Source organism: Coptis chinensis, chromosome 5 (genome assembly GCF_015680905.1).
Source record: "Coptis chinensis isolate HL-2020 chromosome 5, ASM1568090v1, whole genome shotgun sequence".
Classification (NCBI taxonomy): Eukaryota; Viridiplantae; Streptophyta; class Magnoliopsida; order Ranunculales; family Ranunculaceae; genus Coptis; species Coptis chinensis.
In genome coordinates this window covers 32,309,739-32,381,827 of record NC_141460.1, presented here as the reverse complement: position 1 = coordinate 32,381,827, position 72,089 = coordinate 32,309,739, and the positions used below count along the sequence as shown (strand labels likewise).

At 36.9% G+C, this 72,089-nt stretch overlaps 2 protein-coding genes and 1 pseudogene across 5 annotated transcripts; 1 reads left to right on the top strand and 2 right to left on the bottom strand.

Annotated features, from left to right (window-relative positions):
• Positions 1 to 28,307: 28,307 nt before the first annotated feature.
• LOC147497322 (succinate dehydrogenase subunit 5, mitochondrial-like) lies at positions 28,308 to 32,455 on the top strand. 4 transcript variants are annotated; one of them, XM_086559920.1, is made up of 5 exons: positions 28,308 to 28,800; positions 30,595 to 30,905; positions 30,979 to 31,164; positions 32,053 to 32,147; positions 32,227 to 32,455. In XM_086559920.1, exons 1-4 carry the CDS (start codon positions 28,626 to 28,628, stop codon positions 32,110 to 32,112), a joined length of 732 nt encoding a protein of 243 aa, XP_086416046.1. In that variant the 5' UTR covers positions 28,308 to 28,625; the 3' UTR covers positions 32,113 to 32,147; positions 32,227 to 32,455. The 4 variants fall into 4 exon arrangements, with proteins under 4 accessions (XP_086416046.1, XP_086416047.1, XP_086416044.1 ...); XM_086559921.1 differs by having other exon boundaries at positions 32,216 to 32,455; XM_086559918.1 differs by having other exon boundaries at positions 28,353 to 28,800; positions 30,562 to 30,905.
• Positions 32,456 to 33,864: 1,409 nt separating this feature from the next.
• Positions 33,865 to 34,245, bottom strand: LOC147497321 (protein DMP4 pseudogene; annotated as a pseudogene).
• A 34,321-nt stretch (positions 34,246 to 68,566) lies between these two features.
• LOC147497320 (uncharacterized) lies at positions 68,567 to 70,108 on the bottom strand. The gene is made up of 3 exons (XM_086562839.1): positions 69,870 to 70,108; positions 69,325 to 69,760; positions 68,567 to 68,932 (listed from the first exon to the last, which is right to left on the bottom strand). The coding sequence occupies exons 1-3, from the start codon at positions 70,106 to 70,108 to the stop codon at positions 68,567 to 68,569; spliced, it is 1,041 nt and encodes a 346-aa protein (XP_086418965.1).
• Between the last annotated feature and the right edge of the window lie 1,981 nt (positions 70,109 to 72,089).

The window sequence follows — 72,089 nt, the reverse complement described above, 5'->3', positions numbered from 1 at the left end:
AACTTAGAATCTACATCATATATCAATATTATATTATATTGAATTGGTAAATAAGTGTTAATTTAATAAACTAAATAAAATTAACATGTATACTTAGTTCCCGTGTGCCAACCGCCCCAATTACACTTTGACCAATTACACTGAAGATTTTAAAAGAAGGCGGCATTCAATCACTTATATTCCTAAACTAGCTTTTTGGTCTATGTTGTGCGAGTACATGTTCTTTATTTTATGTTCTATTAAGGTGGATAGTTGATATTCATCAGTCAAGAATGTGGAAGTTCTTATCGGTTTCTCTCTTGCAGGTGATTCAAGATAAGGGATATGTCAGCCATGTAACTTAACTAGAACTGAATGAGACATACACGCAAGATGAACTTGACGGTGTTCGACTCGATATTATTCAGTTCATCCATGAAAATGGGGTGTTTTAGTCGGAAGCGAATGAGGATGAGTTTTAGTTATGTTCGGACCCCTCCAGTTTAATTTATGAGTCTTACATTTTTAATTTATGAAAAGGAATTTGAAGTTTGTTTTCTTAGTGCACTCAAAAAATTAATGGAAGTTTTTTTTTATTATTATTATCTTTTTTTGCAATGTTTGATAGTTTATTGTACATTTTGGAATTTGTTGGGAAGATGGAAATGTTGTATGTAGGCAGGCTATGTAAATTTTGTTATGCAGGTTCGGTTTTTAAGTGGAAGACTGTTACTAACATTATTATTAAAATATATATATATATACCACAGTTTGGCATAAACCGTAGTGTTTAGTATATATTTTACATATGTTTAACCGCGGTATAAACCGTGGTATATATATAATAGCAAAACTGTGGTGTATATGTTTAACGGATACCACAGTTTGGCATAAACCGTAGTGTTCAGTATAACTATATACCACGGTATTATAACACATACACTAATATAAACCACGGTTTCAATAGCTTATATGCCACGGTTCTGTTGACAACCATGGTATATAATGGGCATACAAACCACGGTTCTTTGAAAAACTGTGGTATCCGTTAAACATATATACCACAGTTTTGCTATTATATATATACCACACCACCTATTGTCACGGTTGTATAACAGTGGTAAATATATTTATACCACACTTAAAAACAGTGGTATAAGTGTCATTCTGTAGTAGTGGTAGGGAAGTCTATTGCACCTCTCCCTATGTTGATAACCAAGATCATGCTGAAGTTGAGAGCAGCTCCGGCGTCTGATAGGATTTACCTCACCCTGCACTGAAATCCTCGTATCTATAAGGATTGTGTCCAACGAGTTTGGAGGTTGCCTGAGGATATGGTAGAGGAAGAGGAGGATGGTGGAAATGAGAATGACTCGGAGGATGAGGAGGATTTGACTTGTTTTGATGCTGATGCCTTGGAGAGGTGTTGGTCAGATGCAGAACGCATGGCTGTGATTCATCGTGGCATGGGTTCACTCAACATGATCTGCGAAGACCTCCGGACTCGACAGGCTACTATCCACTATAACTTTGAGATCCGTACCCAGCGGGAGGATGAGCGGTGGGAACAGATGAGGACTGAGCTAGAAGCTCAGCGCCAGTTCCGGGCGACATGCTTGCACGTTTCCCACCTCACGAGGATTCTCCTTCTGAGGACATTTGATAAAACATAAAATTGAATAGTTTACCTATGAAATGAACGATGACTTCAAAACGTAAGTAAACTAAAACTATATGTGAGCCTATATTTATCAAAGTCTTCTACTCTCAATTCTATCGAAATAGAGTGGAGTAACAAATTCGTTCCACTCCTAGGTCTTTAGCATGTGATGTTTTCTAGTTAACTAATCGGTCTTAAGTCTAATGAGAGCTTTACGAAGGGTGTTATACTACGATACAATATGAAATTGATTACGTTGAATTTAAACTACGAATGCTATGGAAATATGATTGTTTTTGAATCTAGATAAAGGATTAGAGGGGAATTGAATCCACCCCGAATCCAACTTAATAACCTAGCATAGATTCTTGTATCTTGATTCTTACGCTCTTCACGGCAAGAATTTCGAAGTTCTAATCCCTAGTGTTCATGGCATTTCTACCAAATACTAACTAGCATGTGAGGTCGTCCACCCATTCTCATGGCGAATCACGACCTTCTAGAGTGGAATAGATTCTACAATGCTTCTACACTATACCACTAAGTTTTCATCAAAGCTTCATCAACCCCTCTAATGGAGGTTTTAGCCTTGAATCATTCCTTGATCATTTCCATATGAATCTAAACTAAACATAATATCAAGATTCAAATTTACTAATCTAAATTAAACAATAATTAAATTCTAATTAACAACTAAGAAATGGTAACCAACAATAATTAAAACTAGATCTAATAGATTGAAATAACAAAAATCGAAATGACAAGAATAATAACTATTTTATTTATCTAATGAATGATATTCAATGATTCAAGAAATTAATCTAAAACAAGAAATGAAATTCTAAAACTAAGTTCTAAAAACTCATTAATGGAGGCTAACTAATCTAAATCTAATCTAGGTCTAACTATCTACCATTAACAAAGATCTAAGCTTTTATTTTTATACTTTCAGATCCAAAAATCGTGCATGGGCTTGGAGCCATGTTTTGGGCCAGAGAATCAGGCCCAAAACCCAATTCTTTCAGTCCAAAAAGGCCTCTTCAGCTGCAGTTGGCTTCAATAAACTTTTCGTCCACTTCTGCTCCTCTTATTAGGTCAAAGCTTAGACCATTGGAAAGCTCTTTCTGAGCCGGTCGTTTTGACATAAGGTAGGCCCAATTCCGAGGTCTGAGTCCAAAGATACGGCCTTCGGAAGTTCTACTGACTTTGTGTGCTGTTTCTGCCCGCGTCGACTTTTCAGCTTTTGACCAGGCTTTAGGAAGGCTTTGTCTTCTTGAATCTCGGCCTTTAATCACAGAACTCCTTAGCAACCGACCTTTGCTCCTTTATCTCGCTAAAGTGGCACATTTCTGCACATAATGGACTTTGAAGCCTGAAATGCATAAAAACACGTAATCAGTATTAACTCTTAATTATTACTCACATAATTGGTCTAAAAGTATGATGGTTAAGGGGTTAAAACTACAGTTTTGGGCTCTTATCAGGACACACCATCGAGGCACGAAAGGCCGTCGCCGAAAAGATCTAATGGTGTTGGCCCTGATCGAGCTCGAGAGCCATCTCCGAAGGTGTGCCCTCCGCTACCGATCGACGCGTGGTTAGGGATAGTATAGTTTGATGTTTTTTATTTGTAGTTTTATTATTGTTAGTTATTTTAATGTAAGTTTTAATTCTGTAATTTGGATTTTGTAGTAAAAGGGCATTTAATGTCAATTTTAATATAATGCGGTTATTTTCATTGTGCGTGGTTGTTTAATATTGATCCCACCTTCCCAAATTGTTTAGGGGTGGTGTTATCTATTCCAGCATGAGTTTTATATGACCCTCGTTTTTAGAAGTTATTGCGGAGTCAGGGTGAAAATATGGCCGATTAGGCATATCTATGAATAAGTATCATGGTAGGATGAAATCTCGATAAAATAGGTAGATTATATCCAAAATTCAACCTAAAAGATACTAGGTTTGTTTTAGAATCAAGAAAATGAGTTGTTTCCGTTTTCGGGTTTGGAAATGTTAGTATTTTCGGAAACTGCCGTAAAAACTTTTTGGCAACTTCCCGATCCGTTTTAGCAACTTAAAACCTATATAAACTTCATTCATTCTACACTCACAACCCACACTACACCTAACTTCTATCACTCACCTTTCACTCCCACGTTTCCCATGTTTTGTCTCATTTTTCGATCTTCAGCACCTCGGAGCGCACCTGCGCCCCAGAGGAGCACACTCGCACCCTACACATTTGTCAAAATTTTGTACAGAGCGCACTTCAAGGCCAAACACACTGGAATTCCAAATCATCATCGAGGCGCTTTTCGGCTTCGACTCCGTGGACCAGAAAAATTCTAGTTTTCTGCGGGTTGTTCCCGGGTCATTCGCAGCTATTCCAGAGTGTAATTTTGAGATGACATCTCCTACATTGATACCGGAACAGTCTTTCGAAGATTTGTTCCAAAGCATTACTTATGGTGCTTTGTTTCGCGAGGCGATCACATACGTAGGCTGGGAACCGCTTATGGTAAGACCTGATGCACTTTATTCTCCAACACTAGCATCTTATTTTTACGATAACTGCATTTTCTTTGAGAGAACAGATGGAGAACAAGTGTTCTCCATCAACATTGATGATGAACCAATGGAAATTACCAGGTTCTTGCTAGCATTTGTATGTCTACACTTATGAGTTTTTGCATGAGTCCTATGGGGCAGGCATTTTCCATATCGAGGAGCAAGGGGAATATAACGTCGTCTTTGGTAGCCTATCCATGAACATAGGAACTGTTATGTTTTGGATCATGCTAAATATTTTAGGGGAATGGCGTTTTTCTTCTGTGAATGATGCCACTTGCAGCGTCTTCCTTGCTTTAGCCACGGACGTATGTGCCATGACCTTCCTTACCTTGATGATGTCTAGTTTAGCTCGAGCCCATAGCATGAGGCATAAGTACCTTCTTATGCCTGTTCTAATTTCCCCGTGATTATGTTATGTTTCTTTCATGTTTTTGTACACGCTTCACGGATTGGATTACGGTCGAATCGCGGCGACCCACCAATAGTATTATTCGATCTTTCCGCGTAACGACTTGGCAAGGATGGAGGATACAACCTCATCGTTGCACCCTACACCCTCGTCGGACCAAGTGGCTTTTAATAGGTTAGCAATAATAGATGATAAATGGCGGAAGCCCGGCAAATTATCATGGCATGGCAGATCGCCGAAGGAACCTCACTTCTTTATAGAAGAAGATGATGAGGGAGGATGATGAATAAAGCGGAGATAAGGTAAGTTTTAATTCTAGTTTGTGTCCGCTTATGTCCCAAGCAATTTGATTCTTGTTAACCCCATAATGGGTGGAACTCTTATAGAGTTCGTCGGTTTTTATTTCCTATATTAGTGCGTTCTAACCTTGTTTTGCGATGTTACCGAATTTTACGCATTTCAATGGTATTTTTCCTACCCTATTTATTTAAATGCTTTGAGGACAAAGCATGTTTCTTGTTTGGGGGGCCATAAAACACGTGTAATTAAGACAAGACATCGGTTAGGATATAGATAGGTATAATATGCACTTGTTTTCTAGTTAAAATTTCAAAAAAATTCAAAAATATAAATAAATGAGTTCATGCTATACACTTAGGAATATTGGTATTGTTTTCCTTCTCTATGCTCTTAATAATCTAGAAGTTTCACGTAGCTTTTGCATTAGAATAATTTTTAGAAACTTAGGTTAATATGTAGGTAATAATCTTTGCATCTATCTATAAATATATTACATGAGTATCTATGATTGTTAGCAGTAAGTTTCTAAAATCTAGGCTAGAGTACTTATTCTACAAATCCTGTGAGAATATAGCCTAAAGCCTTATCCGAAATTAAACATTTGAGAAATGACACAAGGGAGAAGTAAAATCCGGATAGAGAAATCACACGCCCACTTGCTTGATCACTAAACCATATCCTAAGCGAGAATTTAGGCCCCTCTTTGGATCGATATAGCCAGAAATTCAAACCTATGAATTATTTTCGCTAGTAAGCCCCTCCGAGCCTTTCTTTAGCCTTTCATAAACCACAAATCCTTTACCCCATACAAAACAAAACAAAATAAAAAATTCAACCTACCCAATTAATTTAAGTCTGAGAATAGAATGAGGAAGAAAAAGAAGAAGAGAAAAACCTCGTAAACAAAAAAGTTAGTTAATTGCTTCAAAAAATAAAGAAAAGAAGTTTCCATCCAAAGAAAAGAAAAATAAAATAGAAATAAAATAAAAACTCCAAAAAAAAATAGAATAAAAGGAGGAGTCGGCCAAAAAAAAAAAAAAAAAAATATGGCTAAGGATGGAAACAAAGTGTAGAAGCAAAAGTAAATAACAAGGTTTTCTCTAGTTACATAATATGAAGACTCTATTATCTCAGACTTGTCCTTTTTGAATATCCATTTCCTTCCTTCTTAAACCATCTCCTAATGTCCGCAACACCTAATAAAGACCTCTAGCTCAATTAGGAATAGGTTAGTGTGATAGTAAGTGGCAGATGTGTTTGATTGACTCCGGCTTCCTTGTTGTTATTGAGATTGTAAGGTAAAGTGTGCCCACCGCATTAACCGAGTAGCTGAAAACTTGAGTGGAAAAATCAGAGTGTTGTATCTTGACTATTATTGTGAGAACCTACTTAAAGACGCTATTTCGAGTTTCAGAAACGAACCTGCTAGATATTTCATAGTATTACTCATTGTATATATGTTTATTGTAGATGATTGATTATTATGTACATATTAGCTTAGGTTTCGACTTGATTACTCAATATGCATTGCTAGTGAGAGGTATAGTTAATTTAGAGCATGAATAAGGAAACAATAGTTTTATTTCTTAGTCGTTGTAGTATAGAAGAAGTTTGTGAGTACCTTCACTGGAAAACTCTCACGAGGCTATAACTCGTCCACTAGTGAATTCCTAGTAGTTGAAGGCCTTGTTGCATATGGTCAATGCAATAGCACTCAGCGAAACGAGAGTAGATAGAACTCCATTTTTGGTCACTTATTCTAATTTCTCATCTTTGCTTGAGGACAAGCAAAATGCTGTTTGGGGGTGGTTTGATAAGAGCCCAAAACTGTAGTTTTAACCCTGTAACAGTCATACTTTTAGACCAATTATGTGAGTAATAATTAAGAGTTAATCGATTCGTGTTTTATGCATTTCAGGCTTCAAAGTCCATTATGTGCAGAAATGTGCCACTTTAGCGAGATAAAGGAGCAAAGGTCGGTTGCTAAGAAATCCTGTGATTAAAGGTCAAGATTCAAGAAGACAAAGCCTTTCTAAAGCCCGGTCAAAAGCTGAAAAGTCGACGCGGGCAGGAACATCACGCAAAGTCAGCAGAACTTCCGAAGGCCGTATCGTTGGACTCAAACCTCGGAATTGGGCCTACCTTATATATAAACGACCGGCTCGGAAAGAGCTTTCCAATGGTTTAAGCCTTGACCCAATCAGAGGAGCAAAAGTAGATGAAAAGTCTATTGAAGCCAACTGTAGCTGAATAGGCCTTTTTGGACTGAAAGAATTGGGTTTTGGGCCTGATTCTCTGGCCCAAAACATGGCTCCAAGCCCATGCACGATTTTTGGATCTGAAAGTATAAAAACAAAAGATTAGCTCTTTGTTAATGGTAGATAGTTAATGGTAGCTAGTTAGACCTAAAACTATAGATAATTCTAGATCTAGTTTTCATTTAATAAAATTAAGTTTAGTTTAATTTCGATTATTGTTTTAGATTAATCTTTAGAATCATTGTTCTTCATTAGTTTGATAAATAAAATAGCTAATTTTTCAATTTCGATTCTTGTCATTTACAATTATTTAGATCTAAATTCCCCTATTACGTAGATAGTTAGACCTAGATTAGTTACCCTCCATTAATTAGTTTTAGAACTTAGTTTTTTCATATCTTGTTTTAGATCTAGTTTTATGTTTAATTAATTACTTTAGAACAAAGTAGATTATTAATTTAGTATTTGAATCATTGTTTTATTATTCATTATATTAATAAAATAGTATTCTTGATAATCTCGTTTCATTTCCATTAATTGTTTAATTTCAATTCTTAGATTCAATTACTTGTCATTATTAGTTTAATTAAATTATTGCATGATTAGTTTCCATTTGAGTTTAAATAAGCAAAGTTCAAATCTTTATATCATGTCTTGTTTGAATTCCATTGGGAATGATTGCGTGATGATTCTCGGCTAAACCTCCATTAGAGGGGGTTGAGAAGCCTTGATGAAAGCTTGATTCCGATTATCGTAGAGTCGTCGTAATTTCCTTTCCACTCTAGAAATGATTAGTTCACCATGAGAATGGGTGTAATCGTTCACATGCTAGTTATGAATTGGTAGAAATGCCATGTGTAATTAGGGATTAGGAGTAACCATATTGTTCTCTTGCAGCGCTTCAATTCGATTACTGACGATTAAATCGTTAGTAGGATTAAGTCGAGTTAAGGTGGAATCAATCCCCCTCTAACTCCTTATCATAGAATCGACGTAGCATTCACATAGTTGTTCTAATAGTCGACTAGTTGCATCTTGTGGGTAGCTGCATCGTAGTCTAGTTGCCATTTCGTAAATCTCTCATTAGGCTTTAGTTAAGATTACTTATACGTAGAGAACACAGCATGCGGAAGGACTAGGAGTGGAACGAATCATCTACTCCACTATATCTCATAGGATTGAGAGTAGAAAACTTTGATAAATTAGACACGTAATAAGTTTGAGTTTACTTACGTTTTGAGTTTTATCGTTCATTTCGTAGGTAAACTATCATTTTTATGATTATCAGTATTCTTTGGCAAAACTGATGACAGAACTTCAGTCAGCTGAGAGTCTCTTTAAGTAGAGTTATGTTCAGGTTTATGCTACTGAGAAGGCTTCTACTTTACGCCTAATAGTGGAAAGAAGAAGAATAATGTTCAGAAGCATAAGAATATGGCAAAGAAGGGCATGGGACCTCAAGGAGCTGTGAAAAAGCCAAAGGGCAAATGCTACTAGTGCAAGCAGTCAGGACACTAGAAGCTAGATTGTCCTCTTCTCAACAAAGAGAATAATGGAGGTATGTCCCATGCACTAGTAGTTTAAACATGTTTAGCGGTGTTATCTACCAAAACCTGGTGTGTAGATACGGGAACCACTAACCATGTCTGCATTTCGTTGCAAAGGTTCCAGGAAACCAGAAAACTTAGTGCTGGAGAGATTGCCTTATCTTTGGGGATGCTACCAGAGTAGTAGCTATTGTAGTGGGAGATGTTTGTTTATCTTTTGGTAGAAATAAGACTAAGGTGTTAAAGAATTGCCTTTATGTACCTAATTTTAGAAAGAACTTGATTTCAGTTTCTATGCTAATTAAGGATGGATATTCTGTTTCTTTTAAATGACAAGATTGTCATTAAGAAAAATAAACTTTTTATCTATTCTGGTACATTAGAAGGCAATTTATACATCATTAATCTTATTCCACCCACAGTGCATTAAATTTTACCCAGAGTAGTATTATTCTAGAAGTATTGAGAGGAGAGACATTAAACTACTTCAGTACCAATTGTACAAGAATAGGAACCACAACGTGTCACAAATGACGTACAAGAACAAGAGGTGCTTCGTCATAGTGGGAGGGTTGTTAGACAACCAGATAGGTGATTAGTTTGGGAATGTCTTTAGACATAAACACTGATAACAAAGATCCTGATCCTTGGACCTACAATGAAGCACTCCAAGATAGAGATGTAATATCTTGGCAAAAGGCAATGAATTCTGAGATGGAATCTATGGATTCCAATCAGATCTGGGAGCTTGTCGAGCAACCCAATGGTGTAAAACCCATTGGATACAAGTGGGTCTATAAAATGGATGTCAAGATAGCTTTCCTTAATGGAAGTCTTAAGGAAACCATCTATATGGAGCAACCAGAAGGATTCATTTAAAAAGGTCAAGAGCATCTTGTTTTGTACAAGAAATTTGATGGAAACATAGTGGTAATTCTTGTGCTTTATATAGATGACATCTTACTCATTGGAAACAATGTGAAAGTGTTGACAGACATAAGGGTATGGTTATCCAAACTATTTGATATGAAGGACTTGGGATAAGTGGATCACATCCTTGGGATCAAAATTATAAGAGATCGCAAGAAAAGGATGTTGTGCTTATCTCAGGCTACCTATATTGATACTATGTTGACTCGTTCTAACATGCAAAACTCCAAGAAAGGTTTTTGCCTTTCAGGCATGGAGTTCCTCTATCAAAGGATATGTGTCCCAAGACACCAAAAGAGATAGAGGACATGAAAGCGGTTCCTTATGCTTCGGCTGTAGGAAGCTTAATGTATGCCATGCTATGCACGAGGCTAGACATCTGCTTTACCGTTGGCATGATTAGCAGATATCAGAAGAACCCAAGACAAGGGCTCTAGACTGCGGTAAAACATATACTGAAGCACCTGAAAAGGACTAAGGATTATATGTTAGTATACCATGCAGATAGTTTGGTTCCTTTAGGGTATACAGTCTACACTATCGTGAACTCCTAAAAGTATTTCCACGAATGAAGAATGGTAAACGTCCACACTATCGTGGCTTACAACTTCTCAGTGTGGAGGGTGCTGAAGGGTCAGATAGGGATAAAAGAAGCCTTCCTTAGGTTGTGTGTTTACCTTGTGAGGTGGAGCCATAGTATGGAAGAGTGTCAAGCAGAAATGCTTGTCTGACTCCACCATGGAAGCTGAATATATGGCAGCCACTGAGGCAGCCAAAGAAACAGTTTTGGGTTCGAAACTTCTTGTTAGCAAGTAAACACATTGAGTGCAAGTACCACCTAGAAAAGAGGAGATGTTTATGTTACCAAGATAGCATCAGAAGATAACCTAGCTGACCCCTTGACAGGCATGTTGAGGGGATGGGAATCAGATGTTTGGCAGCATAGCTTTAAGTATAAGTGGGAGATTTGTTAGTAGTATACTAAAAAGCAATGCTTTGAGTATAAGTGGGAGATTGATAGGGTTATATACTAAAAGCATTACTTTTGTATTAACTCTAAATCTTTATATTTTGAATGAAAATCATATGGGCAAATGTTATGCATATTATATATGTTATTAGTTATATGCATGTGTCTAATACTTTATGTTGTAGATGATATGGTGTGAACACACAGAAGATCATATCATCAGATCTTATAAAGTATAAGTAATCGTTCACAACCTAGATGGATTTGGACAAACCATTAGTACAGCTGTAGTATAATCTGGTATTAGTCTATCTTGACTAAAGGATTACACTAGTACACCTTGTGTGTATTGAACAGGACCAAGTGAGATTGTTTCTCCTTATACTGACTATATAAGAGAACAAACGCCTCTGTTATTATGGATACTTGTCCTCCTAATCCGGATATAATAACGGGCACTTACATGCATTGTACATTGCTTTAAATCATCAATGAGTGAGATTCATATATGAATCAACAAACTCGATGGATTGGGTAATGACATTGTATGTAAGGTGTGCTGTTTATTATAGAAGGAATCCGTGTCCCGCAAGAAGTCGGGTTGATGATGTGCCCTTGAGGAGCTCAAAAAGATTGTCATGTAAACCCTGCAAGTGGATTTATTCCGACATGACAATGAGGTTGAGTGGTACTACTCAAGGACATAAGAAGTTGATTAATGTAGTTGTCAGTAACTTGACTTAATCAACGGACATTCGATATCTTAAACACGGGGAGATCAACGAGCATATAATATGGAGCCCATAAACGCTGACACGTAATTGAGATTAGGGCAGTAGTGAAACACTAGCCTTTAGTGGAATAAGCCATTTGTTGACGGACTTGGGTCGTCTGTTCGGGGCGAACATGGGAAGCCCAAGCCCGTCAGGAGGCCCAACCCTAATTTCTCCTCATGGTCCCTGTTGTAACCTATAAATAGAATAATATCTCTCTGGCTGAAATTCACTATTCATCTGAACAGAAAAAGAGGCAAGAAAAGATAGATCCAAAATTGGATCTAGCTTTGTGAGAAAGAAGGGGATTGGTAGATCGTTGTCCACACAACGTCCAATCTATTCTAAAGGAATACAACAGAAGATCAAGGGGTTGATTGTTGATTCGGATTCATAAAGCTTGGATTCTCACAGTTATCAAAACCGGATCTAAAAGGTATGTTCTCCAATCACAAATCGTGAGAACCCATTGATTCTGCTGCGCGTGGTTCTCGCAGTTTGTAGAAATATTGATTCTGAATAACGGTTCCTACATTTTGATCATTCACTTGAACCGAAAGAGCATCAACCTTTTTGATTAGGGACTCGATCAGAGTTTTTAATTCTGGATCGAGTTTGACCTCGAACATAGACGTAACTTTAGTAGGAGTGTCTTTAGAAGATCTGGAAGAATCAGTGTTACCCCAATGGGTGTTTTGTGAAGCCTATTTCTCGAGAAAAGTGTATGCTTCAATAGCGCCTTTGTCCATAAAACAGTCACTGTTCATGATATCTAGTGTTTCCTTTCGATGGTCAAAGAGACCATTAAAAAATGACCGGACTAAGACAGTGGTGTCGAGTTGTTGATAGGGACATTCGAGAAGCAGATCAGTAAATATGCTCCATGCTTCCATAAAGGATTCATGGGGATGCTGGCGAAAGAATTGAATCTTCTGAAGCGTCTCCGTAGTTTTTTTCTGAGTATAGAACATTATCATGAATGCTTGTATGAGCTTGGCCCATGTGTCAAAGGATTGCGGTGCTTCGCCTGCGAGCCAAACTGAAGCTTTATCAACTAAGGTGAAGGAAACAACCTAAGCAAGATTTATTTGTTGGTAACAGTCGGATGGTGGAAAGTGGTGGCCACTTGCTGAATTCGACGAAGGTGATTGTACGGTTTTTCATGGTCTAGACCATGGTAAACAGGTAACAAACCGAAAACGTTTGGCGGAATGCGAAAATCACTTGCAATCTCATCGAGTTTAATGTAGGAAGCAGGCTTTTCCTATAAGGCAGTATAGAAGTCCGAAAGGGGTTTCTCTACTGTGGGATTTTCCTGGGCCATAACTATGGGAGGTAATGGCAACTGAGATACTTGACGAGGTTGGTTTACGAAGGAAAAACTATGTCTAGGGGATAACTTATGCAGTTGTTTATCGTATTTCTGATGACGATATGTATGTTCTAATTCCTTATTAGTACTAGACCGTAGTCTCATACAAACACAAATTTTAATTCTAGACTCATAAGGAACGAATTATGACATGAGGATTACTAATTACGGAAGGAGGGAGGTGAACCACATCCTCCTGAGCTGTTACTAACGTGAGTAGGGAAGCTGGGATAACGTGTGAATATTCTAGCAGCCAGGTCACATGAGAGAATTGAGGGAGGTTGTCCATGCTAGCACGTTCCTTAATTAGATAACCTCAATCTTTCAAGTTTCCTAGAATAGGAAGATGGAATAGGAAGATGATTGATGATGGTATATTATGTGATTATTATATTATTTTATTATTAGGACTTTTTTTTAAAGTTTACGTAATTAATGTATTATGGAGAAGGGGGAAAAACCCGGGTAATATAGTCGCGCAACCCTATATGTAGCCTAAACATGTGATTAGATTACGAAATATGCAAATAAAGACGAGAAATTCCAAAATAGATGACTAATCATGCAATTAATATTCTAATCATGCTAGTTATATACATGAAGGCTACACATGCAACCCTATATGTCACAGCCCGAATTTCTAAACAATAACAAAGTGAATATTTGAAATATAAATATCTCAAACATCACTAGGTTCACTTGTTTAAAAACCCAGACTATGACGGAGAAACTACACATACAAACCCTAATAGCCATGTCATAAAATAAACAACTTAAAATAAAATAATCCCAATAATTATTCGAAATCTCTTTATCAAGCTTACATCCTTCCAAATAAAACATCAAACAACTCTCCAAATAAAATTCATCACTACCATGTTCTCATGCCATGAAAAAGGCAAAATACGTTATTACATTCTTCCAACAAAGAAATCAAACCTAAAAGAAAACTATCGGACCGCTCCTGGCCATCTAATCACAATCACACGCCCGGTTCCATCAGCCTTCCACCTATGTTCCCAAGAACACACACCCGTTAAGCAAAACAAAGCAAACATGGGTCAACAAATTTGAATTTGCTGGTATGAAAGAGACTAAACACATATAAACATATTAAACTTTACTTATCCAACTAACATTTTAAATCTATCACAACCTAAACATTCTCAGCTTGGAAGACAGGTAGTTCCATCATCTCAAACGGCATAGTTTCTTCCCAAGCAAAACTTCCATATTATTAACCTCCATTTTATTAACTCATTCTAATAACTCCTTTTAATATCTAAATAATTAATTTTACACTTACCGATGTCCGCCGCTGTATAAGGGTAGGACCGCGTCCCTGCACAAAATATTATTAAGTCCTACCCTCCTGCAAAAGAAAGTTAGAACTTGTATATATAACAGATGTAGATATTCTATATGTATTCAAAGGTAAACCCAAGCACGCGCGTATAAACAAGTCCATTTCTCTTATCAATTAATCAATTACTTTATCTTATACACCCACCCTTTAGTACCTACTCCACGATTTGCACTCCACACATTTGCCAAATCACACATTCCTGTGTGCCTCTCTCCCAATCGAATACCACAATATCATAGCCATCTCGGGCTTTCATACACATATTTCACGACCTCTTTGGGCACAAAACTCAGTCATTCATGGCACATTCAATGAATACCTATCATATCACTAACGGGCCATTCATGGCACATTCAATGAATGCCCCGGGTCATTCCCGCCACATTCAAGGAATACCCAATCCTACATTCCCCGCGCACATTCAAGGAATACAACTAACCCTTGCTTAATACCTTAGTTCCTCTTTAGGGCAGTCAACTACAATCTGGTCATTCATGGCACATTCAATGAATACCCTTATATAACACTAACGGGCCATTTATGGCACATTCAATAAATGCCCACCTACATATGACTTCATCACCATAAACTCAATTCTAAAACTTGAGGCGTGGAGAGTTCTAAAAAAGGGTGCGGTAATTTTTGTTTACGATTATTGTATTTTATTTCATAGATTATTTCAGAACGTGGGAAAATCTTGATTCAAATATTTTTGGTTTACTGGCGTTATTAATTTCATGAATATATAAGTGTCATAACGTTGTGTATCTCAAAAGACCTAAAATCACCAAGCAAGAAATACACGCACACAAGTATATTTATAAAGGTCCTAGCCTAAATCAAACATGCTAATAGTCCTAGACTTATTCTAATAGACCGAATCATAATTTTAGGAAAAAGTCAAATTTTGGTCAATCGGTCAAAGTCAACCCCGGTCAAAGTCAACAATCAACTCGGGTCAACCCGCCTAAACTCCAAAAAACCCAAAGCCCAAATCCTAAGGCCCATAGTCTAAAAAGTCAAATTTTAAAATCCAAAACCAAAAGAGAATAGCCCACGATTTTGGCCCAAGCCCAAAATCGTTTTTTGAGAATCTTGTTCATCTCCTTCTTCAAACCAAACTTCCTCCACCACCGACCACCACACAGCCACCACCGGCCACCCATAAGTAAAACAAACCCCGCGGTTTGGTTCCTCACAAAAACCCCCGCCTACCCATATCAACAAATCATGATTACGTTATCTTTGCCAAATTCAATTTGACGCCATTAAAGCTCTCTCCGAGCTTCCACAGGTATAGCTCGGCACCACTGAGCCATCTCCACTCAACACACAACCCTCAACACCTTACTCCACATCCTCCATGTTCAATTTCCACCTACAACACATCCACACAACAAAAAAAAACGGAAACTGCTGGTGATATGGTTCCAACGCCATTATGGCTGTTTCCAAAGCTTCCCCTCTCACCCAATCAACCCAAACACCAAACAATATCATTCACAGTTAACAATTATCATTACCACAAATCAATAAAAAAAACCACACTTCAAAAAAAACAAAGAACGGTTTTGTTCAGCTGATGGTGACGCCATTGATGCTATGTTCCGAGAGTTTCGGCCGATTCAATTTAGAGTCCAGTTATTTACCAATTCACTATGCTAACCTATAATCAAATTCCATAACTAAAGAAGAGGAGAGAAAGATAGAATAACGGCAGAAATAACCAAACCGTAACAACACAGTATGAACACCGCCCATAATTTTTTTTTTAATAAAATAACGAGAAATTTATATATAAAAATAAAGTATCTACTCACTGTTAAAATCGAACAGCCCGAACAGCTCCCCGAAATCGAAAACCTCCAAAGCCTGAAGTCGACAACGATCTTTCTTGTTCAAACCCCCTTTTTTTCTCTCAGTAAAACTCTCACCTTTTTTTTTTTTTTCTTTCCTCCAAACTCTACGTGAGAAACCCTTATTTTCTAGTTTTTCAAACCTCTCCGAAAAACCCGGGTTTTAAACCTATCTACTTACTTACGGGCTTTTATCCTATCTACTTACTTACGGGCTTTTTTTTTTTTTTTTTTTCTCGATATCCTATTTATTTCTGTATTCTATTTACATTATTATTATTATTAATATTTATATTATTATAGGAAAAATGAAATTAAAAAGACGGGGTGTTATAATATACACACCTTAAAAGGATCTCGTCCCGAGATTCAAGGTAAAGTGTCAGAGAAGAGTTCAGGGTGCATCTGCCTTATCTTATCTTCAAGTTCCCAGGTCACGTCATTTTCCCTTTCACTCCACTGCACTTTTACCAAGTTTACAATCCTCCTCCTAAGGTGTTTCACATCCCTATCTACTATCATGATAGGCCTCACCGTAAAAGTTACATCATCGTTCAACTCTAGCTCTGGCGGGACAACAACCTCGATGGGATCTTTCACACATTTCCGTAGCATAGACCGTGGAATACATCATGAATCATCGCCAAGTTAGGCGGCAAGGCAAGACGGTACGCCAAACTACCAACGGAGGCTACTATCTCATATGGTCCAATATATCGTGGACTCAACTTTCCTTTCATGCCAAACCTCATAACTCCTCTCATAGGGGAAACCTTCAAAAACACAAAATCGCCTCTGAAAAACTCTACCCGTTTCCTCTTCAAATCTGCTTAACTTTTTTCTGCTTTACTCTGTCTTTGTCTTAATCCTTTCTCTAATGACTTTAATCTGCTTTCGGATGTCTCTCTCTCACTATCTCAGGCCCAAGCAATACTTTCGGTCTCCCATATCGCCCAACAAGCGGTGATCGACATGGACGCCCATACAAAGCCTCAAAGGGTGCCATACCGATGCTTTCGACCGAAAACTCTGTTATTATATGCAAACTCCACCAAAGGTAAATGCTCCTCCCATCCTCCACCAAAATCCATTACACAAGAGCGTAACATATCTTCTAATATCTGATTCACCCTCTCCGTCTCGTCCATCCAATCTGAGGATGATAAAAGCGTTACTCATCGCCAAACTAGTGCCCATAGCAAGCTGAAAACTCTTCCAAAACTTCGGAAGTGAACAAAGGATCTCGATCCAAACAATACTCACTGGAATCCCATATAACGACCACTTCCCGAATGTACAAGGAAACTAACTTATCAGATTTTCTACGTGCGTCAATAGGAATGAAATGAGCAGATTTCGTTAGGCGATCAACAATAACCCAAATAGATTCATTACCTCTCCCGACTTAGGCAAACCATCAATGAAATCCATAGAAATGTGCTCCCATTTCCACATGGGTATCTCTAATGGCTGCAATAATCCGAAAGGCCTCGATGCTCTGCGCCTTAACCTGGCGACAAGTTAAACACCGAAAATATATTCTCCGACATCTCTTTTCATTCCTTCCCACCAAAAGGTCCTCTTCAAGTCTTGGTACATCTTCGTTCCTCCGGGATGAATTGTAAACCGAGAACGATGAGCTTCATATACTATTTCCTTCTTTAACTCTGCATCATCGGTACACATAATCTCTCATGGAATCTCAATCCTCCATCGAATCTCACGCCCAATCGGGCGGACAATCATCTAAAATATCAATGACCGGATCATCCAACCGACTCAAAAGAAATCGGTCTCGTGTTTGCGCATGGCAATCACTCTATCAAAAATCACCGGCCGACCTCCAAACTGCATATATACCCCTCATCCATATGGTGTAGTCCGGACATCATAAGCTGCTATAGTCTCTAAACTCTTCCACTCTTGCACCATAAGAGTGGTCAAAACACCACTGTGCATCGACTAAGTGCATCCGCAACTACATTGCCCTTGCACGGGTGATCTTGAATCTCGAAGTCATAACTACTTATGAACTCCATCCATCTCTGGCGTCTCATATTCAACTCCTTACGTGAATACGGATACTTCAAACTCTTGTGATCCGTAAAAGCTCGAACTTCTCACCATATAAATAATGTCTCCACACCTTCAAAGCAAAACCACCCGCTAACTCCGTGTCATGAGTAGGATAACGCCTCTCATGTATCTTCAACTGTCGTGAAGCATCACGACACCACCTTCCGGTCTTGCATTAACACACAACCCAAACCAGTTCCACTAGCATCCGTAAAAACCACTAACTTTCCTTCTAGTCGGAATTACTAGAATGGAGTCAGTCAACCTCTGTTTCAATTCTAGGAAAGCTTTCTCACAATCATTAGTCCACATAAACTTCACATCTTTCCTAGTTAACTTGGTGAGCCGAGCTGCAATAAGTGAGAACTTCTCGATAAATCTTCGATAATATCCAAATTAACCCCAAGAAACTTCTAATCTCGTAGCGGTGGTTGGTTGTTTCCATTCTTTCACCGCAAAGAACCTTTTCGTGGTCTACAAACAATCCCTTCACTAGATACCACATGTCCCAAGAAACTAATTTCTTCTTCCCAAAATGGCACTTGCTAAACTTAGCATACAACTTATGTTCCCTAACGCCCGCATCACTTTGTCTTCAAATGCATCTTATGTTCTTACGTGTTTTGTGAATACACTAAAATATCATCAATGAAAACAATCACAAATTTATCCAAATAGGGCTGAATATCACGATTCATCAGTCCATAAAGAATCACGCAGTGCATTCATCAACCCAAAAGGCATCACGAGAAAACTCATACAACCCATACCGAAGTTCTAAATGCAGATCAAGGGAATACTCTTCTCTTCAACTCCCATCCGTAATAACCGGTCCTTAAATCAAACTTTGAAAATATCTTAGCCCCTTTCAACCGATCCAACAAGTCATCAATCCTAGGAAGCGGGATACTTATTTTTATAGTCACCTTATTCAAATCCACAAGTCAATACACATCCTCAAAGTACCATCCTTCTTGGAAACAAAGATAGCAAAGCACCCCATGGTGAGTTGCTCGGTTCGGTCGTATGAACCCGGTCATACACACCTTAAAAGATTCAAACCCATATACTCAAAAGATATGGTTAAGCCAAAACAAAATCACTAAACATTAAACTCTTTACCCTTTCTTGAGTAATTCCTCGACTTGCACTTTCATTTCGTTCCAATAGCTTAGGTGCCAACCTCGTAAGCCGACTTTGAAACTGGTGCAGTCCCCGGTAACAAGTCTATACGAAACTCCACCTCCCTCTTGGGTGGCAACCCTGGAATCTCCTGAAAAACATCTTCGAAGTCTCTCACTACTTCCACATCACTGATATCCCTCGTGGGTATCTCTATAGAAACCGAAGCTAGACATCACCGAGTCCTCCTTACTAACACACAGAATCAACCTCGGCATGCCAGGTGTATTCACTATAACCTCCCTCCTCGCACAATCCAAGGTAACATGATAACGTGTCAACCAGTCCATACCAAGTATGAAATGGAAACCCTCAAACCCCAAAACGATCAGGTCTACCATAAAGACACGTTCTAAGAAACATAACTTAAAACCTTTGCACTCGTCATACAAGGTAACAGAACCTCCTAACGGTGTCTCAACACACAAAGGCTTAGGTAAAAGGGTAGTTTTAAAACTTTCTTTCTCAACATCTTGACGAGATATAAAGGAATGTGAAGCACCGAATCAAACAAAACTCTGAATGTAAACCGAGAGATGAACTAAAGGTACCTTCAACATTCCTGTGTCCCGCATAGTTTGCATAGGCTCTAGCACGAAAGTGGTCTGGTGCTTTGTGCTCGGTTCTGCGATTACCACCGCTTGGTAGGGCAATAACGAGATAAATGCCCCACTGCTTACACTCCAAAGAAGCCGCTTTCAACAGAACTATGGTTCTCGAGCATTGAGTCCGGTCGGGTAAAAGTAATCTTCTGGCGGGTCGATCACGGAAGAGCGGGAGCTCGACCAAACCGGGGACCCCTGCGCTCGCATCGATTCCCCCGAGGTCTAAAGCCTCCAGTCTGCCCCGGTGGCCTATAACCACCCTGCTGATGAAATCCTCCCTGGGGTCGGAATACACCCTGCTGATGAAATCCTCCCTGAAACCCCTGGGATGATGGTCTCTGAAACGGAACCCTCTGAGGTACATCATAAGGCCTAAACCGATTCGGGTTTTTTTTTTCTCAAAGGCCTAGGACCAACAACTGGTATCTCACCAAACTTCCTCTTCCCCCTCGACTCTCTTAGGGCTGCATTTTGCTCCTCATATCTCAAGGCCAAGTCCAACACACGATCAAAAGTGTCCCCATCAAAAGGAATCAACTTGCCAGACAAGTGACTCTCTAACCCACGTATGAACTTTTGGTTTTTCTTCTTGTCAGTATCCACAAGATGGGAGCAAACCTCGATAACTCATTAAACTTGGTCACATACCCAGTCAACGGACTTCCCATCTTGAGTCAACTCGAGAACTGTTGAGCCAACTGCTCTTTTACTGCCTCAGGAATGAACTTACTCTCAAATCTAATCTTGAAGTCTTCCCAAGTCAAAGTTCTAGTGTCGGACTAGGGGTGAGAGCTCGCCACCAAAACCTAGCGGCGTCATCAAGTTGGTGAGTGCCAACTCCCCGCCGAACCTCGATGAAGTCGCGATATTCAAAAATTTTTCAACAACTTTGAATCCAAGATTCGCGTGAATCCCAAAGACCATGAATCGCTGCCCACCAAGAGTACCAAACTCCTTATTAAGGCTTTAGCAAAAGGATCTCCCTGAACTGGATGGTTATTCTGCATAGCCTGCAACAACTGATTCAACTGTACTCCTGACATCTGTACTGGAGTGTTCACTGCAGGTCCAGTGGTATTACCATGTCGTGTCTCAACCATGATCTACAGTTCAAACAAAACTCCCATTAATATTCACATATATCCAAAACTCTCAACACTATAACCCACATTCCACATCCGAGGATCACTTAGACTTTCCAACACTAAGCTAACCTGGCTCTGATACCAAAATTGTCACAGCCCGAATTTCTAAACAATAACAAAGTGAATATTTGAAATATAAATATCTCAAACATCACTAGGTTCACTTGTTTAAAAACCCAGACTATGACGGAGAAACTACACATACAAACCCTAATAGCCATGTCATAAAAGAAACAACTTAAAATAAAATAATCCCATAATTATTCGAAATCTCTTTATCAAGCTTACATCCTTCCAAATAAAACATCAAACAACTCTCCAAATAAAATTCATCACTACCATGTTCTCATGCCATGAAAAGGCAAAATACGTTATTACATTCTTCCAACAAAGAAATCAAACCTAAAAGAAAACTATCGGACCGCTCCAGCACGAATCACAATCACACGCGGTTCCCCACCGCCTTCCACCTATGTTCCCAAGAACACACCCACGTTACCAAAACAAAGCAAACATGGGTCAACAAATTTGAATTTGCTTTGGTATGAGTAGAACTAAACACATATAAACATATTAAACTTTACTTATCCAACTAACATTTTAAATCTATCACAACCTAAACATTCTCAAATTGGAAGGCGGTAGTTCCAGTCATCTCAAACGGCATAGTTTCTTCCCAAGCAAAACTTCCATATTATTAACCTCCATTTTATTAACTCATTCTAATAACTCCTTTTAATATCTAAATAATTAATTTTACACTTACCGATGTCCCCATTTATAAGGGTAGGACCCGCGTCCTCAAGACAAAATATTATTAAGTCCTACCCTCCTGCAAAAGAAAGTTAGAACTTGTATATATAACAGATGTAGATATTCTATATGTATTCAAAGGTAAACCCAAGCACGCGCGTATAAACAAGTCCATTTCTCTTATCAATTAATCAATTACTTTATCTTATACACCCACCCTTTAGTACCTACTCCACGATTTGCACTCCACACATTTGCCAAATCACACATTCCTGTGTGCCTCTCTCCCACCGAATACCACAATATCATAGCCATCTCTCGGGCTTTCATACACATATTTCACAGCCTCTTTGGGCACAAAACTCAGGTCATTCATGGCACATTCAATGAATACCTATCATATCACTAACGGGCCATTCATGGCACATTCAATGAATGCCCTGGGTCATTCCTACCACATTCAAGGAATACCCAATCCTACATTCCCCGCATTCAAGGAATACAACTAACCCATGGGCGAATACCTTAGTTCCTCTTTAGGGCGATCCAACTACAATCTGGTCATTCATGGCACATTCAATGAATACCCTTATATAACACTAACGGGCCATTTATGGCACATTCAATAAATGCCCACCTACATATGACTTCATCAGTCATAAACTCAATTCTAAAACTTGAGGCGTGGAGAGTTCTAAAAGGGTGCGGTAATTTTTGTTTACGCATTATTGTATTTTATTTCATAGATTATTTCAGAGAACGTAGGAAAATCTTGATTCAAATATTTTTGGTTTACGCGTTATTAATTTCATGAATATATAAGTGTCATAACGTTGTGTATCTCAAAAGACTGAAAAATCACCAAGCAGTAAATACACGTACACAAGTATATTTATAAAGGTCCTAGCCTAAATCAAACATGCTAATAGTCCTAGACTTATTCTAATAGACCGAATCATAATTTTAGGAAAAAGTCAAATTTTCGGGTCAACTGGTCAAAGTCAACCCTGGTCAAAGTCAACAGTCAACTCTGGTCAAAGTCAACAGTCAACTCTGGTCAACCCGCCTAAACTCCAAAAACCCAAAAAGCCCAAATCCTAAGGCCCATAGTCTAAAAAGTCAAATTTTAAAATCCAAAACCAAAAAGAGAATAGCCCACGATTTTGGCCCAAGCCCAAAATCGTTTTTGGGTACTGTTCATCTCCTTCTTCAAACCAAACTTCCTCCACCACCGACCACCACCACACAGCCACCACCGGCCACCCATAAGTAAAACAAACCCGCGGTTTGGTTCCTCACAAAAACCCCCTTTACCCATATCAACAAATCATGATTACATTATCTTTGCCAAATTCGAATTTGACGCCATTAAAGCTCTCTCCGAGCTTCCACAGGTATAGCTCGGCACCACTGAGCCATCTCCACTCAACACACAACCCTCAACACCTTACTCCACATCCTCCATGTTCAATTTCCACCTACAACACATCCACACAACAAAAAAAAAAACTACTGGTGATATGGTTCCAACGCCATTATGGCTGTTTCCAAAGCTTCCCCTCTCACCCAATCAACCCAAACACCAAACAATATCATTCACAGTTAACAATTATCATTACCACAAATCAATAAAAAAAACCACACTTCAAAAAAAACAAAGAACGGTTTTGTTCAGCTGATGGTGACGCCATTGATGCTATGTTCCGAGAGTTTCGGCCGATTCAATTTAGAGTCCAGTTATTTACCAATTCACTATGCTAACCTATAATCAAATTCCATAACTAAAGAAGAGGAGAGAAAGATAGAATAACGGCAGAAATAACCAAACCGTAACAACACAGTATGAACACCGCCCATAATTTTTTTTCTAATAAAATAACGAGAAATTTATATATAAAAATAAAGTATCTACTCACTGTTAAAATCGAATGACCCGAAACGACTCCCCTCAAATCGAAAACCTCCAAAGCCCTAAGTCGACAACGATCTTTCTTGTTCAAACCCCTTTTTTCTCGAGAAAACTCTCACCTTTTTTTTTTTTTTCCTCCAAACTCTACGTGAGAAACCCTTATTTTCTAGTTTTTCAAACCTCTCCGAAAAACCCGGGTTTTAAACCTATCTACTTACTTACGGGCTTTTATCCTATCTACTTACTTATGGGCTTTTTTTTTTTTTTTTTTTTTCTAACAACTCGATATCCTATTTCTATATTCTATTTACATTATTATTATTATTAATATTTATATTATTATAGGAAAAATGAAATTAAAAAGACGGGGTGTTATACTATATTACTCATACGTGAATAGAAACACGTCCTACGCATGCAATATTATATAGCTACGCATACATGAAATATAACCTACATGTGCAACTAGATGCGAGGTAGAGGAATATCAAGAACGAACTCATGCAAAGTAATGTCGCATATGTGAATGGATGTAACATACACATACAAGAATAATCGAAGCAGGCGGGTTGAAATCACGCAGACATGCATCTAAATATATTTGAATCATATTAACCGTATTAACGTCAATATGCAATGACGAACTACAAATACTCAGAAAAAGTTCTATATATGCAAAGAGTTCTCATGCCAACATACAAATATGCGATGTAAAACAGGTTATAGCAATCAACCAAATAATTTCCTAAACAAAGTTTGAGGAGTGGAAGAATACGAAACCTGGAGCTTCCCGTAACTCCACCTATTTAGAATTAAGCGACCGAATTAACTCCTGAAACAAGTTGAACTCGTGCATGTATCGGAAGTTAGTTAAACATGTCCAGAGAGTCCAAAACAACACTGAGAAGAGAAATGATTTGGGCCTAAAAAATGGAGTGCTGATACTCCAAGGGAGTCTCGCTCGCAACCCACCAAAGTCTCGTCCGAGACTATGAGATAAATGCAGCAGTTCAACTTCTTACAAGGTTCTTAAAATGTCTTAAGGATGAGAATTCCAATTTGGTTCACAGGTACCTGTAAGCAGAAAAATAAAAAGGGTACGAGCAATTAAGAGAAACGTTATAATCGTAACATAAATGAAAAATTGAAAAGATGAGAGGCTGGGGGGGGGGGTTGTCCAGTGATGTATTCTAGTTGTTATGTTAAATGTCTGGAGTCCTTAGGCGTGCAGCGACACCATTTGATAGTCAATGTTTTTATAGGTTTGTTCTTTTGAGTCCAAAGTCCGTAAATCGTCCGACTAGTCAAATTACCTTACTCACGTTGATTGGTAGCATAGATAGAATAAGGGATCGTCCAAGCCTTAGGACTAAGCAAAGTTCACAACTGAAATTACAGCTTCAAGGGATTTAGTGAGTAGGATTTTAGGTTATTTCTTATGTTGCTCAATTAAAACTTGGAATGCAAATTAATGTAAAATTACAAAGATTGATTTCTTAGTAAACTAAATAGAGAGAGAGATACAGGAAGAAGGTTAATCATAATCATGCAAGGCCAGTTACAATTTTTTAGAGTACCTTATCACTACAGCTCTAATCCGTCTCGAGTTCATAGACAAACCCGAAACGGCGTCAAGTATCGATCCCTATTAAGATGCACTCATCTCTGAGTTCATCTCACTAGCATGAGGAGTTGAATTAACATTCCATCTCTGGAATATCACTTCAACTCCTGGTTTAATTTTACACCAGCTGGGCAAACCAGAGGGCTAACGGCTACCATAGGGTCTCGCACGAGACTTGACCTAGTGTTATCTAGGTCTCGCACGAGACTGGTCTGGAGTATTAGTACTCCAAACTTGGTCAGACTCAATCATTTTGGGATTGGATGTATAATCAAAACCTATTTTCCTAAGTACTAATTCTGGACTATTCACCACAGCATGATCCTCACATGAGCATCATTAACCCTCCCCTTGGGAGGGTTTTAGCTCATGGTCCTTGAATGGATTTTATGTCTTGCATGTATGAAATGAAAATTGAAAAGAAGCAAAGGAAGAACTAGAAATTTAACTTAAAGAAAATAGATTTTATTAGAAGTTCAAGACTTCCTATACCAACCTAATACAAAAGCTTCAAAATGAGAAAATACAATGCATGAAATGTAAACAACAAAAGGGAATACAAGAAGATCTCCCTTATTTCTCCAACATCCCCAAAATATATATCCCCCTCCCTCACGTGAAGCCTTCCCACATTTATTATAAGTTTGCTTTTTCCTTTTCAAAACATCCAAAATTTTGTTTTCACAAAGTTTGTCTTGATTTTTTTCAAAACATCCAAACTTTTTTCACACCTTTTCTAATCAATAATCTAGTCATGCATTTAATTTATTGTCTTATCTTGTTTTGCAAGGTGTCCAAGAGTGCCCATAATTTGCCACTTGTCTATGCATGATGACTCATCATTTCTTATGGGCTCGTAGAGTGGGTCCACGTGCTGTGTCCAGTGGCGGCCCAGATTTTGGAATTTTTACAATTTTCTGTCTTTGAGTAAAGCTCGTCGCCCAGGTCGTTCTGATAGTTCATTTGCCGAAATCAGAGTCCAAGTTTGAAAAATGTGAGCTTCGGAAGTTTGCTGCTTCTTTACACGTGGTCTCGTTCTGCACTGGTTTTGTCCCTTTGGAATATTCGACTCTAGTCAGGCTTGTTCGGCTTTACTGGGGTTGAGTGGGAAGACTTCAAGTATGCATAGTATTCCCATACTTTGATGCATGTTTTATCATCATATTCACGTTAACTGCGAAAACCTGCAAAAGTACGAAAATATAATTATTTTATGATTATTAAACACATAATTAACCAAAATTCTATGTCTCTATGGGGTTTAGTATTACAGTTTTGGGTGCTTATCACTTATGTATGTGATTTTAATTTGCGTATATGTGAACTGTGAAGTTTGTTTCGGCTTAGGCTTGGACTTAGGCTGATTTTTTGGTTAAGGTTGAAGTCTTTGTTGCTATTGTGTTGTAGGTTGTATATTTGCTTATGTATGTGATTTTAATTTGGGTATATGTGAACTATGAAATCTGTTTCGACTTAGGCTTGGGCTTGGGCTAATTTTTTAGTAAAGGTTGAAGTCTTTGTTTAAGGTTGAAAGGCCTTGTTCCTTTGGCAGCAGGGCAAACCGAGTATTGTGATATCATAAATAAATTTGAGGATACCCTCTACTCTGATTTCTCAGGCACTAAAACATTCATGAATTAGAAATGATGGTCTTAATGTAGCTGTAGGCGACATGAGTTTTTATCTTATAGCCATACTGTGTATGAAGCCAAGGTAATGGACTGGATCTGAGGTTGGTATTCCTGCTTTCCTTCAGAATATGCAATTGGCTTGGTTAGTTTCTTTCATTTGTCTAAGGATTTACTTCCCTTAGCTGTTTACTAAATATGTTCAATTAGGTATATCTATATGAGCAGGAAACTCAAGGAAGATGGGTTCACTCAATGGAATGGTCTGGTTAGAAGGATTTTTTTGGCCAGTTGGATCGTTTACAGAACCTGGCTCTCAGAAGTTTCTCTTTGCTTATATGCTAGTTTCTCTTTGCTTATATGCTTGACCTTACAAATTATATCGGGTTGTACTTTATTTCATTGTTTTTTTCGAGTTCAGCTGCAGTCTGTAGCCCTATCGTCTTTCCCTAACAATTCAATTGAAGTTCCGAAAAAGATCGTGTAATTTACATAAGAGTTTTAATCATATCAAACATAACATAAAGAGAAAACAAACTAAAGGAAACAGTGAGAAGAGTACCTGATTTGAATGAATAGAATAAAGTGAAGATAGAGGTGAACTAAAGGATTTTTTTGTGTTTTTTGTTTTTTTTTGTTGGTTGAGTAGGGAAAAGAAGAAAGAAAAGAGACGGTAAGGAACTAAAGTAAAATAAATAAATAAATAAATAAAAAATTGGTTTGGTTGAGTACGGTAATAGGTTTTCGGTAGAATGTGTATAAGATTTTTTTGTTTTTTTAACTTTGAGGAGGCCATAGAAAATTAAGAATAGATTAGGGAGAATTAAGCAAATATAGGGAGGTGTTTCTAATTATTAGCACCTCTTTTTCTTTAATATTGTTAGGTTTATAAAATAGAGCGATATGGTGAGGAGAGAAAATATGCGCTATGGTGAGGAGGCCATATAACAAAATAGGGTGGTGTCGGACCAACCACACCTCCCACTAACCTTTATATTTATATATAGGATCTAAAAGATGATAACTTTGTTAAATCCATAACCATTTGGTCAACAAAGGCTAAAATTTAACATTGGGCCCTTTAAACTTTGTGAATGGACACTATAACTATTTGGGATGGGCCTTTTATGTTAGGCCTTTTTACACTTTTTGGGCTTTTTAAGTTGGTGGACTTGGGCTGGGTTTTTGCCGCGTATACCCCAAAACCGATATATATCAAAGTAAACATTGTGTAGATATATATCCCATTTTTTTTTTTTGGGAAACAGTTAAAATATTGATATATATCAGACATATCGGAAAATGCGATATATATCGGTATAAAAAAGCTTCAATATTCCGTGGTGTACCCCAAAAACTGATATATATATTTCCGAAATATCGGCTATATTTTCGGCCTTGATCTGAATTACTAGGAGAGAATGACATTCATCTCTGCTGCACCTTGAAGACCTTTAAGGACCTCAAGTAGCTCTTGGTGCAGATTGTCTTGTAGAACTACCACTGAAAACCATTAAAGCATCTCCGTTTCGATCTCTTTGTGCTACTCCATAGCCTGCTAGCCCATTCCCATCGGTATTCCATAATCCCAAATTGGCACCAGCTCACTTTTCCACTCACAACAGCACGCGAGCATCACGTGCCTCCTTCCTAAAATAAACAGGAGAAAAGAGGAAGAGCCTGAAAAGAACAACAAACAGACATCAAAGACAATGGAGAAAATAGTCGGATCAATTTATCGCTCCTCTACAAGAAGAATCATCCAGTCATCACCTCGTTTATCTTACATTACCCAGCTCTACAATACAACCCGTCATTACAGCATCAAACCCAACAGAAGCATTTTCTCACAACAACAACAATCATCCTTCAATCACGTCTCTTTTGGTAAACTTCACTAGGCTACTACCCTTTTATGCTTTTCAGTCTTTTTAGAACTATATATGAAATGGGCTTTCGTTATTTTAGTGAAATATTTAGTAAAGTCTGTTTTTTTTTTTTTTTATGGTTTTATGGTATGTTTGAGCTGATGTATGATACTTTGGTTTGGAATTCAGAGAAGGGTATTGTTGATAAGTTGTTTTAAAATCTGCAAAAAGTTTTTATTTATTAAAGGAATTTATATTTGATTTATAGCAATTGTAAGAGAAAGCATTGTGTTGTTCTGGAAACATTCATCCGTGTGATTTTAGTGTGTTTTGTAGTGGATATTCAATCGAGTCTGCATTCTTAATATCTCGTGTATAATTACTTAGTATTAGGATCAGTGTTTAAGAAAACGCATCAAAGCCTCAAGGCTCTCTACCTATGTGAGGCTTGAGGCGAGCTTCAGAGTCGCTTGAAGAGAGAATGAAGAAAAATTGGGTTTTGATGATCGAAGTTTGTGAATTTTAATAGAATGAGGTGTTTTGATGCTCAAACATAACCTAATATGGATATTTTACTCTTTTAAAAAGTTATTAAGGGTTAATTCATTATAGAAATGAGAAAAACTGGGAAAAAAAAATTAACAAAATTTAAAAACATGTAAGTCTTAACCCTCATGGCACTAGACCCATAAGAGGCAAGCCTTGAGGCTTAATCCTCAGTGCGTGTTTAACCTTGATTAGGATAGAAAACTGACTAATCTGATTAGTGCTAGTTTAGTAATTCCTTCCTTTTCTTGTTTGTAAGGATGGTTTACCTACAGTTGATAACCTTGGCAACCATGTCTCCTTGCTGCAGCCCCTTTTTAGCTTGAAGTTCTTTATTAATTAGTTTATAGCTGTAGTGCAAGGGAGCTGTAAACATTTTCAGACCTTTTTCCAAGCTGTTTCAGGGTTCAGTTGCAACTTGATATATGTCATTAGACTTGATTGCATTCGTAGTATTTTAATTTATGTTTTTGTAGCTGGCCAATCGTTTCTCCACTTATGAACTCATGCCTTGAAGAAAGTCAAGATTTCTGGAAGTTGATTTTTTTTATCATTACCTGTCGACCATGTCGTAGTCTCAAATCGACGTGAAGTATGAATTGTGCTATTTCAGTGAGTCTTTTTGGTTATTTTTGTTTAAAATTCTATCACTTGTTGAGTTTTGTATGAAAACCTATAACTCAGAACTGGGCATGAGTATACTTATATTCAACTGTAGAGTGTAGACCACGAGTTGATTGCTTATCATCGAGGCCTGTTCCTTTTGTATTGCAAAAACAGTCATCTAACACGTCAAGATAGAGTAGTTAGTTTATTTCAATCATGATCCATCAATACATGCATGCTGGATGCACATTAGTTGGGTAATTTGGGACAGTGGAGTTTATGTGTATGCTTTTTTTTTTTGTTCTGTCTCTGTTTTTTGTTTCTCATTCTTCTTAGTATGGTTTGAGCTTTTTGAACTCACATGTTATATTGGTACAGGCAACTTTTGATTTCGAATAATTGACTTACCACTTTGTAAGTATGAATTATGCTCTTGTATTTCACAAACTATTGAGCCTTAAATTACTTTATCCATCTGTGCCCACCTAACGTCTTCGTTCTTGAATATGCACACAGCCCTTTCAATATGTTACTACTGTAGCCACCTTTATTTTAAAAAATTATACATTATGTTTCAAGCTTACCAGAAACGCTATCTTAAGGCTTACTGGCTTTGAGTTTAACATAGGGGCATTGCTTAAAACCTTGCAAACATGCACAGATTGCAGGCCCCCGTTTGCAAGTAGCCTTGGCAGTACGCGCTCATTTAGTGAAGATGTTAGTCACATGCCTGTCATAACAGATCCTGATATCAAGAATGTTATTAAGGATTTAATGGCTGCAAGTTGGGACGAGCTGCCAGATGCTGTTATCCATGACGCCAAAAAAGCATTGTCTAAAAGCACTGATGACAAGCCTGGCCAGGAGGTCTTAACTAATTTGTTCCGTGCAGCTGAGGCTGTTGAGCAGTTTGGTGGCATCCTTATAACTATGAAAATGGAACTTGATGATTCCGTTGGGATGAGTGGAGAGGTATGACCGGGACATATTTTCTTCCATTTCTTCTTTCTGTAGTTCTGTAAGTTGATGACTTGTTATGTTGCAGAATGTACAACCCCTGTCAGATGAGTTCTCAAATGCACTTTGTGTTGTACATGAACGCTACATAGCTTATTTGGATTCATTTGGCCCTGATGAGATCTATTTGAGAAAGAAAGTTGAGACTGAGTTGGGGGCAAAGATGATATACTTGAAGATGAGGTGTAGTGGCCTTGGTTCGGAGTGGGGGAAGGTAACAATTTGTTCTTCATAATGAATTATGCCATCTTAGAGCATGCAGATAACATGTTAGCCACTGAAGAATATTATTCTGCTTATACAAGAAAAATAAAAACAAATAAAAGGATCACGTATTCCATAAACCGCATTGAATTGTTGCTTTAGAAAAAAAAAATTATGTTTTAGGTGTCTGTGACTCCCTCTTTTACTTTGGAATACTTCTTTTTCTCATAATAAATCCGTACATACAATTAAACTCTCATCTTGTTACTTTATTACTACTATCATCATCATCACCGTCATTACTATCATTATTATGGTTAATATGATTATTATTATAATTATTGTTATTTTGTATTTTCTTTGGGTACAAACTGTTCGAAGTTCCAACATATAGGAATAGCAGTTGTCTTCTAAATATGGTTGAGATTTATTTCGATCAAGAGATTTGCACTGGTGTCAACTCGGCTTGATGCTATTGCTCTTGGGAGCAGCATCCAAATGGTCCAAACATTTACAAGTCTTGGACTACCGATAAAAAAATATTAAATTACAGGTCTTGGATTCAAAACTGGCTTTGTTTGAGATTGATGATTTGATGTTTTAAGTGTCTTTCCATTCTCTTTTTACTCGCCCAATAAGATCGAAAGTCTGTGGGCAACATATTCTGGTCTGATTGGCTCTACTCTAGTTGTATAATCAGGTCCTCAATTCTCTGTATTGTGATGTGTGCTTGATCGAAATAGGCCAACCAATGGTTTTCTTTAATCATGCCACACAAAAGATGTTTAACAACATAAGTCTTATTGAAAAGAATCCACACACATTTGTTTATGTTGGTGACTGGTGTATTCAAAGTATGTGTTTACATCTTTAATTTGTTTGATTTTTTCGGTGACAGGTCTCAGTTCTTGGGACATCTGGACTGTCTGGCTCTTATATTGAGCAGAGAGGGCCCTAGTTTTCCAGAGAGTTTCAAATTGGTTTGAGATGCAGGTAAGAATGTGACAGATACTTGACAAGGTTTTCCTTTTGATAGGAATACAAAGCTGATGCGTGCTCAGAAACTTTGCAGGGTAAAAATAAAAAGCTCATGTTCAAGTTAAAGACGGAAATAACGTAGCATGGCCCGCAAGTTATGATTTAAATAGACCAGCTTCTATTTCCAGTAGTACTTTTGGTGTTTTAACTTTGTTTTACCGTCTTGGCACTCGAAATTTGTCTGCCTGTGAGCTAAAACAATAAAATTATGTTGCTGACATTCTGGTGGAAATGGAATTTCTCTCTGTTTGTTGTTTGCTTTCTTTTCTTAGTTGTCAGTAAGTAACTTCAACCGTTGAGTTTTCTGTTCATAACTTTACTAGGCTGATTATCTGGTATGAGTTGACAAGGCTGAGTTTCTTGTATTCAATCAATCCTACAAAGTATCTGCCTTCTATTTGATAACTTTATATACTAAGCAAACCAAAGCAGAAAATTTCCATGATCGTGTACCCCAAAAATTGATGTATATCGTAAATATTGGAGATATATATCTTTTTTGTGAACCGGTCAAAATATCATTATATATCGGTATGTATTAGAAATATTGGTCAAACAGTAAAAAAAAAATCCGTCAAATGGTCAAAAAGTCAAACAGTATGTATCGAATATTTCTATACAGGGTAGTGGGTACCCAACTTCAGGAAAAATATTGTAATCGATTATCGAAATCTTTGATCGCGAATTGGAAGTATAGTCATGCTTGAAAACCTTTGCACTAACCCATCTTGAAATAATTTTTAAAAAGCACTTTGCTAAATAAAAAATTTGTCCCCTGAAGGCGTAAATTGGTTTGGATTTCCATTTTAATTGAATGATTTAAGGTTGAATTGGAGAAGACTCCAAGACTCCGTTTGTCAATCTGGATTCTGGAAATCACAACAAATACAGTATGATTTAGTTAGAACCCTTAGTGGGTGTTTGGTTCTCATTTTTTCAAAAAAGTATTTTTTCTTAAAAAACACTTTTATGAAAAAGTATTTATTCTAAAAACAGTTTTTCAATAAGAGCAGCGGTTCTTGTGCGCGAGAGTCGTATGGTCGCAAGCAAAGCTCAAGAAACCATAGATTCAAGATTTGTGATGCAATACACCCTCACCCCTTTGTGATGAGTGGTCCGGATTCTCTACACCTGCAAGACGAAGATTTAGCCTTTCAATAAACATGTTTGGTTGTGACTTTTCTTAAAAGCTATTTTATCAAATCGATTTCACACTATGTTTTCCGATATATTTTGGCACATCGTTAGCATAAATCACTAAAGTCTAAAAACATCCTGAGTTCATTTGCCTTTAGCTCCAAAAAAGTGTTTCCTTCAAAAGAAAAATAGTTTTTTAACTTAAAAAACAAGTTTTACCTAATTATCATAAAACAAGTTTTTGGGACCAAAAAGTGTTTTTTGGATGAAAAACTATTTTTTTTTTAAATAGAAACCAAACACATTTATTTTTTCAAAAAATGTTTTTTCATTAATAAACACTTTTTAGCAATAAATAAATAGGATCCAAACACCCCCTTAGTTTTTCTGTTTGTTTAGTAAGTTCTGTAGTAGTTAGCTAAGTTTTTGGAATGTGGCGTGTTGGCCTGAGTTTTGATATTTCCTTAACGATCTCGGATTAGTGAACATAGCCAACTACATTCTTGGAGGAAGTTGTTTATTGGGTTAACAAACATTACGCCCCACTACTAGCAGACCCATCGATGGCCCAGAGTCCTCGAAATGTTGCCAGTCCATAACAGACTTTCCCATTGTCATCTCTGAAACTATCTGTGAAGCACAAAATAAAGCATGATATCCCACATAGAATTACAAGAGCAGCTGTCATGGGTCGACTAACTGTATCACACCGACCCTGGTTGGAAAGGATGGGTGATAAAAGTTGGAATGCAAGCGCAGTTCCTGTAGGGAGAAGATTGGCCAAATGCGCCGTCCACTGAAATGTCTGACTTATGGCTTTCTGTATTGGGGTCTGTTGTTCAGCGTCCGCTATTTGCGGGTACTTTAGTAGGGGTTGCCTATTTTCATCGAAAATGCTAGATTCTTCATTTTCCATTTCCTACTTATTTCTCTTCCGTCTCCAATTCTGTGTTTTTTATCTAATAATTGAAGCTGTTTTTTGCAAGTTTGTTTGGTAGGATTAAATTTTACCAGATTTTGGGTTTAATCTCCGTGGTTGATACATACCCGGCATAAAAACCCCCTCATTATGTACTAACCCATAAAAACCGCCTATTTTTCTAAAATACCCAAACTGACTAAAATACTCTCTACACATAAAACCCTAGATCTCAAATTTCTCTTCTCCTTTTCTTCTTGCCGCATCCTCTCTTCTTGTAAACCCTAGATATCCTGCAAAACCAAATTACCATAGAAAATAAGATGAAAAAACAACCGAAAAATAAGAGAGAAACACCCAACAAAACAAAAAAATCAAAAGTTTCCATGTCATAAACAAAAAGGAAAGCAACTACCGATAAAAAGACGAAATCGAAGGTAAAAATCATATATATATATATATATATATATTTTAATTTTGTTTGTAAATAAATGAAATCTAAGGTGAAAATGCTTAATTTATTATATAAATATGCATTTTCATATATAAAAATACAATTATATATATATATGTGTGTGTGTGTGTGTGTGTGTGTGTGTGTGTGTATATGAATTAGTAAATTATATATATAACTTCATATGTAAATTTGTATTTAAGCATATTCTAAATGTGAATTTGTATTTACATATTCGAAATTTGTATTACAACAGGATGTAAAATCTACTGGTTCTAACAAGGTATTCCGTTCTTCTGCATTGCTAATGTTAAAACTTGTACAAGATTTGAAGAGAAGAATTAGGGATATTCATATCACCAAGATGAAAGAAACTCTTTTTGGCCATCTTTTTATGGTTTTTGTCGATAGAAAGGTCGATAGTAGAATGTTAGAGAAACCAAGCCATATCATTATAAAGTTGTTAATAAGTTGGTACAAGGAGAGGCATAAGTTTAAGATAGAAAATAAGTTTGTGTCTTTATGTCCATCTGATGTGGCTGTAACCTTTGGGCTTCCCATGATGGAGAAAGTTGTTGTTTTCCAGTTAGGAACGAGAATAGAGGAAGCTATTTCTGGATCACCATTCCTGTTGAGACGTTTCTTTGGAGTTAACAAGATAACAACAACGGTTGTAAAAGAAATCTTGAACCAGATTTTAGATTCAACAGACCCTACAGATATTGAAGATGTGGTGAGACTACTCGTTATTTTTCTGGTGATGACAATATTTGTAAGTAGTGGTGCGAGTGGAATAGCTTGGTCCTTCCCAAAGCATGTTGAGACTTTGGAAGCTATGTGGAGTGTGTCATGGGCTGCCTCAGTTCACTCAGAACTTATTGAAAAAATTTAGAAGTGGGATAGCAGTCGTCCGTTCAAAATTTCAGGATGCATTATTCAACTTTTGGTAAGGTACTTACATTGTTTACAAAATTATATTTTCATATGTAAGTTTAGTTTGTTTTCTGACATATGGGTAGTCATATTTTCATAGCCTATATCACCTCACATGATAAAAGAGAATATACATTTGCATATGCATATGTCATATGTCATATGTTGGTAATATACTAACATTATATTGTCTGCATTTTAGTATTTTCATATGTAATTTTGTTTTCACATATGCATATTCATATTTTTATAGTCTATATCACCTGTCAGGTGTATGAAAATATATATGAAAATAGAAATTTACATATGAAAATCTATATTTGCATATGAAAATTGAAATTTACATATCCAATGCAGATGTCATATGTCATATGTTGGAAAAAGAATTCTATGAAAATGTTGCTAATACAAATTCACATGTTATGTGCAATACTTTTTGTGTGAGCATGTGAAACTTTGTGAGTCAGTCCGCGAGACTTGCTTCCCACAGATTGCAAAGTGGTCGATGGAACGACTAGCAGATGAAGTACCAAAAACTTTCAAGCTAGAAAATGTTCCTAATTGCCACATCAAAGTAAAATTGGAACTGACCGAGGAAGAGAAAGAGGCATTATACCCTGAACACTACCAAAGTGAAGCTGAAGCTTGAGGAAGGAAAATGTTGAGTTGAAAAGGGAGAATGAAGAGTTGAGGAAACTTAATAAAGATTTAAGGAGTGAACTTAGTAGACTGACGAGAATAGTTTGTGAAGGGAGTCTAGAAGATATGTTTGAAAATCATGAACATAGCGAGTTCTATGGGGAGGAAAACAGGAGAAATGTAGATTCTGTTGAAGGAGGAGGAGATATCGGTTTGGTTGAAGGGGTAGAGAACAGAGATGTGGATTTGGTTGAAGAGGAGGGCAAAAGAGAGTCCGAGTTGTCCGAGAAAGAGTTGGCTGAAAAAGGAAGACATTGGAGAGACTGAGTTGTCTGAGAAAGAGTTGGCTGAGAAAGAAACATGTGAAAAGGAGGAGAAAGGTGATGCAGATGAAAAGGAAGAATCCGAGTTGGATGGAGAAGAGGAAAGCAGCGAGACAAAGTCAGATGAAGAGGAGGAAAAAGGTGAGGGAAAACCTAACTCGATGCTTAAGAAAGTGAAGGAAAGGGAGTGGATGAAGAAAACATCAAAAATATATGAGTTCAGAAATATTAAGAAGCAAACAAGGAATACTAAAGTTGCTGAATTGGATGATGAACCGGTGATTGATGCAGATGATTTCGAGACTCCACCACCACGCGTAGGAAAGCCTATGTCAAGACCACATTCAACCAAGATGTGGAGTCTACTTGATAAAGATAAGTTGCCGTTGGTGGAAAGTTTTTTCAGAAAAACAAACCAGAAGTAAAATTTACTTTTCATAAATATTTGTAAGTTTTTCTTATCATTTATGTAATTGCACAAATTGTTTTGATCGTGTATGCATATTGCAGTACAATTGTGTGGATAGACATTCAAATGCACTTGAAAATACAGGGGGAACACGTGAACCACCTGATGTTGAACTTCTTCGTCAGTGATAAGGTAAATCTTTTGATTACTCAAATCTTTTGAAATGAAAAAAAACTTGTAATTTAGTAATTTTTCGTACTGTTTATGGTAGATCATTGATTGGTACGTGCACTTCCAACTCTCTAAGGAAGTGGAAAAGCTAATTGGATCTTCTCCACCAAAGTGTCTCCATTTCTCATCATTTGCATGGGTAAGCATCTTCCATGTAATTTAATTACTGGAGTTGAATATGTAAATTCAACTGAATATGCATACAAGGCATGAAGATGTTGTTGTTCTTATTTGTTGTAGCTGGCTTTAAGAGATAACCAGAAACAAGGCATGAAAGTCTATGTCACAGATGTCTTAAAACAGTTGGACAACAAGGTCGCTCATCTATTTTTGATCATAAATAGTCCCAAGTTAAGAAAATACAAAAATGGTTATCACTGGACTTTGCTTCATGTTGATACTTTGAATTGGGAATGGACGCACTATGACTCTTTAAGGCCAAGGAACTACAAGAAGTAGAAATACATTTCGTTAGAAGATGTTGAAATGTTGGTAAGTGAAATTTTATTTTAAGTTACTATGTAAATTTAAGTTTACATAGTTCAGTTACTATGTAAATATAGATTTGCATATATATATTTACATAGTTTTGGTAATTTTTTGTTCAATTTCATGCAGCAAGAGAGGGTGGTGGAAGCTATTAGATGTAGGCGTCAGGAGCTAAGGTTGCCAGATGTGGATTTGATGAAAGATATCAAAGTTGGAGCATGCCCACAACAAGGAGCATAGTAAGAACTTCAACTTCCCAAACTTAAATGTCTTTTTCATATCTTATCTCTTATCTCTTATCTCTTATCTTAAACTTCTTTTTTTGCATTTTCAGTTGAGATTGTGGTTTCTTCGTCATTTTTTTTTGTGAAGGCTATAATATGTGGAAAAGTTATCCAAGATATAATGCTAGAAGCCACGAAACAATCGAGGGTTAACCTGACATATGAGATTGTATCAAACCAACAAGAAAAATGGGATCCAAAAGAAGAATGCAAGAAATGAAGAGCTGATTTTTCGTATTTCTAGTTGATTACGTTGTGTTTATTTGTGTTAAAACATTGGAACTATTCTAACTCGGGAGTGTTTGATTATGATGTACTGTTACTGTTAATGTGTTGGAGTTGTTTAGTATTGTTCTGCATATTCAGTCTTTGCTGGATTATACTTTTTTGTATGGTTACTTTGCCAAAATATTTTATTATGATGGATGAAATGTTTATAGCTTTTCTGGAAATATTATGTGTGCAGAGTCAGAGTCCCTTTCTTTGTCAGGCTAATTAAGCACCAATATAATTATCTATATTTGTGAATCACTCTTTGTCCTAATAACATACTTCATTATGGTAGTTATTAAGAAGCTATTTATTGTCATCACAAACCCATAATCTCCAAACAACCAACTGATCACCATTTCATCCTCTATCCCTAAATTGGATAGCAAAGCTAGCTCAAACATCTACTAAATTGCAAAGAATATAGATTTACATATATTCTGTCAGGTGTCAGGTGTCAGGCCAATTTCATTCCCAAAAGGTATTATGTAAATTTAAGTTTGCATAGCTTTAGTGACTATCCAAATATAGTTTTACATATATATGACTATGTAAAAATACATTTACATATATTTGGTCAAGGTGTCCGGAACTTTTCAATCCCAAAAGTTATTATGTATATTTATGTTTGCATAGGTCAAGTTAGTATGTAAATATATATTTATATATATAATGACTATGTAAAAATACATTTACATAAATTTTGTCAGATGTCAGGCTAATTTCATCCCCAAAAGTTACTATGTAAAACTATATTTTCATTCTCCAACTAAAAAACATAACATATAAAATCCAACATCAAACTTTAAAATCCAACATCAAACTATAAAATCCAACAAGTTCATCGACATTTTGTTTTTCATATATGAGCAACATCAAAGAATAGATCGATGAAAAAATGCAAATTCATTGAACCGGTGCAGAGCATGTTGTTGGAGTGGAGCCCACTCTTGGGTTGCGGTGGCCATAGCAAGGGCCCTTGTTCTTCTTCCTACCTCTTGTAGCACCTGTGCTGTGCTTCCGTTTCTTATCTGGTCTCCCCATCTTCTTTTTCCGATCCGGAGGTAGTAAATCAGGCACACTTGGTATCTTAGCAGGCATTTTACTGTTCTCCACAGGTACTATAGCTCTTGAATAACTATCATGGAATGTCTGAGAATAGAAGAATTTATCACAGTAGGTATACACATTCAATCCATCAGCCAAAATGGAGTGCAGTGCGTGTGCACAAGGAAATCCTTCGATTCTCCACCAATTACAAGAGTAGTGACTTCTATTCAAGTCAACCAAGTGAGTATGAGTAGCACGCACCTTAAAAATACCCTCCCTTGACTTGAGAACCACCCAACTTCTCCCCCCACCCAACTTCTCCCCACCTCGATCTTCTCAACCAATAAAGTTTCCATAGATGGACATAAGATAGTAGTCCAGCTCCTAGCTAACTCCCGCCGATCAGACATCATTTTCATAATTTTCCCACGGATCTTGTCCACCATTGCAGTGATAGGCAAGTGGCGTTCTAGTAGGATCCAAGAGTTGAAGCTTTCCGCAATATTGGAACATATATTGCCATATCTATTTCCTTGAAAATAAGCATTACACCAATGCTCATAACCTATGGTGGACAAAAATGTTTTCACTTGATTGCCGCAAACATCTCGGAAATCGGCCATCACTTTCTCAAACTCATGGTGCGTCCCAGCATAGGCAAGGTCCGAAAAGAGATCCAGGGTAGCAAGCGGAAGTAATGGTTGCTGGGCATAGTTGAATTAAGATTATTTTTAAGGTGCCACAAACAATAACCATGATGGGAATTAGGAAAAAAGCGAGGGACACCCACGAGTAGACCATGGTTTCTGTCAGATATAAAAGTTAGCCTACAATCTTTGGAGACCACCAACCTAAGTTGCTCCAAGAACCAATCCCAATTATCATCAGTTTCAGAAAGTACAACCGCCATAGCTATTGGAAAAATACATGGAACACAAATAAACTGTAGGAACCATTATGGTTTCATGTAATGATTTACAAACCGCGAAAACCCATGCGTAGCGGAATAAAGGGTTCTCACGATTTGGTTAGGAATCATACCTTTGATCAACTGTGATTTCTCTGAGAATCCAAGCTCTACGAATCAGCAACCTCTTGATCTTCTGTTGTATTTCTATCCTTAGAATGGACGTTGTGTGGGCAACGATCTTCCAGCCCCTTTTTTCTCTCTTGGCCTCTCTCACTCTTTTAGTTCAGAACCGAATTTAGGAACTCACTTTCTTGAGCAAAACCAGAGTATTTCGGCCAGAGAAAGAGGGGTTTCTTTATATAGGCTACAACAGGGACCATGAGGAGAAATTAGGGTTAGGTCTCCTGACGGGCTTGGGCTTCCCATGTTCGCCCAAAATACACGGCCCAAGTCCGTCAACAAATGACTTATTCCACTAAAGGCCATTGTTGCACTACCGCCCTAATCCCAAAATTACGTTTATGGGCTCCATATTATATGCTCGTTGATATCCTCGTGTTTAAGATATCGAATGCCCGTTGATTAAGTCAAGTTACTGACAACTACATTAATCAACTTCTTATGTCCTTGAGTAGTACCACTCAACCTCATTGTCATGTCGGATTAAATCCACCTGCAGGGTTTACATGACAATCCTTATGAGCTCCTCAAGGGGTCATCATCAGCCCGACTTCCTGCAGGTCATGGATTCCTTCTATAATCAACAACCACTACACCATAAGGGCCAATTTGTAACAGACGATATTTTGGATTTCTAATAGATATATCCGTAACCAAGTAACTAACGAATATAATTGTTACTTATCAAGTTATCCGTTAGTTTATTTCTTTTTATATTCTGAATTGTTTTTTAATTATTTTTCTAGCAAATAAAAGGCAAAAACATAAAGGATTAATTGTTCTACCCGACTAGAACTCTCTCAAACCCTGACTTTCTCCATGCTATTCAAACCTAGGGTTCCAAATATATCACCTATGAAGATGAAGATGACGCATCTGGTTCGATCTTCGATTAAAATGGAGGTACACTGTTATTTCTCTTCCTCACTTGAATTTTTTTCTACTTATTGTCACTCGGTTTGGGAATTTGATTTTGGATGATTCAATTGATGAGCTATTCTTGCAGAAGTCAGTTTTTCAAGTGTTGGGTTTCATGCTTAGGATTTTTGTTAATAAGTCTTGGAAAATAATAAATCTTGTTACTTTGTGAAGCTGTTGTGTCCGTCTGTGTCGAAGTAGTGTGTAAAAGAAGTAGTGGTGTTGGAAGATGAGAAGGTGGACATAGGGTTCATCTCTCGTTACTTCGGCCGGGACCCTGCTACTGTCAAGCTCAACAGACACTTAATCGGCAGTGTGTGTCCCCTTCTTCTTCCCTCACTTGGAAATCTCTACTCTCTTGCGGTCGTCCGAGTTTGATTTCTTTGTCTGTTGAGTAGCTGCTATTAAGCATGTTTACTCTGGCATGCCATTTGTTTGTAATTTTGTCTGTGCTTAACCTTTTATGTGTGCCTTATCTGCATTTCTTTTTTAATCATCTCTTGATTACTGTTGTGATAGTTTTGTAATAAATTGCAGTCTCAATTCTGGACAAGTGGAGCCCAAGGAGATGGACAATAGATTGTCCCCATCACAGTATGATGTGGTTCATATAATGCTCGCAAAAAATTTCTCTTACAAACAAAATCAGAAACTGTATAAATTATGGATTTTGGGCTCTACAAGTGCTACAGATAACCACCAGAAATGGATTAAGCTTAATGTTGACCAAACTGGCTTCTATAGAGTAAAATATTGTGATGAACTTACAGCCAGACTCCGACATGCAATAGAAGCCAATCACCTTTCTCCAACGGATAAATTTGGTAAGATGATTTTTCACTATGACAGGCTAGCTTCTGCAGTATAAAAAAACTCAGCCATTTTATTCTTTCTTTCATACATTTTGGATGATTCATTTGCTCTGTCTATGGCTTGTAAACAGTCATTGTCTTCATTGTTTAGCTTGATGAGTGCTTGCATGGAGGAGCTTGAGTATACTGTCTTGTCAAAAATTGATCACTATAATGTTGATCTCCATAGTTTGTATGTGCTCGCTCTTCCTAGTCTATGCTTCCTTGACGTTAATTTCCGGTTTCCTGATTTGTCAGATGAATAAGAAAGTTGCAAGGATTGCTGCTGATGCCAGTCCTAAGTTGTCAGAGTACATCAAACTATTCTTGATCAATCTTTTTCAGTATTCTGCGGAGTAAGTCTAATATCTTCATTCCATTAGTACTTAAAACATACTTAAATATTCTTTTTTTTTTACCTGTAAAACTGATGTGATTCTAGATTAAACCATTTATTTTCGTACTTGTTAACAGTTCATGATCTTTAGCCTAAAATGAATTTTGTCTATGTGCCTTAACCTTTTTTACGAGAAAGTTTTCGAGAGGCCGCTAACAATGGCTTGCTTGGTCCTCCTTAAATGTCTCCAGAACTAGGACAAAATGTAATGAATATAACATTTTTCCCTATTGAACTCTCTTTAGCTTGAGAAAGTGACGTCTGCTTTGTTAAACAAAGTACAAAAAAAACTCTACGGATTTACTCTTATGTATCCATGTTTTCTCCAATTTTTCTACATCAAAAGATTCAAAGCATCAAATGATGAAGTTGAGAAAAAAAAAGTTTACACCAGAATGGTCAATTCCTCCAGAACAATACTAGGTAAACTATGTAGGCTCTGTTAGCTTGCGATGATAACCTATTTCTTGATTCTTCTACCTGCATTGTTTATTGTTTGACCTAAATTCATGATATGAGATTATAACATGGTGTGAAACTATCATTTTTATTTTTATTTTAATATAAAATGAGTATTTCCTTGTAACATACTTGTTATGCACTGTCTCTCCTCCATTGAGATGCTCTAGAAATATCCAAATTCTATTGAAGCCCTGGACCTGGACTGCTTTAGTTTTGTTGGGTAGAGATTTTAACTTTCTTTCTTTTTCTAACTTTCCCTTGAGATCTATTTTACCGTAAATGATAAGCCCCGACACAAATCTTCTTCTCAACAGTGAAGTGATTCTTTGATGCTATTCAAATATATTTAATGTTAATGGCAATGTACATCTAAATGATCACCTTAAGTGGTTGTGTCTTCCATATGGAATAACTTTTCATTAGTTCAATATCAGAATCTCCAAATGCTTTTTTGATTTTTCTCCAATAGTTAAGTCTTTTTGCGGAACAATATTCCATCCACATCTTCAGTTTGGAATGCTGCTCTTTTGGAAGAAAAGAATGTGTCTTCTTTTCCAAAATTGTGGGTACATACCATTTCTTTCCCTATGGTTTTAAATTTAAACATTTTCTCCTAGTTATGATTCTTTTGCAATATAGTATTTCCATCTTATTTGAATCAGCTATGTCTTCTTTCCATTAAGTTTTTTCGTTTTAAAGTCTCGCATAATGATTTCTCCCAAGATCTTTTGAAATTACTATGATATACACATTTTTGAGTTGTGTGAGATCGTAAAGAGTGAAACCTTCAGAATTCATGTAGTTGTAACTTGTAAATATGGATTCAACGTATTTACGTCAATACAAGGAAAGTATCGATTTTATCACATTGTTTACTGCAGTCTAGATCGTATCTTGGAGCTGAAACCAATGAGTTTTATAATCGCCTTCTCTTGCATCGCCTGGCGGACATTTTCGGGTAAGTTTTTTTTATGTTACAACCCAACTTATTTCTTTATTTTCATATCATAATTATATTTGAAAGCTATAGCCAGATTTAAAATTTCTAAATCTTTTTTCATAATTATTTGATACTGCCGATCATATTTGTTTCACCCATCTGTCTCTGCTACAAGTTCATTCTAGTGACTCCGTTAAGTTTTTTTGGTACTAGATTGGCTCATGAATCCGTTGGTGAAGGAGATGACCGCCATTTAATCTTAGAGAGATCCCCTGAGTCATCAATGTATGTTGATCCCATAGTCGAATGGAACATTGGTTCATAGATTACTTTTCTTGAATGTTTCCTGTTCATGTTTGGAATTGCAGACCATCAGTTCTTGTTAGTGATATCCTGTGGCAATGTAATGACTATCGGCACTCCTAACGCATCCCATCAACTGTTGAGGAGAACAGAGGCTTTACCAGGTACTTCATTTCCCACTTCTCTTTGTGCTTAGTATCAGTAGTTTTAAATAACAATATTGAACTCGACCTAATATATGTCCACGAAGCTTGACTTCGTACTTATTAAAAGTTTGTCATTTTTCACATTGTCATGTGCTACAAGCATTACGTAGAACTTATAGCTTCGTTCTACAACGTACTGTATCTTTGATAGAGTGAATGGTATAAACACATAGATTGGAAATTGTATGCATCCTTTTATATAAGTGATTAACGAATTGTCATAATTGTGTACTTTAATATCTTACTTTTCCTGATTATGATATCCTTCTCACAAAATTTAGTTTGTTTCCAGTGTGATTGACTTTTTCTTTTCTCTTTATTTAAGCCGCAAAGAATAATCCAACATCTTTGGGGACTACGCTGGAGGAAAGAGAAGCAGCTTATCTTGCTACTCGTGAGCGGAAGAGAATGGAGGGATAAGAGAGTCAGTCGCACCAAAGCCCGGAATGTACCTATATATGGTTGCATGCCGGATGATTGCTCATGCACTGTTTGAAAAGAATGAGGAAACCTCAAAGAACCCTCATATTTATGCAAATGCTTCGGGAAAAAAGAAGATAAGGAATTTGAAGGTCAGGAGATGCTTCATAATAGCACATTCTCTCTCCTTTACTTTTACTCCTTTTTATCATCTCTCCTGGTGTCATGTAAGACACTGAAAAAGGAAAAAAAATAATCACTTTTCTTCCACTAGACTGAAATAACTTGCATTGTGATATTTCTTCCTTACATTATTAGGTGGCCTTGTTGATTTTTAGTGAAGTTGCAATTGATTGTCGCCTTGGTGTATAGGTACTTCCAAAATCCTCTATGTACAATTCCCCCTTCCACTTCTGCATCTAATACCTCTTTTACACGCTTTAGGTAGCAATTGTTATTGGAGGTCGGATTATTTTTTTGTGGAGACTCATGGGTAACTGTTACTAGGCTGGGTAGACCTACAGCCTTTAAAATCGGGTAATGGCTTTGTGATCTTTCTTCTTTCTCGTTTGTATTACGATGTTCATATAAGCTTTGGCGTAAGTTTTTTGCACGTTCTTTGTTGTGTGCATTATGCAAATATTTAGGCGCCTAATGTCTTTGAATGATTCTTTTTTGTGAGTGTGATTGTGGGTGCCTTGTTGCTGGAATATATTATACAGAACCTTGTGCATGCCAAGGGTGCATTAACAAACCTGAATATGAAGATGTGGCTCTTGGAACCCGACAACAAATTGAAACACGCAGCTAGTCCACAGGCATTTGCTCTAGAAAGTGTACGTCATGTGACGGCATCCCCAACAAAGAGTAGAGTAAGGACTCTCTTTCCTAGTGTCTCAAAAGAAGGGGGGATGGGATTTGCGAGAAGCCCACGTGTTTTGGTGAATTCAATTCTTTGTAAGTTTGATTTGTAAATTGGGATTTGGATTGGTGACTATGTTCTCATAATAATACTTAATTGATGATGTTTAATTGATTGGTGGTTTTGTTTCTGGATATTCATTTGTTGATCAAGTTTGTCGAATGTGATATCTCTATAAGAGAATAATCTGCGGGGGGAAACAATTTGACCCAGGAAATTTAATTCGTATTTTTTTTTTGTTTATTGGCTATATATTACTAACGGATATTTCCATTACAAACAATAGTTAGTAAATAACACGTCTATTCCGTTAGAAATGACAAATTTAATCGGGCCATTAACTGTTGGTTATCTGTTACAAAGAATTTTAGTAACAGATATAACCTTTACTAAAATTATTATCAGTAACAGTTATATCCGTTACTAAATTTGGCCTAAGTGAGAGTGACGCCCTAGAGCTAACGGATATAACCATTAGTAAAAATATAAGTAACGGATATAACCGTTAGTAAACGCCTTTTCTGGTGTAGTGAGCATACCTTACATACAATGTCATTACCCAATCCATTGAGTTTGTTAATTCACAAATGAATCTCACTCATTCATGATTTAAAGCAATGTACAATGCACGTAAGTGCCCATTATTATATCCGGATTAAGAGGACAAGCATCCATAATAATAGAGGTGTTTGTTCTCTTATATAGTCAGTATAAAGAGAAACAACCTCACTTGGTCCTGTTCAATACACATAAAGTGTACTAGTGTAATCCTGTAGTCAAGATAGACTAATACCAGATTATACTACAACCGTACCAATGGTTTGTCCAAATCTATCTAGGTTGTGAACGTTTACTTATACTTTATAAGGTACTGATGATATAATCTTCTGTGTGTCACCACACACCATATCATCTACAACATAAAGTATTTGACACATGCATATAGCTAATAACATATATAATATGCATAACATTTGCCCATATGATTCTCATTCAAAATATAAAGAATTATAGTTAATACAAAAGTAATGCTTTTAGTATATAACCCTATCATAAACATCAATTACTGATTTGGTTTTGCGTACCATACTCATTATGAAAACTTAACTCTTATATATAAAAATAAATTTTCATAGGCTAAATTATTATGTAAATATTAAAATGCATAGGCTAAACTACTATGTGAACATAAATTTTCATAGTTTATGCTTGTTCAGTTTTACAAACTACTATGAACTACTATGTAAAAAGTCACAAACTTAAAAAGACATACCCCCATTTGCATTTTTGGCAGTAGCTGACAAGACAAACCCCTTGTATTTTGTTTTCACGAAAGTTCCATCCAAACAAAGCATAGGACGACAGAAGTTAAAGCCGTGAGTACAAGCACCAAATGCAACAAATAATCTCTTGAACTTTCCTGTTGTTGATTCCTTTTCCAAAATAACATGACTCCTTGGATTGGTTTCTTTCAACTTTCCAACATACCAATGTAACTGATGATAAGATAAAGCATGGTCCCTATGTATCTCCTTCAATGCAAGATCTATGCTGGTATGTGCAAAGTAATAATTCAAGTTCACACCATATACCCTTAGAAAATGGTCAATGATTTCACCTGGCTTAATTAAAGGCTTGTCTCTCACCATATCTAAAACAATACTCTTTACAAGTTTACTATTCACTGGGGGATTGTTAACGTCAGCGAATCCAGTTCCACATGTGTGTTTTGCTTCCATTGTCTTTATTTCGAAGAACTTTGGCATCTTATACTTCTTGGATGCGTGAACTCTCCATAGACACCCAGTTTCAGTCTTCAAATAACACTCAGCCGTGACTCTATCAGGATCATTCTTTTTAATAAGAACTTTATAATGATTAACAAGACAATGGTGTAAAAGCTCAACACGAAAATTGGCAGCACCACCAGAAAATATCTGTCCCACACCAGTCAAAATAGGCAAAGAAGCGACATTAACATATTTTTCATCATATGTAGCAGAAGACGTAGAAGAACTACAAGTACAAGAAAAAACTTGAAGAGAAACTTTGGAACTAGAACCAGCGTCAAACAAAGCAAAAAAATCCTCTTGACGATGCTGTTATAAAAAATGTATCAAAACTTTTAACCAAATTGAAGCAAACAAGGGATTGAAGCTCCGAGTCAGTATCTATCATAATACACTTTGAATCCCTTACAAAAGACAGTTCTATAGACAATGGAGTAAGGTCTGGCCACTTTTCAGAAATCATACGTTTCAAATCAGAAATCATACCCTTAGTCCCGACACGGACACTCATAATTTGCGTATCGTACATAATAGCAAAAAGAGCAGTCCCATCCATGTCTGCATTTGCAAAAAACAACAAAATCAAATTGATGAACATATGTAAATGTATTTTTACATAGTCAATATCACCAACGAAACAATATTTTCAGCAATTTAACTTTTAAATTTTCATGGTCAAAATAAAAATCACAAAGAAAATGGAAAAGAGGTGAATCTCTTCAGCGTCTAACCTTCTTTCGTCAATTGAGAAACAAAGGAGGTCAAATCGTGTTATCCAAGCAGATGAATCGGTGTTTTTCTCAATTGAGAAACAAAGGAGGTCAAATTGTGTAATCCAAGCAGATGAATCGGTGTTCTTCTTGGTCGAAATTATGATGAATATATAAAAAGGGTAAAACGGGTAATAAAATATAATAGGAAATAGAAATCGGACTGGATTTGCCCTGTTATTGGAAAACAGGGAAGTTATGTGGTATGGGCCGATAAATAGGGAGGTTATGTGGTATGGGCCAATAGGAAGGGGTTTATACTCAACCGGATTAAAACCAAGGGGCTGAGCTCCATTTCTTGTAAATTTTACTTATATGGTAATAGAATGAGAGATGAACTTGAAGTGGGAACATAATCCAATGCCAAAACTCAAGTTGGGGAGAAGCAATGTGAAGAAAAGTTCAGGAGGGCATGTTTTATAGTTTTTTTTATTAGTTTCTAGCCGTTGTTAGGAAAGGAAAGCCGAAAAGTGGACCTTGTTTCATGATTAATTGCTTAAAGTAGGTGTCTCTTTTTTCCGAAAAGCCAATTTTTCTGAATTTGGCAATGATATTTGTGTTCCGATATTCGAAATTCCGATATCCAATTTTTCCGAAAAATAATTGGCTCGGAATTGGATGTGTTTTCAAAATCCCATCTGATCCGATTTCCGATTAATTTCTGAATTTTTAACATATAGGGTCTATTTCATATAGTTATTAAATTAAAACTACATATAGTTTACAAACCAAATAAAAACCTTTGAGAAGTCGAACATTGTCTCTCACAACTTGAAGAAATTAATATTGTCATTCTAGTACATGTCTCAATTTATCCCATATTCTTATTTACTAAATTAATGTATTAACATGAAGATTTTTTTTGCTGAATGAATATGTTAAAATGTCTAAGTTGTTTGCTTAATTAATACATTTCAAAATAATTGCTAAATGAATGTATTAACTGATAAAAAAAAAATGGTTATTTTAAAAGAGAATCCAATTATATAATTCAAATTTCTTATTTACTTCCATATTTTGCGGATTTCGAAATTTTCAAAAAATTTATGATTTTCTGAATTCGGAAAAAAAATTGCCATCTGAAAAATAATTTGGATCGGATTTGGAAAGAATATTGCCATCCGAAAAAAATTGGAAATTTTTCCGAAAGTCCATTATCCGATCCGATCCGATCCGAAGTCACCCCTACCTTACAAAGTACTGTTACTTACTATTGAAAGCTGAAAAGTGGACCTTGACACGTGTCGGTTTACTGTTAGGAAGTATTGAAAATTAGAACAAATGAGCGGGACTAATTCAGTTTCGCGCTCAATGGTATAACTGAGAAATTAAATTTTGTTGTTTTTCATTGGTTTCATGACTTTCATCACTTCATGGACGATGGTGTTAAGTTTTTAAGCAATCAGTCTTGAGCAAGGACTTGGGTGGTGGTGATGCTGGTTCTACACTCTTATTTAACCACCAAACGAACATAAATTGGTATATAGTTGACTAGTTGAGATATGAAAGCCCCACTTGCAGAATTAGCTCTACACGTTGCCTGTTCAAATTGGTAAAAAGTATTGGTATATAGTCGAGATATGAAAGCCCCACTTGCAGAATTGGTAAAGAGTATCAGTTGTAAAAAAAGGTGGAAAAGAGATAAAAGGAAATATAATACTAACCTGCTCAAAGTCCTGCATCTGAGCTAATGAAATTGCTAAATTGTAAGGGATTCAAACTGACGCCGGCCCTGAACAGAAAATGGTAGGGGAAGATTCAGCAGGGGCGACCTGAGAACACATGAACAGGTAAGGGTTAGACTCTCTCTTGTGTTCTCATGTTACCCCTGTTGAACTCCACCACCTCCTTGGTTCTTTCCACGGTGATAGATTACTAACAAAGTAACAGTGAGAGCGGGCTATATATAACATGACTTGAACGGACGTGAGCAACTTATCACTGTACTGCTTTGCCAAAAAACACTTAAAACTGTACTGCACCATCGTACTTTTGAGGCGAAGGTTGATGGAGTACAAGTGTACAACAATGTACGTACTCTACAAGTCTAATATCAAAAAGTTGTTTTTTTTTGGATTCCAGACAAATTTGAAGAATCGTATGGTGTACACGGACATTATCTTAAATGACATAATTAAGTAGTTGTACTTTTGAATTTAGTGCTAAAGTTTCTTTCAAGGATTTGCTAATCAAGGTTAATTTCTCCACCACCTCCAGTTCATTGTGTTCATGCTTACTGGAAGACTAGCATGCAAACAATGGACAAGCAATTAACGAAATCACTTCATTGATAGAGAAATCACTCAAGTAAAAGCAGGCGATGCAACTCAATTCCTAATTCTGAGGTGACCTCGCTGGAGGATTCCAACTTCATTGAGATGGCTCGCAGCCTCACATGATTCGATTCATTGAACACCCATTGCTTGTGCCACCAGCCCACCAGGCTTATATTGACACAATGACAATGCTGTTCATAAAATTGAATAATCTCATTCTCATTTTGCATTACAAATTGGCATTGCATTCACATCTGTGTACAAACAAATAATACAATGGCCTACTTGAAACACCCACCAACAGAATCTGCCTTGTTCAACTCTTATGAATAGTAACAATAATATTACTCAAGTCTCATCATGAATTATCCTCTTCTTATGCTCTCTCATACTGGAATAACTTGCTCATGTACGCCTCACAGTTCCTATTACGATGGTAGAGTGTCTCCACTGAATCCCCTTTGGAGGAACCTAACTTCATTGAGATGGCTTACATCTCTTCATGAATTGAATGCCCATTTTTTGTCTGAGAGATGGAGTACATTGACCGATCCATTCATTATCTTCCCAGCCTTTGGCTCACGAGTCACCCACATGTAAATCGCTCTCAATACACCTCCATGAGTGACCACAACAATGCGTTCTGACAAATCTGGCTCTGGGAATTTGGGGCCCAAGGCAAGCTAAAAAATGGGGGCCAGAATAGTTTTAAAATCCATTGTTTAATGCAGTTTATGATTGATTGGCCTTGACTGTTGCTCCAAATAATTGGCTCGGGTTGAGCTTGGAGAAGATGTGTATGTAAGTGTTTACATTTTTCATGGACCTAAACATGGGGTCCCTAGGCGCCTGCCTAGGAAGACTCTCTCTCAGAATTAGCCCTGTGCAGAGTTATACAGGTTAGCACTAAGCAGCTAATTGTCTAATCTGTGCCTTTTACCAGTGTTTGACACTTTGACGCATACTGCTGTTAGATCTTGGGATTATATAGTATTTGTCTTTCATTCATAGTTTACATATACTGCAAATGAGTGTGTATATGATCTAGTTCCGAGGAAGGAGTCTTTTGGGTGAGGGGACGGGGCGCAACCGCTGCCACAGGGATTCGCAAAAAGCTTGTATGCTAGCTGAGGTTCAAGTATAACAATTTCTCAAAATTCTCAGATTCCTAACTTACTCCTATAAAAGTCTCAAGATTCGTACGAGTATGAATTTACCCTATATATGTACTCTTTAGTATGCATTAGTCGGACTGGGATCGTATTGAGTGAGTGTGACGAGAAGAAACCATTTTGCTCTGCCTCCTCTATTTTGTATAGTCGCATATAACAAATTTGCCTATCTACTGCGGTCAATCAAATTATTTCAAACTACCAATCTTAATATTGTGTTTACAGTCTTATACATCTCAGTCACATTTTTGTTTTTCAAAATTTCCCAACATTATTTTTCTCAGTAGTTTTTTTTTTGAAGAGTTTGCTGGGGTTAAGGCAGACCCCCACTTGTTTATTGCACATAGAGAAGCATTACATACCCTCCCTAAGAGTATGGTCATTAGAAGGAGGTACACATAACCTAAGGCATCAAACCTAAAACACTTGGGATTTCTCCCTACACTGGCATAAAACCACAATCAGCAACCCCATCAACCATAGCCTGAGGGACCATCTGCCTTCAATCCACAAGCCCCAATCAAAGACAAAGGGAGCATACAAAGACTACAACAGGCATGAAGCCCTCACACAAATGACATTACACATACCACAAGCAAGTATTCATAGGAATCATCTCATTTGATCTCCTAGTTTTTAGCCTTCAATTGCTTTACTATCTTAGGATGATCTTTCCTAAGATGAAGTTGTGTTTTCTCATAGTCACAGAAAAAACACCCACAAGCACAACACACATATGTGAGTCCCATAGTGTCGTCCCAAAACTCTTTTGTATAATCTTCAAGATACCTTTTTTTGTTTTTGGTTAGTGACTTTACCTTCTTCATCATTGCGAGAGTAGGCTCAATTTCTCCCGAAGAACGTTCTTGAATTCTTTTGCTTCTTTTTGGCTTTACAGTTGACCAATCCTCTGAAGACGTTTCATGCCTCGACCTGTTTTTAGGCAAGTGGTCATTAAACATTTCTTCCTCATAATCTGATAGGTCATCCATATCATCTACCTCCTCATTTTCAGCAACTAACCCTTCGTACATATTTCTTTCTCGGCTATTGGGTAGTTGGGGAAGAGAAGTAATCCTATTCCCTTTTTCTGCTTCCCTTACCTTCTCTGTACCTTTGACTGATCTATTTACTCATCATCCATTCAAGACTGTATTCACTGCATTCACCAAGCTTGCAAAGATTCAGCGTACTTTACAAGTACCTTCAAGATTCTCCCTTACAGCATTGTTATTCCATACCATTATAGCCTGACTATTCTCTGTAGCTCTATCTTGTTCCTGAAAAACGCCTGTCCCTCTTCAACCTCCAGATCTACTGGTGTTTCCTCCACTAGACTTGGTATTTCCCTAGATGTAGAACCTACATTCAAACCTCTATTTACTTCTTGCGGTGTACTCTTTCTTACCCAAACTTGGGTGGGTTTCTCCGGACATATGTTCTCCTTGTGACCATATTTTTTGCATAGAGCACATGAAAGAGGAACCCACGGATATTCCAGCTTTATAGTTACCTCTTTTCCTAGCATTTTAACTTTAACTTCAGTTCTAAAATCAAAGTTTATGGGAACTACCACACAGACCTTTGCATAGTTAAGCCTTTGTTTCCGTTTAGTTTGCTCATCCATTCTCTTAGGCTCCCCCACCAGGCTTGCCACAAACCCCAGACCATCATCAGTCCACAACTCTTTTGGTAGATCCATTAGTTTTACCCAAATAGGAAGGGATTTTATTTCATTCTTCTGAGCTTCAACTTCCTGGGTCCACTATGCTATAACAAACAGTTTACCTGCGAGAAATATTGGCTCTGCACCTAGAACCTTTCTCCTATCTTCTTCCAAGTTGAACTTGAAGTAATATAGTTCTTTGTCAGTGGAAATAGAGAAATCCCTTTTAAGCTTCCAAATTTTGCTCAGTGTGTTCTTTACAAATAGAAATGGCAGTCTTTTTCCAATGAAGAAACCCACCACATATTCGCTCCAAAAGTCGACACCTTGATGCACTATGTTGTTAGGGATCTCAGCAACTCCCTCCACCACTTCATAAGAAAATCTACGCAACAGCATATCAGGATTAGATGAAGAGCTCGCTTCATTTTGGAAAAGAGAACTCCAAGAGGGGTTGTGATGTCTGTGAGAACCAAGAGAGGGTTCTACAGGGGTGGGGGGATGGTTGATTGATCAGCCATGATAAAACGAGATTTAGTAGATTGTGAGTGTTGCAGAGAAGAAAGCTACTAAAACAAGGGGGGGAAAGCATAGGAAGAGCAGATAAGGGTATCTATCCTACCCAGAAACTTGCTACTAAAGGAAAGAATACGGAGCACAGGATCGTGAAATAGAAGAATCTTAAGTGACTCCCGTTCGCCTAAGGAGAGTCCCCATTTTTATTTGAAGTATATATCAAGTTTTTTTCTCAGTAGTTGGCAGTGGCCCTCATTACATAAGCTAGGAGGAGAAAAATATCAAAAGGAAAAATAGGAACAGTGTGGCTTTGAAGTTTCTGACTTCTGCTGGTCAAAAATACTACTTATGCGCGCACATGCATAAGCTTTATAGATCTCAGTATGGGGACCTCTTTGCTCGCATATCGTGTTGTTTGCATTGGTACTATGTATGTTGATACCCAGAGCGGCAGAGCATACTTGACACCCTTCAATATCGCTTGAGAGTAGTTTGCATTCAAAGAACAAGTGGAGTTTGGTTGCAAAAGCAACAAGATGAAGAGTTGAAGAATTTTCTTTGAATTAATCTGTTTTGAACTTATTCACAAAACCAAAGCGGAACACAGAAAATTCCCTATTAACTTTATTTTGAAGTTCGAGAAAATTAACTTAAGTGCGAGGTACAAGAGGGCAGAAATATTGAGAAAATAATCAACCATCTTTTCTGGCAAATGAAACATCTATAATGAAGTACACGTCTTATTTCAGATGGTGAGTGGAACAACTTTGTGACTGAATTACGACCTTAAAAGATAAGAATCGGTACATGGATAATAAATTGGTTGTTTCACAACTAAATCTGCATATGAAGCACTGAGGAAGAAGAAGCATGTCAAATGAGCTACTCAGTCTACTTTGGTGTGGGTAATTCCTAAACATGCATTTACTGCAAGGACGCTATTCTCTGGAGCACTTCCTACACAAGACAGATTGGTCCATGATCATTTATGGTGTCACAACATAGCATCTTGAAGAAAATGGTCTAATTTCTAAAGCAAGTTAACAAACATGTAAAAATAATGGTGAAAAATATGTTCTGTAAAATCTGCGGATTTCCCAAGGACCGACATTTGAATATTGGTAGAGACGTACTCTATGACATGAAGACACGCACGCAACGACATCCGCAGTCATACTTGGTACTTGAGTGTATTAGTTTAGAACCATAAGGTAGACATGTATGTAGCTATCATGATACAAAAGCCCGAAACCCATAGAAAAATCCTTCAGTAAGTTTTTATATCATCTGAAGACCAGAATGCTATAAGTTTAATATCAAAGGACAGAAGACACATTAAGACACTAAGCCAGCCAAATTACGCTGCTGTAAACTATGGAGAATAGAGACGAGGTATCTGTTGGGATATTTGGCCTTTACAAAGCTAATGAGCATTTATTATTTATAAATGATGATTAAATAAACAAATTTTATTATTATGCATATGGGTGAACTAATATCATATGATAAAACCATAAATTCTAAAGGTAATAGAATTAGAACAATCAAGCATATGAAGAGTTATGTGCTGGAGATTTGATTGTATCTATTTACCTAGAATGCTCACAGTTAGGGGTGAAGTCGGACGCTTCACTTATAAGACTGTAATATACATAACTGCTATATGATAGGATGATGATATCTCAATCATTTAAGTATGACTCTAAGTTTGTATATTGGTGTAGTCACATGACTGACACTGAGGGGATCAAAGTGAAAACACACTATAAATTCGCTGTTAAGGTTAGTGTGCAAATCTTACTCTACCAATTAATCCCTAGACATGGGAAATTGTGAAAATTCATTGTGTTTCAAATTTATTACTTTGAGACGATAAAAAATAATGTCTATTCATAGGCTAGACTTGATGTTTTGGGTAATGAATATAGGACGTCTTGAATCACGAATTCTAATAAATGATCCACCACTCTACAGAGTTATGTATTAGGAAATTGTGACATAACTAATTGAGCTCAAACCCGGCCGGTATAAGAAATAGTTTCTTAATGCTCAATTGAAGTTGAATGTCACATTGGGTCAATTAGACATGGGTGTGATAGTGAAGAACATATTCCCAATGGTCTAATTGTGAATACAAGTGAGGTGGAGGGACTTAGATATAATTAATAGTAGGAAAAGACTTTCTTGAAAGTTCTAGGGGCCTTATTGTAAATATGGATTTGTTATTGGGCACTTTCCATATTAAAGATATATATATTAAAAGTGTTTTAGTATATCAATTACAAGTACTTGTATGACAATAACTTGTCCTCTTAAGATAAGACTTGGAATCCTAAGTAGATCCCCCTACACATACACTTATGTATTTTTTTTTATGCAATACTACTCATTATATATATATAATAACCTACAGATAAACTGGGACACATAGATTGTCTGACATACACTTCGAAGAGTAGAACTCCCCAATTGATGGTTAGCCCATCTAGCCAGAAATTCTGCATCCCCATTTGAAATCCTACTTATCCAATTAAAAGTATATGAGCTGAAATCCAAAATAATAGAGTTTATGTAGACCTTCATAGCTTCCAAGGACCATTTACATTCTGATCCTTGTAGAGCCTGCATCACCTCCATGTTATCTCCCTCCAAAGCATAGTGATCGTATCTGAGATGTTTTGCCAAAAGAATTGCAACTTCAGCAGCTCCCATTTCTTCTTCTTCAGCCTCCTGAGCTTTGAATCTCCTAACAGCTACTCCCACAATGACTCCTTCACAATTGCATGCTATCGATCCAGCTCCAACTCATCCTGTGTTCCTGATAAAAGAAGCATCAAATCTAATTACAATGCACTCATTTGGAATTTCTGGAAACATCCTATCTATATTTTCAGCATAAGTACTAAAAGAAATTCGAGAGGTAGAAGAAACTTCTCTGTATGCTAAATAGCATTTGTCAACCAACACTCAGCTCTGTCTAATGATACGATCTCTATTTGCTTTTCTGTTTTCAAATTTGACCTCATTCCTAGAACTCCACATGTGTTGAAGTAAGTACATGATGTGAGTCCCAACCAAACAAAGCTCATTATTCTTGCTGTTGCACCGTGATAGGTACATGTCCAGCCTCTTCCTCAGACTTGATTGCTGGTGATAGCTATTGAATCTCAATCCCACTTGAGAGCTAAACTAGATAGTTCTAGTCCAGTCGCAAGTGAATAACAGATGCTCAGTACTTTCCAGTTCTCTATTATAGAAAGGGCATGAGAAGTCACCATTCATTTTTTTTTTCTGCCAGCCCATCTCCCATAAGCAGCACATACATATACATTTTCCAGATGAACATCTGTATATATGATGGCAGTGGAGCTGCCCAAAGCTGTTTTATAGCTTTGCAGTTGACACTTGAGCTTTGTCCCACTTCTATTTTATTTTTATTCAAAAACTCATAGGCAGACTTAACAGTTAGCCTCCCAAAATTTTCTAGAGCCCAAATCATTTTGTCAGCAGAATCAGAGGTAGGTCTAACTATAACCTCCTGAATTTTTTGACAGATGAAAGGATGGAAGGATGGAAGTGCTGATTGAGTTTGACTGGATCCCATCCACTTCCATCTGCCAAGAAGAGGTCTAAAACATGTAGGTTAGTAAGAGTGTTATCCACCACCCCTAATTCTTCTAGAGTCACAGGTTTGTTCAAGCACCTGATCCAAGGATCCTTCAAAATGGAGGTGGTGGTACCCTTTCCTATTCTCCATATCATATCCCCACTAATAGCATTGAAAATTCTATAGATACCCTTTCGGAAGTATGTGGCTTGGTCAGGTGGTTTCTCCACATCTCCAATCCATATTTTACCATAGATACTGAACATGGTTCTCGTCTAAAGAGATTGAATGTCTGTTGCTACTTTCCAAGGAAGTTTTGCCAACATAGCCACATTCATATCTCTAGCCTTTCTAAGACCCAATCCTCCTTCAATTTTGGTCTTACATATTTGCTCCCACCCAATGGTGTGAACACATTTAAAAGTTTCTGTTCCATTCCACTAGAAGTCCCTACATGCCTTATCTATCTTATTACATGTGGCCACATGTAGTAAATAAGTGGGCATGACATATAGGGGGGTGGCCTGGATAACAACTTGGATGAGAGTGGTTATCCTAGCTTGAGACAACACCTTAGCCTTCCGGCCTTTGACCTTTCTATGGAACCTATCCACCATATAGTCAAAGTCCACAGCCTTTTTTCTAGACAACATTATAGGAACCCCAAGGTATTTTTCTTTGGGATCAAAGTTTCTGATTTTCTAGAATCTTTTGAGCTTTATTTTCTGCCTATACTTGACATTTTTACTAAAAAACACACTAGATTAGTCATAGTTTATTTTCTGCCCAGAGGCATTGCAATAATCATCTAGAATCTTCTTTAGGTGTCCACTTTCAGCAAGGTTTTCTTTAGTAAACAAAATTAAGTCATCTGCATAGAGCAAATGGGTAAGAGTAGGAGAGTTTCTCCTTATCTAAACACTATGTAGCTCATCCTTGAGCTCAGCTCTCGCAATCATCCTTGAGAGAGACTTAGAAACTGAAATGAAGAGATATGGGGATAGAGGATTCCCTTGTCTCAGCCCTCTTTCAAGGATAAATTTCTCCAGAGGAGAGCCATTAAGCATAACTTGGAAAGACACAGTGGATAGGCATTGGTGAATCATACTTCTCCACTTATTATTAAACCCAACCTTTTGAAAAATATTATTTACAAAAGCCCATTCAACTTTGTCATAGGCCTTGGCCATGTCCATCTTAAGAGCACACCAACCATCATTTTTACTTTTCATATTTTTCATATTATGAAAAACATCACAAACAAGGCCAACATTGTCCCCAATGCTTCTACCTTGAATGAAAGCCCCTTGAAAAGGGGACACAATCCTATTCATAAAACCTTTTAGCCTGTTTGCAAGAATCTTGGACATAATCTTATAACCAAAGTTACATAAGCTAATAGGTCTGAACTTAGAAGCATGATTAGGATTAACAATCTTAGGAATTAAAACAATGTAAGTCTCATTAAATTAAAGATTAAGATACCCATGTGTGAAGAAGTCCTGCACAAAGGTTACCACAGAATGCCTAACAATGTCCCAGTATTTCTGATAGAACACCCCTTCGAATCCATCAGGTCCTAGGGATTTTAGACAGCCCATTATTTAACAACATTCCAAATATCTTCCTTATTAGGGATGCTGGTGAGAATCTCATTTTCCCACTCACTCACAGTGTTTTAGAACAGATTCAAAATCTGGTCATCCCTTCCGGGTTGATTAGAAGTGAAAATCTCAATAAAGTAGTGATTTAGAGAGATCCCCACTTCAGTTCTCCCCTCTTTCCAAACCCCATCATCATTCTTGATCTTGTCAATTTTATTTTTCCTTTTCCTATATATGGTAGACAAGTGATAAAACTTTGTATTCTTTCCACCATCTTTGATCCAATCAGTGGAGGATTTTTGTTTCCAAAAATCATCCCCTTTTTCATACCATTCTAACAGAATCTCTTTCAGGTTCTTGGTTTTGTTGTAATTTTCAATGGTAAAAGGCTTAGACAAGACCTTGTTCAGCTTCTTTTGAGTAGCCTTAATATTAGAAAAAATATTACCAAAGACAAACTTGTTCCAAGTGGTAAGATCCATTCTAGTTCTATCAAGCTTTTGAATGCGATTACTATCAGGCAAGTCATAAGTAATAACATTCCAGGCATTATCAATTATAGGTATGCAAGTATCATTTGTTAACCACATGTCAAAAAACTTGAAAGGTCTGGGGTTATGTTCCTCTTTCTTATCAAGATTAATGAACAAAGAAATATGGTCAGAAGAATCATTTGCAAAGGCTTGTATATGAGCATGAGGAAACAAACCAAGCCATCTAGGGGAGGCTAAAGCTCTGTCTAATCTTTCTAACACATGGTCTCTAGGTTTTCTATTATTACTCCAGGTAAATTTGGGGCCTTTAAACCCCAAATCTACCAGGCCAAGATCATTAATCATACTGTTAAACTCATTCATGCGTTTGGTTATTTTACTTCTCCCACCAATCTTTTCATCCAATTGAGCAATAGCATTAAAGTCTCAAAAAAGACACCAAGGGCCAGGGATCAGAGGGGCTAATACCTTCAACTTATTTCACACTTTATTTCTATTATGACCAGCAGGTTCACCATATATAAAAGAAAAAAACCAAGGCTCTGTACTGAAATAATTTATAATTTTACCTGTAACTTGGTTCCGTGATGCCCCAAGTATCTCCAAGTTCACACCTTCTTTCCAGAGCACTTGCAAACGTCCACTGAGCTTTAGCTGCTTACTCAGTCTTCCAATATTCTCCTTACTAGCTTTTGTTTCAGACAGACAGACTATATCTACATTAAATGTACTAATCAGGTCCTTTAGTTGTTGAACTGCCGTGGTGGTGCCTATCGCCCGACAATTCCAGGCATGTATCATTATGGATACCAAGGCAGCTGTGAAGGGACAGCTACCGTGAACCCTGGAGGAGAAGACAAACCTCCACTGCTTGAAACCCCCCATGTTGCTCTCTTTATCATACCTCTAATGTATTCCTGAGTTGCTTGGTCCATCATATTTCTGTACACTTGCACTCTCTTCTTCTCTCTTACCTGGGCCATGGTACTGGAACCTACGAGCCACTGTAGAGTCATCCATAGCTAGGGGTTATGGTTGGTATGCTAGATTCTCACCATCTGCCTCATATCCCACCATTTCTTGATGGGCCTGGTTTACCACTTCATTTTCTTGCTCATCCTCTTCATCTGAATAATATACCTCCATAGTTATCTGAGGAACACCTTCCAGATCATCTGATACCCCAGATTCTGATGAAGAGTCATCCAAGACAACAGAGTCCATTGGTGATGGTTCTGTGGATGAATCCTCCCCCATTTGCACCTCTGAGACATGTGATTCTATTGAGTCACTAGAGATTGGAACAATATTAGCATTTGTTGGGATCAACAGATGCCCTTGCCCTTTTCCTCTAATTTCATCAGCAAGTTTCTTTGCTTTCTTTGATTTTCTCTCAATAACCCTTACACTTCTTCTAACCCATCCATCTCCTCCATTGTTTATCATCTCACCTTCCTCTTCCACACTAATACAAAATTTTCTTTTTCCTCCTTTTTCGTGTCTCCTCTCCTTTTTCTTTGTTTACACTGCTCAACCTGGATTTAACTCCAGATCTGGGAATCTTTTCTTTCCTACCTAGGGAAGCTATAATTTTGAATCCTCTTCCACGTGTAGGTTTGCTATGGAGTCGGTGAACAGGGATGGGTTGATTTTTCTTTTAAGTTTCCTTGTTGACTGGTTTAGTTCTCTTGAAGATCAACACACCATCTTTGGAACCAAAAAAATCTTGTGTGGATGCTAGGTGAGCAAGCTGATATCTAGGCCGGTCATATCCACCGGTACCCTCTGACCTATTTGTTTCACGCATGTCTCTCAGCCCCCTTTCTTGGTTTTGATTATTTAGGTCTTCTGAATCTTCTGTAGCGTTGGCTAGAGACTTTGACTTTGAGTTATCCCTGGCTTGTCCAAACACAACTAAGCCTAGTGGATTTTCCTTCTCATTCATATCTATGTCTTGGCCCATCGGATTATTAATCGGGCTCTATTGTTCTTCCATCCCTTTTTCAGCTGTTGGTCCAGGCCCGGGGCCCAACACTCCTAATCCATTTAGTTGAGATCCAGTGCCTTGGATATCCATTGTACTGGGCTCTGTGACAGATATGACCGTTAGATTTCTATCCGTTGGGTTAGCCATTAGCCCTGCTTCCTTGGGCCCTATTATGGGCTCCACCACTATCTCCTTATTTTTGTCTCTTCCATCACTTGTTCCCGTTGATGTGGATCTCTGCCATCTGTCCTGGTTTGCGACGTGGATCTCTGCCATCTGTCCTGCTTCACACATGCATAGTTTTTCTGGCCACCAAATTCCCAGCTCTCCCTTTCTGGCACCAGAGTTTCTTCGAACCAAAGTTGCTTTGGTGTTCCAGCGATATTTATGGATTGCTTACCCGAGAATGCTATTCCATTGAAAAACTTATTTGCTTTCATCTGGCTCGTAAAATGAGGTTTGATATCTTTCAATGATCCTCCACATTTCATGAGATCATATCGATGTTGATTACGAATTCGACAAGTATATTGGTCATGTCCAATGACACCACAGAAATAGCAGAAAAACTCCAGCTTTCATACTTTAGCCTGACCACTATCATTTCCCCTGTCTCTAGCTTTACCTTTTGATCTTTCTGTAGTCTTTATTTTATATCCATTTCCACTCGAACTCGAGCCACCGGTTTATTGAATTCAGGTGGGCATGATATATCAGCTTCAGATACCATCCCCAAGTTCGCTCCTATCTTCCAGACGTTTTCTTTGTTAATCCTTTCTTTTGGTAGATCCCATATTTGTATCAAGAATTTAACAAAGTCAAACTGGTATTCATCCAACCTCCTGGCTCTAACCCATTCCTTCACCGAGAAGATTTTGCCCATTCATCATCCTGCGGGCTATATATTAACGTTGTTAACATGAGATGTTAGATTCATTAATATGATATTTTTGTGGCACGTGTATATTGAAAGTCTGTACAATTTTTTTTTTGATAAAGTCTGTACAAGATTTGAAGTCTGCATAAAGTTTGGAGTCTCATACATTTTTGATTTGTTATGTTATGAGTATGACACTGAGCCACACTTAATCCATAAAAAGAAAAAGAAAAACAGAATCGGTTAACTATACATAGGGTAAAAAGACGTTGGACTATATAAAGATATAGCTCTGTTAGTTGCTACTGACACTTTGAAGACTTGTACTTCAGTAAAGATTCCTTTGCATATGGCATGTTCAAATGTGTAATCCTCTTTGCTTTTTACGGTATGCATTTTCTTAAGGTATAGGGACCACTTTTTATATTAGCAAAAGATATTGGGACCACATGTACTAATTCATCTAGTATAAGCTAGTAAAGGACAAAATATTCTTAACTAAAAGTGGGTAGACTTTGCAAGCATTACAGTGATGTTGGTTATATTGTCTTGTTACTAGTGGGTCATAGTGCATGTGCATGCTATTCTTGTAAGAACATATAATATAGGGACCATGTGCTGTACTACAAGGTAAGAACTTTATTATTTTAGACGTGTGCACAGTTCGCTGACTATATAGTCTACTGAAACAAGAAGGAGAGGTACAGTATTAATTCATTGCATGAGACACACAAAGACTAAACACATGGAGAAATACACTGTACTAAATATGCATATTAGATGATGCATATGGACACATGGTAACTAATAGTTTACTTCTTGTTATATGCGTATCTGTTCCAGGACATACATGAGTACTTGACATGTGTACCTCTACAAGTACATAATTATTAAATAATATTCATAAGTACACACTTTGCATGCTAAATTAAATCCTTCTCTTATATGCACGCATGATAGTTATGAGATAACTATTTGCATATGATGCAAGCTATTCAGATTTTCCATAATACACTAATATATCAATGATAGATGTTTAATTTTGGCATGAGATGCATAGATTGTTAAAAGAAAAAGTAGAAAGATATCATTGTCTTAACATTGAATATTTATTGATAAATACCCTCGGTCTATATAAAGCAAGTGATAAAGGCATTTAATTTATGAATTGAATCCCTTGCTACAACGTTATCAATTCAATATGAATTATATTTTTAGATATGATTAATATGATCCCTACGGATAAATTAATTGCATGCTAAAATTATTTTTGCCTATTGTCTATTTTTAAGAAGAAAAATTAATGTATGGCTAGTGGGAGTGTCTTCCCTTATGGATTCATTATCTCGCAGTTACATTAATGAATTATGATGATGGTACACTTGGTTGAAATATAGTTGACAGCCCCATGGTTTGTGCAATTATGTTTTAGTAGCAAAAGGAATGATAATGGAAATCATATTACTTGTATGTAAAATTGATGGGTCTAGTAGAACTCGCCTGATTAAGTTGAATAATTTTGATGCCCTACGGATAAGAGATTGTTCATAAGTATTAGGTTTCTATTGCTTATATTTGTCTTAATGATACAATATTGAGGGTGTTGTATTTTTATTATATATGCGGGTAATTGGTTTATTAAATTCCCAAAACCAATATTAAATGCATTATAATAATTTTTGTGTATATAAAAATAATATTCTAGATATGTCTCAATCAAATTTCAGTCCCTTAGCATCTATCTTGAAAGGAAACAAGTTGATTGGTCCTAATTATGTGGACTGGAAGCGTAAGATTAACATTATCTTGACTGCTGAAAGTTGCAAATTCGTTCTCACAACCCTTTAGCCCCCTGAACTAGCAGACAATGCTAGTGCAAGGCTGAATGATGAGTATAAAAAATGGCAAAAGGCCAATGAAATGTCCAAGTGTTATCTCCTAGCATCAATGTCAAACGTACTCAAGCACCAACACAAAAATTTTGGTAAAGCTACTGAGATCATGACCAATTTGCAAGAGATGTTTGGCGAACATAATCGCACTAAACGTCAGATTGCAATGACAAACCTGATGAATACAAAAAGGATGATGGGACTAATGTTAGGGAGCATATCCTTAAAATGATTGGCTATGTAAATGAGTTGGAGATCCTAGGCGCTGAAATAGATGCCAATTCTCAGGTTGATGTTATTCAGTCTTTGCCAGTTTCATTTAATCAGTTCAAGTTGAACTACAACATGAACAATATGGATCTGACACTACCAGAGTTAATGAACTCTTTGCAGCAGGCTGAAGACTTAGTTAAGGTTAAGCCAATTGTAATGGTCTCAGAAAATGTTGGTGTTTCCAAGCCTAAGCCGAAAGGCAAAGGCAAGTGGAAAAAAGGTAAAAAGTTTGCCCTTAGGGCAAAAGGGGAAGTGGATAAAATATTTAGGGGCTAAAGCAAAAGGTAATTGTTACCATTGTGAAAAGCCTGATCATTGGAAGAGGAATTGTAGGGAGTATCTGGCTATGAAACAAAAACAAAAAAAAGGTATGCAATCCTTTATTCTTGAAACCAAAGAGTTGGTTTTTCCTTCTGACACCTGTTATGGGGAATTAGAGGCCACTAACTACTTTTGTAAAATGTTACAGGAGTTTCAGGGGAAACGAAGGATTAATGAAGAAAGGGTGTACCAGACACTAAGGACAGAGGCAAAGGTTGCTACAGTATCAATAGAAGTTTAGCATTAGAAAAGAAAATGTTAGTTTTAAAAGACTATTATTATGTTCCAGGGATAAGGAGAAATTTGGTTTTTGTTTCTGCACTTTATAAGTCAGAATATAATATTCTATTTCATTTGATTCAAAAGTTATAATAAGATTAAATAGAAAGATTATTGCCTTTAGTATTTTTGAAAAGGGTCTCTATTTACTTTCTTATATGCTAAAAATAAATGATACTGATATTAGTAATTCATCATATGTTATTACCTCAATAGAGGATATTTTCTTTAGTTAATCCAACAAACTTGTGGCACTTAAGACTTGGTCATATCAATCTGAATAAAATTGATAGCTTGGGTGAAAGATGGGATTTTAAGTTCAATCCCTTTATAATCTTTCTCAACCTATAATCTTACTTAGAAGGAGAGATGACTACAAGATCTTTTAAAGTAAAGGGTCAAGAGCCACATAGTGAATGGAGTTAGTACATACAGATGTACATGGGCCTATAAATGTGAAAACAAATGGTAACTTAATGTAAAATATGATTTTGAATCAATGAGATGAGAAATGGAATCCTTATATTCTAACAATGTCTGGGAACTTGTTGATCCATTGCCAAATATTAAGCCTATTAAGAATAAGTAGTTATTCAAAAGTTAAAGAGGAGCTGATAGAAAGGTAGAGACTTTTAATGCAAGACTGGTGGATAAAATGTTTACTCGAAAAGAGGGTATCGATTATGAGAGAACTTTTTTGCCAGTAGCCATGAAAAGTCTATTAGAGTCCTTCTAGTGATTGCTGTTCATTATGACTATATGATTTGGCAAATGGATGTAAAGACTGCATTTTAGAACCTGGAGGCTTTACAATTCCTACAAGCTTCAAGAAGTTGGAATGTAAACTTCGATCAAATAATCAAATCTTTTGGTTTTGATCAATGCGAGGAAGAACCTTGTGTTTTACAAGAAGGTTGAAGGTAAGATGGCAAAGTTTTTGGTCTCATATGTATATGATGCACTATTCATCATGAATGATATATTCTACAAGGACCAAACACTAAATATTGTTATATGATTATGCATACCTTTTTATAGATAATATGGGTATTAGAATAGTTGCAAAATGGCTTTGAAGGCCAGTGGGAGATTGTTGGGATATTTGGCCTTTACAAAGCCAATGAACATTTATTATTTATACATGATGATTAAATGCACAAATCTTATTATTATGTATATGGGTGAACTAATATCATATGATGAAACCATAAGTTCCATATGTAATAGAATTAGAACAATCAAGCATAAGAAGAGTCATTTGCGGGAGATTTGATTGTATCTATTTACCTAGAATGCTCACCGAACGCTTCACTTATAAGACTGTAATAAACATAACTGCTATATGATAGGATTATGATATCTCAATCATTTGAGTATGACTCTAAGTTTGTATATTGGTGTAGTCACATGACTGACACTGAGGGGATCAAAGTGAGAACATACTATTAATTCACTGTTATGGTTAATGTGCAAATCTCACTCTACCAATTAATCCCTAGACTTGAGGAATTGTGAAAATTCATTGTGTCTCAAATTTATTACTTTGAGTCGTTAAAAAGTAATGTCTATTCATAGACTAGACTTGACGTTTTGGGTAATAAATGTAGGACGTCTTGAATCACGAATTCTAATAAAAGATCCACCACTTTACGGAGTTACGTATTTGGAAATTGTGACATACAAACCCGGCCGGTATAAGAAATAGTTTCTTAATGTTCATTACCCAAAACGTCAAGTCTAGTCTATGAATATACATTACTTTTTAACATCTCAAAGTAATAAATTTGAGACACAATGAATTTTCACAATTTCTCAAGTCCAGGGATTAATTTGTAGAGTGAGATTTGCACACTAACTTTAACAACGAATTTATAGTGTGTTCTCACTTTGATCCCCTCAGTGTTAGTCATGTGACTACACCAATATACAAACTTAGAGTCATACTTAAATGATTGGGATATCATCATCCTGTTATATATCAGCTATGTATATTACAGTCTTATAAGTGAAGCGTCCGACTTCACCCCTAATTGTGAGCATTCTAGGTAAAATAGATACAATCAAATCTCCCGCATAGAAGATGCATAAAGTGTTGATATTTAAGCATAAATACCCTCGGTCTATATGATATAAAGCAAATGGTATAGGCATTTAATTTACGAATTGAATCCCTTGCTACACCGTTATTAATTTAATTGGAATTATATTTTTAGATGTGATTAATATGATCCCTACGGATAAATTAACTGCATGCTAAAATATTTTTGTCTATTGTCTATTCTTAAGAAGAAAAATTCATGTATGGCTAGTGAGAGTGTTTTTCCTTACGGATTTATTATCTCACTGTTACATTAATGAATTATGATGATGGTACCCTTGGCTGAAATATAGTTGACATCCCTATGGTTTGTGCAATTATGTTTTAGTAGCAAAATGAATAATAATGGAAATCATATTACATATATGTAAAATTGATGGGTCTATTAGAACTCGCCTGATTAAGTTGAATAATTTTGATGCCCTACGGATAAGAGATTATTCATAAGTATTAAGTTTCCATTGCTTATATTTGTCTTATTGATATAATATGGAGGGTGTTATATTTTTATTATATAAGCGGGTAATTGGTTTATTAAATTCCCAAAACCAATATTAAATACGTTATAATAATTTTTATGTATATGTAAATGTTCCAGATATGTCTCAATCTGTCATAGGCCTTGGCCATATCCATCTTAAGAGCACACCAACCATCATTTTTACTTTTCATATTTTTCATATTATGAAAAGCTTCACAAGCAAGGCTAACATTGTCCCCAATGCTTCTGCCTTTAATGAAAGCCCCTTGAAAAGGGGATACAATCCTATTCATAAATCCTTTTCGCCTGTTTGCAAGAATCTTGGACACAATCTTATAACCAAAGTTACATAAGCTAATAGGTCTGAACTTTGAAGTATGATCAGGATTAACAATCTTAGGAATTAAAGCAATGTAGGTCTCATTAAAGTGAGGATTAAGATACCCATGTGTGAAGAAGTTCTGCATAAAGGTTACCACAGAATGCCCAACAATGTCCCAGCATTTCTAATAAAACACCCTTTGGAATCCATCAGGTCTTGGGGATTTTAGATTGCCCATCTTTTTAAGAACATTCAAAATATCTTCCTTATTAGGGATGCTGGTGAGAATCTTGTTTTCCCTATCATTCACAGTGTTTTTGGAACAGATCCAAAATATGGTCATCCCTTCCAAGTTGATTAGAAGTGAAAATCTCAGTAAAGTAGTGATTTAGAGAGATCCCCACTTCAGTTCTCCCCTCTTTCCAAACCCCATCATCAATCTTGATCTTGTCAATTTTATTTTTCCTTCTCCTATATATGGTAGACAAGCGATAAAACTTTGTATTCTTTCCATAATCTTTGATATAATCAGTGGAGGATTTTTGTTTCCAAAAATTATCCTCTTTTTCATACCATTCCAGCAGAATCTCTTTCAAGTTCTTGGCTTTGTTGTAATTTTCTATGGTAAAAGGCTTAGACAAGACCCTGTCCAGCTTCTTTTGAGTAACCTTAATATTAGAAAAAATATTACCAAAGACAAACTTGTTCCAAGTGGTAAGATCCTTCCTAGTTCTATCAAGCTTTTAAATGAGATTACTATCAGGTAAGTCATAAGTAATAGCATTCCAGGCATTATCAATAATAGGTGGACAAGCATCATTTGTTAACCACATGTCAAAAAACTTGAAAGGTCTGGGGTTATGTTCCTCTTTCTTATCAAGATTAATGAACAAAGAAAATGATTAGAAGAAGCATTTGCAAAGGTTTGTACATAAGCATGAGGAAACAAACCAAGCCATCTAGGGGAGGCTAAAACTCTGTCTAATCTTTCTAACACATGGTCTCCAGGTTTTCGATTATTACTCCTGGTAAATTTGGGGCCTTTAAACCCCAAATCTACCAGGATAAGATCAATAATCATACTGTTAAGCTCATTCATGCGTTTGGTTATTTTACTTCTCCCACCAATCTTTTCATCCAATTGAGCAATAGCATTAAAGTCCCCAAAAAGACACCAAGGGCCAGGGATCAGAGGGGCTAATACCTTCAACTCATTCCACACTTTATTTCTATTATGAGCAGTAGGTTCACCATATATAAAAGAAAAAAACCCAGGCTCTGTACTGAAATAATTTATAATTTTACCTGTAACTTGGTTCCGTGATGCCCCAAGTATCTCCAAGTTCACACCTTCTTTCCAGAGCACTTGCAAACCTCCACTGAGACCAATAGCTGGAACTGCAAAATGCCCACTGAGCTTTTGCTGCTTACTCAGTTTTCCAATACTCTCCTTACTAGCTTTTGTTTTAGACAGACAGACTATATCTACATTAAACCTACCAATTAGGTCCTTTAGTTGTTGAACTACCGTGGTGGTGCCAATCCCCTAGCAATTCCAGGCATGTGTCATCATAGATACTAAGGTAGCTGTGAAGGGACAACTACCGTGAATCCTGGAGGAGAAGACTGGCCTCTACTGCTTGAACCCCAATGTTGCTCTCTTCATCATACCTCTGATGTATTCCTGAGTTGCTTGGCCCATCATACTTCTGTACACTTGCACTCCCTTCTTCTCTCTTACCTGGGCCATGGTACTGGAACCTACGAGCCACTATAGAGTCATCCATAGCCAGGGGTTGTGGTTGGTATGCTAGATTCTCACCATCTGCCTCATATCCCACCATTTCTTGATGGACCTAGTTCACCACTTCATTTTCTAGCTCATCCTCTTCATCTGAATAATATACCTCCATAGTTATCTGAGGAACACCTTCCAGATCATCTGATACCCCAGATTCTGATGAAGAGTCATCCAAGACATCAGAGTTCATTGGTGATGGTTCTGTGGATGAATCCTCCCCCATTTGCACCTTCGAGACATGTGATTCTACTGAGTCACTGGAGTTGGAACAATATTAGCATTTGTTGGGATCAACAGATGCCCTTGCCCTTTTCCTCTAATTTCATCAACAAGTTTTTATGCTTTCTTTGATCTTCTCTCGATAACCCTTGCACTTCTTCTAACCCATCCATCTCTTCCATTGTTTACCATCTCACCTTCCTCTTTCTCACTAAGACAAAATTTTCTTTTTCCTCCTTTCTGTGTCTCCTCTCTTTTTTCTTTGTTTACACCGCTCAACCTGGATTTAACTCCAGATATGGGAATCTTTTCTTTTCTACCTCCGAAAGCCATAGTTTTAAATCCTCTTCCACGTGTAGGTTTTCTATGGAGTCAATGAACAGGGATGGGTTAATTTTTCTTCTAGGTTTCCTCGTTGACTGGTTTAGTTTTCTTGAAGATCGAGACACCATCCTTGGAACCAGAAAAATCTTGTTTGGATGCTGGGTGAGCAAGCTGATATCTAGGCTGGTCATATCCACAGGTATCCTCTGACCTATTTGTTTCACGCATGTCTCTCAACCCCCCTTCTTGGTTTTGATTATTTAGGTCTTCTGAAGCTTCTGTAGCGTTGGCTAGAGACTTTGACTTTGAGTTATCCCAGGCTTGTCCAAACACAACTAAGCCCAGCGGATTTTCCTTCTCATTCATATCTATGTCTTGGCCTATCGGATTATTAATCGGGTTCTATTGTTCTTCCATCCCTTTTTCAGCTGCTCGTCCAGGCCTAGGGCCCATCACTCCTGATCCATTTAGTTGAGATCCAGTGTCATACCCCGAATTTCGACAAAATTGGAAAAACAATATTTGTTCCCGACTCTTCGATTTTCTATGTGTGGTGCACTCTCAACTTCCAAAAACTCCAAAATCAGTTTAAATATGCGGATAATTAAAAACAATAAAAATTTTAAATAAACAAAAGTCCTTTTCATTACAAAAATTCACAATTATGATTAGGTTACAAATCTCCTTTCAATAACTCTTTAATTATAATTACAAATGAAAATACAAAAACATTGTCTCAACTGAAAATATATTTCACCTCAAGGGAAAACAAAACATATCCTGAAATGCGACGCTAACACAAACCACAAGCAGCAAGCAACCTTCTTCAACACTAAACCTGTCAAGACTTATCAACTATGTTCATTTAATGAACACACCCGATAAGCAAACATGCAAATCGGGTCAGCATTATAAACAATGCTGGTGTGAGTAGCCTAAAAATACAAATTATACTTATACATATATATACACAATCCATAAGGCAGTTAGTTCCTCCCCCGAGGCGCCATAACTTCTAACGACTAATACAACATTCTTATATACGCTAATTAAGGCAGGTAGTTCCTTCCTCCACTGAGGCACCTTAGCTTCCAATTCATTAATAGTAAGACATTTAGTTCCTCCACCGAGGCGCCTTAGTTTCAAACCGTACTATATCAACTATATCTAATAATCAAATAATAAACATAAACTTACTCTTTACTTACACTGGTATAGGCCAAATCATAGAGTAGGTCACACCTGCATAACTAATCAATTCAACCCACCCTTCTGCAAAACCTTGTGAATGCAACCTAAGTTACAATAGAACAAGCATATCATATACCTAATTCCAAACATCTCATTTGAACCAACAAGAACCATCTCAAAGACCAATTTCATAACCACCATAAATCATTTATTATCGATTTAATGTACACTTCGATATATCGTCACAATTATTGTTTAGAGTTTCTTCAAGTGTTTCTAGAATCACGTTG

Excerpts from the sequence above, each read along its gene's own strand:
- LOC147497322 (XM_086559918.1), top strand. The coding sequence starts at position 28,626 with ATGGAGAAAATAGTCGGATCAATTTATCGCTCCTCTACAAGAAGAATC. Across the intron at positions 28,801-30,561 it reads CTTCAATCACGTCTCTTTTG|GGGCATTGCTTAAAACCTTG; the intron begins GTAAACTTCACT and ends AGTTTAACATAG. Across the intron at positions 31,165-32,052 it reads TTGGTTCGGAGTGGGGGAAG|GTCTCAGTTCTTGGGACATC; the intron begins GTAACAATTTGT and ends TTTCGGTGACAG.
- LOC147497320 (XM_086562839.1), bottom strand. The coding sequence starts at position 70,108 with ATGGTGGGATATGAGGCAGATGGTGAGAATCTAGCATACCAACCACAA. Across the intron at positions 69,761-69,869 it reads CTTCTCCTCCAGGATTCACG|GTTTAATGTAGATATAGTCT; the intron begins GTAGTTGTCCCT and ends CCTAATTGGTAG. Across the intron at positions 68,933-69,324 it reads TGATTATTGATCTTATCCTG|GTTACTCAAAAGAAGCTGGA; the intron begins GTAGATTTGGGG and ends TCTAATATTAAG.